We start from the raw sequence: 64,306 nt of genomic DNA, 5'->3' as shown, positions 1-64,306 counted from the left end.
TTTTAATTTTAATTTTAATTTTAATTTTAATTTTAATTTTAATTTTAATTTTAATTTTAATTTTAATTTTAATTTTAACTTTTAATTTTAATCTTTAATTTTAATTTTAATTTCAATTTCAATTTTAATCCTTTTATTTCAATTTCAATTACATTTCTTAATCTTTCCCACTTATAATTATTTTAATTTTAATTTTAATTTTATTTTTTTTAACTTTTAATTTTAATTATTTAATTTTAATTTTATTATATTTATTTTCTAACTTTTAATTTATTATTTATTATTTTATTTTTAATTTTTATTTTATTTATTTTTTTTTTTCCTTTCTTTATATATATTTTATTTATATATTTTTACTTTTACTTTCTTTTATAACCCTTTTTTTTTTTTTTTTTTTTTTTCCTTTTATTTACTTTTTAATAATTATATTTTTTTTTACTTTATTTTACTTTTTCTTTTAAACTTTTTTCTTTTTTTAATTATTTTTCCTTTATAATCTTTTCTTTTATTCCTTATCCCTTTATCCTTAACCTTAACCTTATATAATTTTTTTTTTTTTTTTTATTTAACGATGATTTTTTTTCTATTTAACATTAATTTTTTTTTTTTTACCTAACTTATAGTATAACTTTATTATCGATATTAATTATCCCTTTTTTTTTTATTTATTTTATTTTATTTATTATTATTTTTTTTTTTAAATAATCTTTACCCTTTACCTTAACTTATTTTTTACTTCTCTTTATATACCTCCTTTTCTCTCTTTATTATTCTTATTTACTATTTCTTTTACTTTTTATTTATTTTATATTCCTTAACTTTATTTATCTTTTCCTTTTCTTTTTTTTTATTAACTTATTCTTTACTTATAATCTTTTTTCTCTCTTTTTCTCTTTATTCACCTTAAACTAACTTCTTCTCTTTTTTCTTTTTTTTTTTTAATCTTTTTTTTTTTTTTTTTTTTTCCTTCCATCTTATTTTTTTTTTTTTACTTAATAATTATAATTCCTTCTTAATTAATATAACTTTATTATAATTCCTCTTTATTTAATCCTTTTTATTTAACCTTTTTTTCCTTTTTTAATTTTATTTTATTTTTTTTTTTATTATTTTATTTTATATTTATCTTTATTCTACTTTAATTACTATATACATCTCAATAATTTATAATTTTTTATTTTTATATTCTTTAAATAAAATAATTAACCCTTTATTTATTCTACTTATTTATTCTATTTTTAACCCTTTTAATCTCTACTTATATATATCTATACTTTTATATTTTTACTTTTTTTAATTTTTTTTTTTTTTTTATCTTATATTTTCCTTTAATTTTAACTTTTATTTATTTCTCTCTATTTTTTATCTTTTTTTTTTTTTCATTTTAACCTTAACTTATTTATTAACCCTAACCTTACTATAATTACCAACCCTAACCTTAACTTTCAACTCATTTCCTCTAAACTTTAACTTAACTATTTAACTCCTAACTCTCAACTTAATTATTTAACCCTAACTTTACTATAACTCATTTAACCTCTAACTCTCAACTTAATCCATTAACCCTAACTCTTAATCTAACTTAACTCACTTAACCTTAACTCTTACTACACTATTTTAACCCTTAACACTTAACTATTACTTTTAACCTCAACCTTTAATCTTAACTATTTTAACTCCTAACTCTTCTACTATAATTCATTTAATCTTAACCTTTAACTCACTATTTAACTCTAACCCTTAATCTTTAACTCATTTAACTTTAACTTTTTATTATACCTTTATTCTAACTCTTTAACTTCAACTTCACCATTACTACTTTTTAACTTCAATTACTATACTACTCTTTATTAATAATTCATTTTAAACTTAAATTTTAATATACAACTTAACTATACTCTATTATATCTTTTTTTTTTTTTTTAAACTTTATTAAACTTTTTTCTTTTTTTATTCTCCCTTTTATAAATACCTAATTTTAACTTTCTTTTTTCCTTCCCCCTCTACTTTCTAAACTTTCTTCCTCTTATACACACTAAAACCTTTTACTCTTTAATAACCCTACTTTTAACCTTTTCCTTCTTTCTACCTTTTACCTTTATTTTAACTTAACTTTATTCTTTTCTTATACTTTATAATTCATTTAACTTTATACTCATTTACTTCCTTTTTCTTCTTTCCCTTTTTCCCTATTTCTTTCCTTTTACTTTTATTTATTACCTAATTTTTTCTTTTCTCCTATTAAACTTTTTTAACTCCTTTTTCTATAACTATTAACCCTTTTTCTAACCCTCTTACTTATTCTTCTTTATGCCTTTATTATTATTTACTCTTCTTATCTTAACTTATAAAACTTATTCTAATTATACTTAATTATACTTTTTACTTATAAAACTAATCCCTTTATTTTACTTTTACCCCTTACCCTATATACACTTTAATCCCTCTCTAACTCTTACTTATATTTTACTTCTTAATAAACTAACCCTAAATTAATTTATTTTACCTTTTTTTTTTTTTTAAATATATATATATATAATTAATTAATAATATAAAAACTAATTTTATATAAAACTCGCTTAACTCTTATCCTTTATTACTATAACCTTTATAACTAACCCTAACTCTTAACTTAACCTTTTTATTTTACTACCCTTATATACTTCTTACCTTAATACTTAACTTAATTACTTACTTTTATTATTTACTCCTCCTCTCTAATACTACTTATAATTTTTTTTTTTTTTTTCCTTTTATCTTTTATTCTTTATTTAATTTTAAACCTTTATATTCCTTGCTTGAAAAATTACTTTAAATATAATACCTAATATTTAATTATTACCTTTCTTATACCTTTTTTTTAATTTTTAACCCTAACCCTGCTTTTTACATTTATGCCTTTTACCTAATTACCTTTTTTTATTACTTTTTACCTTATATTTTTACTTTTCTTCCATTTTAATATTATACTTTATACTATTATTTTAATTTTTTAATTTCTTTATACTTTTTATATTATTTTAAACTCTTTAATTTTATTAAACCCCTTATACCCCCTTTTTCATTATATCTTTTCTTTAATACTTATCCTCTACCTTTTTTATTTTATTTTTTACTCTTTATTACTCTTACCTTTTTATACCTACTTATTTTTATATTCTTTAAACCTATTTCCTTATATTAATTACTGCTCCTTTTTATTATTTATTAACTTTTCTTATATTCTTAACTTTTTTTTTAACTTAAACCTTCCCTAATATACTTACTCCCTCCTATTATTCCCTATATCTCATTTAATATATAAATATCTCCTCTTACCTTTTTCTAATACCTTTTAACTTATTTATATAATCTTTTCCCTTTAATTTATTTACTCCTTTAACTATCTTAATAACTATACTTTATCTTAACCTAATGCCACTATAAAATGCCTATAATCTCCTTTGCCTTATCTATACTTCTTTTTTTATTATTTCTTTTTCCTTATTTTTTTTGCCTTATCTATACTCTAATTTTCTTTTTCATTTAACTAAACTTATTCCTCTCTATAATCCTATATAAAATGTAAAAACTCCTAATTATATTTCCGCCTACTAACTTTATATTTAACTCTATAATAATACTTTTTACCTTTTCTAACCTCTATATTACCCCCCCTCCTCTTATCCTTCTACTCCTATGCTCTCCTGTGCCTAAACCTACCTAAACTATCCACTGACTCCACTAAACTCCTTATAATAAACGCTTACCTTTCTTTTTAATTCTCCTCCTCTTATGCTCTAAAACTATAAAATAAACTATATTAATCTTAAACTCCTTATATTATATCTTTTACTTTACTCCCTAACTATTCTTACTTTCTCTTTTTCTTCCCCGCTCTTAACCCTGCCTTAATAATTGACTGCTAATAACTCGCTATGAAATAACCCCACCCTGCCTGCTTTCCTACCCTATACTTGCCAACCTTTTTCTCCTTAACATGATCCCTTATCTTACTATCCTTCTAACCTCCTCTTTCTATTTACTTTCTAACCTTTAACTGAACTTGATATTTAACATGTCTACTTTAATGTTGCTCGTCTTCCGGACACTCTAACTTACTATTTAACCTTTTTCTTTAATAACTTGTCTTTAACCTTCTTATACTCTTCTATTTATTTAACCTATTTGCTTCTTTTGATTTTTTCTTTTTTTCTTTTTTTTCCTATACCTTCCACTTCTATTATTCCTATCTCTTATTAACTAAAACTCTCCCCTTTCTTCCCCTCTTTCTTTTCACTAACCTTCTTGTAACCTTATAAACCACTTTTAAAACTCCCACTTCACCAACCCTTTTCATATACATATACACATGTCCTTGTAATTTGAACTGTTTGTCCTTCTTTCGCTCCCCAACGCTCTTCTTATTCCACTTTCACTTAACTAAACTTTCCCCCTATTCCTTCCTTCCTACTATTTTTCCCCTGTTTACTATATTCAAACCCAACTTCAAATAATATTCAAACTCCAACTCACTATTAAACTTACAACCCTAACCTAATACTAATATTACTATTTATTTGCCTACGTGCTACTTTAAACCCTTACCTTTACTCTATCACCCCACCCCCATCCTAACTCTAACCTACTTCCTTACTTACCTTAAAACTACTTTCTTTCTAACTCTAAAATATAATCCTTAACTCAACGCTTCTAACCTAACGCTTTCAACCCTCTAACCCTAAAAAATACTATAACTCCTAACCTTAACGTTTGCTCTGCCCCTAACCTCCTAATCTCTGACCCTGTTCCTCCTTCATGTGTCTTACTATATAACCACTCACCAACTCCTTGTCTTTTGATCTACCTGATTACTTGCTAACCCTATCCTGCCATATTTCCTCGATTACTTCCATCTACCTGATTACTTAATTACATTGCTTAATTATACCGCCTCTCCCTAATGATATGCTTACCGTGCACTATCTTAATGACTTAATTACCTCGTCTCTGTATGATGACTTGATTACCTCGTCTCTATTTGATAACTTGATTACCTCGTCTTTGTATGATGACTTGATTACTTCGTCTCTGTATGATGACTTGATTACTTCGTCTCTATATGATGACTTGATTACTTCGTCTCTATATGATGACTTGATTACCTCGCATCTCCTTGATTACTTAATTACCTTGCATATAACCCCGCTCTAAACCCTGCCTAACCCTCAACCCATGCGTCTACATATAATCGATCCACTATTATCATGTCGCTACTGCTCTGCTAACGCCTTCCTTATATTATATCTATCTGTCCTTAAAATTACAATGCTTACCCTCTATAACTCGCACCGTGTTTTCCGTCTAACCCATTGCACCTATGATCGACACCTATCCTATATAACCATTGACCTCTACCTGACCTGTCAATGTGTTTTTCCTCTACGCCTATATATATCTCTCTTTGCTTTACTCCCTTCACTCAACCCCGTTCTATCTCTTAACCCATGCCTCGATTCGTTATATGCTGCTTTATTTTCCCTCTTAACCCTACCTACCCGCCCAATCATACTAATATCACAAATCTAATGCGACTACAACCCACTAAAACTCACTTTCATACCTCGACCCCTTATGCCTCATCGCACCGCGGCTCAACTCTTATAAATCCTTCTTCTTTTAAATATCTTTTTCCTCTACCTGTTTTCCTTAGCGAATAACAATTGCTACCTCTCTCGACTCTTTTCTTTCACGCATTTATTCTGCTTAACATCCTCTTGTCATCATATACTCCTCTCCTTTATACAAATAATGTAACACTTATTTATCCATCCACTCTGTTTCCAAATCCTGCCGCATCTTTGCGCCTCTCCTTTATCATATCTAACACTCGTTTGTCTCTTTCTGCTGGATCAACCTCCTGCTTCTCTTCTTATATCGCTTCCATCTGGTCCCTCGTCAATCTCCTCTTCATAATTCACCTTCTCGATGTTATGATATATCCTTTTACCAACTATGTTCGTCATCATCGACGCTTTTCGCTATAAATATCGCATTACTTTCTTTTCTCTTACCTCTTACGCTGCTTATTTTTTTCTTCCTTTCTTTACTTCCCTTCCTTTTTGTTTTATAATTTCCCCTCTTAAAATCTCCTTACCTCACCTCCTCCTCGAATATCTCTTGGCCGCATGCCTCTCTGGTTATATATCACCTATAAACCCCCCTCCCCTCTCTTCAACTCTCCCCTCAATTCTTCCTTTCTCTATCTACTACTCGACCGAACCACCACCACTGAAACTACCTACGCTCGACCTCTTGATATCTCAACTGCAAATCTCTTCGATCGTCGCCCCTCCGTTTAAACGACCTTTCCTTAAAACTCGGTATATTACTTATCCTGTTATTGCTCTCCGTGTTAACGCTTACTGGAAATATCGGCCAAAATGCCCTATCTTCTGCCCACTGGCCCCCCTCTCCCTCGCCCTCATGTACGGTAAGGTGCTGTCACGCTGCGCTCTCTTCTAACTTTCCGCGCTTCACCGCCATCGTCCTTTCAATGTCGTTTTCGTCCCTGCCGCCGCACCCTTTCACGTCGGCTTCTTCATTAATCCCATTATCCCCGGCAACTGGACGCAACGCAATGGTCATTGGTCTTGTGGCTATGGACTCACTCTGAAATACAAATCAACGCCTGTAACTACTCTGCTTTGACCCTCCTGCGTGACTATTCTGTGATGAATTATATATGCTATCCCTTGCCTCGGCTCTTTATGGCCGTATATGGACCTTACTCCCCCCTAACCTTCTTCTTAAATCCTCCCCCTAACCATATTCATAAACTACTCACCCTAACCTTCTTCTCAAATCCTCCCCCTAACCATATTTATAAACTACTCACCCTAACCTTCTTCTCAAATCCTCCCCCTAACCATATTAATAAACTACTCACCCTAACCTGCTTCTTAAACCTTACCCCTAACCCTTACTATAAATTACTCCCTTACCTTAACCTTCTTCTTAAATATCTTCTTAAATTTATCTCTCTACTTATATTTATAATTACTCTTTTATTTTAATTTTTTTTTTTTATTTATATCTTATATATTTATCTTTTTATTTACTTCTTTTTTATAATTTCCTCTTATATTCCCTTTTTATCTTTTTTTTTTATAATTTTCTTCTTATCTTACTTTTATATCTTCCCCTTTATTTATTTTTTTTTTTTTTTTACTTTTCTTTATATTTATATATCTTTATATTTTTATTTTTTTTTTTTTTTTTATTTACCTTTTTATTTTTTTTTTTTTATTTTTTTATGATGATCTTTATTATATTTACTTTTGCTTACCCTATACATATTAATTTTATACCTTTCTCTCTTCTCTCTCTCTCTCTTTCTTTTCCTTCTCTCTTCTTAACCCTATTATCCCATTATTACATATCTCTTTTATTTTCCCTTTATCCATATAATATACTGCCCTATATCTATCTATATACTAATTAACTAATCCTGCTTTTTTTCTCTCCCCCTATGCTCATTCCTTGTTTAAAATCCCATAACCTTTATGGTATCCCTGGTAAATTACTTATATTCTATATATCATTTCTACTTTAACCCTAATTGCCTACTAACCGCTTACACTTCTATTCCTATTCTACCATACTCTTCTTCTATACTTTTCATTCCTTCCAATATATAATGACTTAATGTTACATATAATTCTTCTTGACCTGCTAATAATCATTCCTCCTCGTATGCAACTGCCCCTGCTGCCGACTTCTACATTATAAATTTTTGTTCTTGCCTTGACTTCTTTGCAATGGACCCATTGTTTCTCCCATTATCTATCTACCCCCTCTATATATCCATAACCTAATCGTATATATTACCTGGTATAACTGGGCCTTCGTTTATATCCTCCGCCCGCCTTTTTCCACCCCACTCAACTAATTCCCCTCTAACCATCTATATACCGCTTATTCGTTTTTTATCTGAAAACTCGACCTTCCTTCCCCCATCATCTGCCCTATGTGATATTGCCTACCACTCATCTCCCTGCACCTGCTGTGCCACCATAATCCGAATAATATACCCCCTTGTACTGACGCTTCTCCTCTGACCCTCCTGAATAACCACATATGTTTGCTCGCTGCCTCCCAACGCTCGCATATTGCGGCAATGGCGAAACGCTTCCTCGTCATCGTCTCCTCCTGCCACACCCTCACTCTCCTCCTCCCCCCTGCTTCATCATTAACTAGATAATATCATAAAACCCCTAACAAAACCTGCTCGTCTCTAATGAACCCATTTGAACTTTATCCCCTAACCACTTCATTAACCCCTCCCCGTAAATCTCTTGATCGTCCGTATCTTGCCAATCATACTGTCGCTCCACATCCATCTTCCCCATCACCTCGTTGACATCGGTCTCATACCATGCACTGGCCGCTCCCCATACGCTCACCAATAACCTGGCGTACTGGCATCCCCTATCTTCTCCGCAACCTATACGTCCCCTGATCATCGCCCACTGCCTCCCAATGCGTGCAAATATATTGCGGTAACCCGCACCAAGAACAACCGGAAAAATCCCGCATCACGCCCTTCTTGAACATGCCCTGCTGCCATTTCTCCTCGCATCGTCTTACCTATCGCCACCACCTCGCACCTCGTACCGGGCACTCTTCCCTCGGATGAAATTGTCGTCCTCTACCGTGCCCGTCGCCATGAAACAACCCATACATCGACCGGCCATCAATGCCAACTCCTCCTCTAACATCTTGGCCTCCTCGTTTACCTGCATTGCGTCCTGTCTGGCCCTGAACTGCTCGTATCGGTTGTTCTGCTGTGCCCTCCTGAAACGCTCCTCAACCTCCGTCTCTTGGCACTCCTGCACCCTCTTTGGTTTCCACCTCTACCGCCATGTCGCCTTCTCTTTCAAACCATAACATATCCTCCTCTAATGCCAATTGGTCCTGTTGCTGCTGACACACATCACATGCCACCTCCGACTCTGGATGACAACCTGCTCGATCGTATTGGCCATCCATCACCTGGTCCAACACCACACGGCGGCACCACTTCGCACTGATAAACCGCTCAACGGCTACTTCCTTTGCTGGCCACTTGGCCTTATCTGATGCTACCGCCTTCCTTCTTCTTCTCCCTGCCTTGGTTGATGACCGTGGACCTCCTGCTTCCTCCCCCTGCTGGCATATGACGACGACGGCCTCGCTATGGCCACCGTCCCGCCCGGCCCGTCCGCTTTCCTGCACGTAATCTCGCAATCGGTTCGGCATCCCGGCGTGGACCACTAACCGCACATCTGGCACGTCGACCCCCTAACCCTAACGCGTTCGTGGCCACGATTAAATGACCTTGATCGATCCACGACCTCAATCGCTGCGTCTTGCCCGCTGCTGTGTCGACCTTTGGAATGAAACACGCTGCACTCCAATAATCGCCCCAATCGTTCAACCCGGTCGATGGTGTTGGCGTAAACGATGACGCGACCTTGGCTGTTTCTGTGTAACCAATCCTGCACGATCTTGACCACGCGGCTGTCTTCCGCCTCTTGGTCTGCCCCCAACCTCGCCGCTACCGGTCTGACTGGTATTCTGCTGCTGCTGCTGCTGCTGCTTCTTGTGGTGATCTCTGCGCTTGGCTGATCGAACAACCACTACCCTATACCCGATATTCGGCCTCGTCGTTCGTGATCGGAATACCTTTACACGGCTGGCTGATAACCCCACGACCTCGAAAAACCTCCCAATCTCATCTGGTGGCAACGTGGCCGTCAAAAAATACCTTTTGGACGCCCCATTCGTTTAACACCCGGCCCAACTCCATCAACTGCGGCCGGAATTGGCTGGTACTGTCCAAAATGGCGTGGCACTCATCCACAACGACACGATCCAACGCTTTCCGTGCCTGCAACCGGTTCACAAAATCGCCGAACCCTTTTTGTCACTGCCGACTCGGGCGTGACGAACACGATGGGGGTGATCTGGTGCCCGCCGCGACTGTTCCAAACGTATGTCGCGATCTGGCTCTTGGCACAACGGCCGTGCAAATCATCTCGCAATGCTACCAACGGCACGATGACGATGGTTGTCCCTCCGTCGTCGCTGGAACAATACGCCGGTAACATGAACGACATGCTCTTGCCTTCTCCCGTGCCTGCGATCTGCACAATCGGGCTCTCTCCCCGCATGATGGCCCGGATCACCGTCTCTTGCTGGCCACGGAACGCGGCGTCTGGTCCTATCATCTCCCCTCAACCGGGCGGCAATGTCGACCTGCTGTAATCGCCTGAAACGCTGCAACTGGTGGTACTCCCGCTCCGTCTCGAATGGCTCCCGCTTTCGGCGTATCGCTACGGCTAAACTATCGCCCTCGCGGAACTCCAAAAAACCGATGCCACTGACGACTGACGGACCGAAACTTATCGCGCATCGTGGCCGTGCTGAATAACCCTTGCTGCAACTCTCGTGCGTATACCATGCCGGCCACGTGCGTTCCATGGCCGGCTTGTAAATCGATCGGGTTATCGTCCACACCGTCGTCGTCTTCTTCGACCCCATCTATCGTTGACTCCTTGAATGCCTTGTCCAAATATCGACGGGATATGGCGATGGCAATCTGCCGCCACGAACTAATGTTCAATATGGTGCCCAATAATCGTTTGCTGTCTCGTTGGATGATGCGGCGGACGCGGTCTGGCGTCCAATTGCGCTCCTGTACCCAACTGTCGAACCTCGCACTGGAACCGGGCTCATCGGTACCATCCTCATCACCACGATCATCGCCGCCGCCGCCAATGCCATCCTGGCTGCCCTGGCTCTCCATTTCGGCCTGTCTCCTCTCCCTCTGCTCCGTCTCGCTGACTTCGTCCCTGCGAACCACCTCGTCTGGCCATAAATATGGGCTGCGTATGCCGGCATCTTTTGACGACGCCCTGTACCTGCTGCCACCACGGCAACACTAACCACAAATACCACACCAATAACTCGCCCACCTCGCGTGGCAAATATCGGTGGATGACCTTGGCCTGCCCCGTGGCCCGGAACGACTTGTGGTACGACGTGACGAAACACATCAACCCGTCGTGCGCGAATATGTTGCGTACGCCGCCGTTCATGGTATTCTTATATCGAATGCCTAAAATCTCGGTGGATCGCGCCGGCTGGCCACCTACCATATGCATCAATAAAAAACATCTTTTTCCATGAACTCGTCGAATGTCTTCCCATATGACTGCACCGCTCTGGCCTGGAACGGCTTCCCGTCCTCCCCTTCCGTGGTCGAACCAACTCTTACGCCGCCCTTGCGTCTTGATGATCTGTCGCGCATTCCAACTCTTGCCGGCTGCCAACCACGTGTGGTTACGGTCGTCATCCAAAAATGAATATCCCACCTTGTCTTCGCTATGGTCGTCTTCCATCGACGACCACGGGATCCGCGGCAACTGGCTGATGTCGTCCACCATCGTCAACGTCGCCAACAACTCTCGGGCTTCCCTCTTCAACGCATGCAACATCTCTGTCAACTCGCCCATGCGGAACTGCACCCGCCGGTGCTTGATGCGGTCCCCAACCCATCGATGGTCCCGCCGGCCGGCGTGTTGAACCGGATGTGCATCCCGTACGTGCGTGCTTCGTAAATCCAATCCATCGGCGTTGCCTCGGCGTGGGGATCCTTGGGCGTGACCGTCATGAACCGCTGCACTTTCCCACGCACGATGCGGAATATGCTGGTGGCCTCCTCTTCTGCCTCCTCTTCCGCCTCATCTTCCGCCTCCTTTCGGGCATGCTGCTCTTCCCACGTCTGATTTCCCTCCTGCCGCCGCCGCACCATCCACTCGTCCATCTTATCCTGCTTCAAACGCATCACCTCGGCCTGCCTCTCCTGGTATGACTGGTACACGACCATGGCACGGGCGACCTTGATGACGGCGGAATATATGGGCGTATAATCCAACACATCCATCCAACCGCCGTCCTTTCGGATACCCATCACGGCTAAACCGCTGATGATGGCGCTGCGGTACTCCCCCCGCGGTCAAACGGTGGTCCAACAACGCTATGACGACCTGCAATGTCAACCCGTCCACTCGGTCCTCGTCCAATGGCTGTGCCTCCGGATCGTTAACGTGCGCCTCGACTAAATCCGCCAAATCATCCATGAAATCGCCTTGCCGCTTGGATAACCGAAACTTGGGCCTATCTGCATCTGGCATTTTCTCGGCACGGTATATGTAACACACCAACTTGGTCCACACGGCCGTGTAACGCGTCCACGTATCGTCCTCGACCCGGTTGTCGAACGGTCGCCGTGGCTTCTTGTCCACCTCTTTTCGCTGTACCTCGAACAATGCATGGCTTCCAACGTGGGTGGGCGTGGCTATGGTGCGTGCTCGGTCCATCACTCGCACCAAGCTGTCATGGATCAACTGCAACTCATGCTCCTGCTCGCCCACTGGGTCGACCAACCGCTGCATGGCTTCTGGATCGAACCCCTGCAAATGGGTGGCCCATCCGACGTGCTCTAACCACGCGTTGGCGTCTAACTTGGAATCGGCGGCCTTGATCCGTTCTTTTTGTCCTCCAAATGAAACCGGCGCTCCTGCTGGTCTAATGTTTGCATTAAATGGTCTGCAACGGCTGCCTCGTCCGGTCCTGGCTGATCGGTGCACCGAACCCGACCTCGAACCAACGGCTGCCCGGCCCATTGCTGAAAAAACGTTGACACTGGACACCGCTACGCCACGGGACCTGCTGTGTCTCCATGGCTCGCTGCTGGACACTTCCGCCCCTGCCTCGGGGATTCGTCTATCCATGGTCACTGCGGTAATGGTTCTGCATGGCTCGTTCTGAACCGACCACGTATAAACAACCCTCCTCGCCGCAACCCAATTTGTCGCTCTGTGGTGGGTGGATAAATGGGATGGGGTCGGTTGTGGGTGGCGGCGTTGGCTATGTTGCCAACTCGGCCGGGGTCTGGATGACATCTGGGTCTGACTGGATCGCTTTTGTGATCTCGTTCCTTTCTGCTACCCGGATGGACCTGTGATATTGCTTCATGTGCTGCTCAATATGCTTACCGATGTATGCATAATGGCATGTTTTGCAGATAATTAATGGAAACTCGGGCAACTTGATAAATGGCTCCATCTCGGCCACTGCTATTCTGAACTGCGATGTGTGTTAACGGGCATCCTTGATGAGTAATATGATCTAAATCTGGCTGGAACGAATGGCTCTTTCTCTCTTTGGATTTATATTATGCTATTATCTCTCATTGGTGGCTTACACTCACATATATCGTGCTGGCTTCGATGGTCTGACTGGCTGTGTGCTGATTGCTCTATCTGTTGTACGGGAATTGGTGGTGTGCAATGAATTGATGTTTATCTATTATGATATTTGTTGCTTTTCATTGTTTGTGGCTTGGTGCTTGAACTTGCTTCTGCGGTTGCGCGGGGGCGCTCCCGTTGACGTTTTTATATATGGATTATTAATTAACCATTGCACTTCATTAGATATCTCGATGAAAAACCCTTCTATATAATAAACCTGCTTTAACTAATCTCTCTTGATTAACTACTGCTCTTCTTGACTTATACCTGCTCTGATACTCTCTCACCGGATGGTTGGCGGCTTTATGGCTGGACTTCTTGGCGGGTGAATGCCACGGGTTATCTTATGGCAATAATATAAATCACTTATTTAACCTAGCATTATATGACCCTTAACCTAACTGCCTTATTCCTCATATACTCTCTTGCATGTAGTCCTTTCTACCTTGGCTATGCTGACTAATAATTCTGGGAATCTGGGTTTGATCAAAAAATGGAATCTTGCTGCACTCGGGTCAATACTTGGGTTAACTTTAACCTCGCCGCAACGCCGCAATATTGGATCTCTGATGCTGATAATTGAAATGCGATATGCCCTTAACGTAATGGATTGATGCATGTACTTGAAATCCATTTTTATCTACTTTTAAAAATGTCGACCTGTTTCCGTTGGGGGCAATCGTATCAGGTCGACGATTTCACTAGCGCGGTTTTTTTTACTATGGGATTGCCATTGGAATCAGACCTGTATTCGCCATGCAGCTGGGTTAGACCTGTATTCGCCATGCAGCTGGGTTAGCTGGAATATCGCTGTTGTCCTGACTGGTATAGTAGCGCCTTGCTACCCTATAGCAGCTGCTGTAACTGCGACCTTGAAACAGCATCTGAATAGATCGAATATCTGTTGCTTTTTTTGGTTCTCAGAGCGCCTTGCTACCCCTGCAGTGGTTGCTGGAACGCAGTTGGCCATCTGGCTCTTAGAGCACCTTGCTACCCTGTAGCCGTTGCATTGCTGCGCTCCCGATAGCTGGGATATCGCTGTTGTCCTGGCTCTAAGAGCGCCTGGCTACCCTGTAGCTATTGCTACCCTATAGTGGTTGATGGAACGCAGTTGGCCATCTGGCTCTCAGAGCGCCTTGCTACCCTGTAGTGGTTGATGGAATGTAGTTGGCCATCTAGATCTCAGAGCACCTTGCTACCCTGTAGCCGTTGCTACCCTATAGTAGCTGCTGCGACTGCGACCTTGAAATAGCATCTAAATAGATTGAATATCTGTTGCTTTTTGGTTCTGAGAGCGCCTTGTTACCCTGTAGCGGTTACTACCCTATAGTGGTTGCTGGACTGCAATTAGCTATCTAGCTCTAAGAGCGCCTTGCTACCCTGTAGTGGTTGCTGGAACGCAGTTGGCCATCTGGCTCTTAGAGCACCTTGTGCTACCCTGTAGTGGTTGCTACCCTGTAGTAGTTGATGGAACGCAGTTGGCCATCTGACTCTCAGAGCACCTTGCTACCCTGTAGCCATTGCTACCCCATAGCAGCTGCTGCAACTGCGACCTTAAAACAGCATTTAAATAGATTGAATATCTATTGCTTTTTGGCTCTTAGAGCGCCTTATTACCCTGTAGCGGTTACTACCCCTATAGTGGTTGCTGGAATGCAATTAGCTATCTGGCTCTAAGAGCGCCTTGCTACCCTGTAGCTGTTACTACCCCATAGCAGCTGCTGTAACTGCGACCTTAAAATAGTATTTAAATAGATTAAATATTTATTTTTTTAGCTCTTAGAGCGCCTTGCTACCCTATAGCGATTGCTACCCTGTAGCGATTGCTACCCTGTAGTGATTGCTACCCCATAGTAGCTACTGTAACTGCGACCTTAAAGCAGTATTTAAATAGATTAAATATTTATTACTTTTTAATTATAAGATTACCTTGCTACCCTGTAGTAGTTGCTACCCTATAGTAGCTACTAGAACGTAGTTAGCTATCTGGCTCTTAGAGTGCGTTGCTACCCTGTAGTGGTTGCTACCCTGTAGTGGTTGCTACCCTATAGCCGTTGCATTGCTGCGCTCTTAATAGCTGGGATATTACTATTACCTTAACTCTAAGAGCGCCTTACTACTCTATAGCGATTCCTACCCCATAGTAGCTACTACTCTGCCGCAGCTGCCTAACCCTGCAATAGCTGCTGCCCTGCCATAGCTGCTCACCCTGCAGTAGGCTGCTGCCCTGCCGCAGCGGCATACCCTATACCAATTACACCTCTAACCTTTATCTATCACTTCCCAGAACACATACAGCAACCACAGCCGGTCTTGAAGAGCGGCCCGATAGCTCAACGGTTAAGCTTAGCAACCTTTTCCCGAGGGCCTAGGGTTCAATTCAGGCTAGAAGCAGCTTGCGCTGCTTTGCCTTAGGAAGAGTACGGTGCGCTCGCCGTTAACATATATGGGCTTCCTAAGTAAAAAACCGCGCAGTTATCTGGGAATAGGCCTTGTGGCATTGAACCTTATAATCATAAGACAGGTTCTAATAGGTGCTAGCCGCACTAATTAGTTTTGCTATTTTATTATTATTATTATATTATTATTTTTAATTTAATATTTTAATTATTATTATTATTATATTATTATTTTTAATTTAATATTTTAATTAATATTATTATTATATTATTATTTTTAATTTAATATTTTAATTATTATTATTATTATATTATTATTTTTTAAATATAATTATTTATAATATTATATAAGGTAATTATAAAAATTAAATACCTTTATAATAAATAAAGGACTAATTTACTTTATATTTTAATACTTAATATAGCTTAAAAAGAAGCTAAGATATATTAAAATAATTAATAAATTAAGCTACCCTATAGTAAATAAAATACTTATTTTATTATCTTAATATATAATTCCTTAGAGGTATAGGGTAGCTATAATATAACGCGTTAGGCAGCTATAACCCTAGTAGGTCTAGGTAATAAGTAGTCTTATTACCCTATAGTTACTAGCTAGCTATAATATAATAAGACTAAGCTACCTTATATTATATTAGCTAATATAGCTTAAAAAGAAGCTAAGGCATATAAGAATAACTAATAGATTAAGCTACCCTATAGCTTTAAAAAGCTAGCCTTTTAAGCCTTAAGGCCGTGAGTTGATTTTTTTGTTTTTATATAGTAAATCTAGCCCGCAAAAAGGAAAAGTGGCCCGCGAGCCCGGTCTGGCGTGCGGCTAGCTAAAAGGTCCTCGGTGGGTATATAAGAGGGAGCCAAGGCGGCCTGAAAAGGCCCCAAGGCAGCTGGGGGGCAATAAGGCTAAAAAAAGGCTTATAAGCAAGCTAATAGCCTAACCTATAGGTCTGAGCTACCCTATAGCTAAAGTAAAGTAAAAAATAGCTTATAATTCACCTGGGCTATGTGACTAAACTAGCCCCACTGTACCTTATCTTATTAGATTACCTTTATGTATCCCTTATATATATGCTTGTAGGCTCTGTGCCTCGCGGCGGGGGGGATTATAGCTGTAATCGGCCCCTACGAACCTGGCTCCTCCGGGTGCACAGCTACTAGGGATGCCTAGCTATAGCTAGCTAAAGGACCTTCTTTTCTAGCTGCTAGATGGGCCTATTAACTCTATATGCTATTTATAGCTATAGGGGGGCAACAGGGGAGTCACATAGCGACTGGGGCGCGCCGCAATGGTTCAAACCAGTTTCTATGCCCCTATATATAATAGATAACTTAAGGCTCAAGCTTCTATTATAGTGGGCTTAGAGGAAACTGCATTTAACTTTCAGGGGGCTATTTAGGCTACAGGGGGCGGCTATAAGGGTAAGGGGCGGGTACTTAGGCTACAGGGGGCTATTTGCGCTACAGGGGGCGGCTATAAGGGTAAGGGGCGGGTACTTGGGCTATAGGGGGCTATTTGCGCTATAAGAGGCGGCTATAGGGTAAGAGGCAGGTATTATTTTTCTTATCCCATTTATTATAGGCTACTAAGGGAAATAACTAAGAGGGCTAAGAGGATAGGGGCTATTTTATTAAGTGCAAAGGGTACTATTATTATAATACTACCTAAAATAAATACCTAGTAACTATCCTAGAGTATCTCTTTAGCTATGCTAAGGCATATTCAAGGCTTCTGCCAGCTCCTTATAGATACGGCAGATCCGGATAGCATCATAGCTAGCCCAAGAGATCCCCTCCCCAGCCAGGACCATAAGACCCGATGGTGCTTAGGAGCGCAGTTAGGGGGGGTTAATTTCCCCCTCAAACCCAAGCTCTTTATAAAGCCGGCTAGCTAGTTGTGGCTGCTGTAATACAGCAGAGCTCCAGAGGGCAGCAATAAGCCCAGGAAACTGGCAACTACCCCCCTGGATTAGCTGCCAGCCGCCATGCTGCGGGTCTTCCTCCCAGCGGCTGCAAAGCTCCTGGGGCACAAGGCAATAGGCACAGGCTCCAAAGCTTCCTAGCCTATCCCGCTGCCTTAGGTAGCGGGTAATAGACTTAGTTAGCTCAAAGCCAAGGCGTATATCCTTGCGGCTGGAAGAAGTGGCCCGGGTGCAGCTTAATGGCAGATGGTCTCGCCTATCTAGCCCATCAAGCTTGCAGAAAAGGCAGCCCTGAAGAAGCTGCTGAGAAAGCAGCCTCTGAAAGGTCTCAAAGTCTGCCCTTTCCCTCTCGGCCCGGGTAGCTGCTGCAGTACGCATCTGCTGTACTTGCATAGCTCTAAGCCCAAGATCCCCTCTTCAGGGCTCTCTAGGGCATAGCCTTCTTCTGCGGTTAAAGGCAGGTTCTCTAGGCAAAAGTCACACTTTTCCTCCCCTGCCTCGCATACTTGCCGGCTAGCTCGGCCATCTAGAGCCCTATCTAAGGCTATCCCTACGGCATTGGCTAGTAGAGAGGAATTCTCTGCTGCCTATGCTTAGGAACCTAGAAGATTGGGCTTCTTGGGTCGAGCTTTGCAAAGGCCTGAGGGTAATAGCCTCGCTAGGAAGCCCATCTCGACCGGCACGGCCGCTCTGCTGCCCATAGTCTGCAAGCCTCTTTGGCATCTCAAGGTGTATGATAACCCCTGATATTAGGGGATATCAATACCGAGGCCAAGAGCATTAGTTGCAACTATAACCCTGCCATTGCCATAGAGGGTCTCCCGAGACCCTTCCATCCAGGCCTGCAGGCGTTCTGCCTTGCCATCGCGAGTATCAACCTCGTTATAGTAGGCATCACACCCTAGAGCCTGGGCTAGGGCTTCAGTTATAGCTATAGTCTTGCAATAGACTATAGCTTTGGCTGGGCGAGGGTATAGGGTAAGCTTGCTATCAAGCAGCTGCCTCAGGGCATTCTCAGCAGACTGCAGATAGCCCTCTTTGGGAAGCAGAGGGAAATCAACTACCCTGTAGCTGATATTAGGCCGGGTTGTGGGAGCCCGGAAGATAGTGGCATCTTTGGCCTTGGTGTAAACTAGGCCTAGGAATTCACGCTCTTCAGCTATAGGCAACGTTGCAGTTAGGTATACTATCTGCACGCCTCGCAAGGCCAATAGGCCTAGCTGCCTTAGCTTAGGCCTGAACCGGGGGCTGCCTTCTAGAATCGTGTGGCACTCATCTATAACTATGCGGTCAAGGCGGGCTAGGGCTTGGAGGCCATCTAGATAGGCCTGGAACCGCTTTGTCATAGCTGACTCGGGCGTCACAAAGATAATAGAAGCCCCCTTGGTGCCCTATCAGCCTGCCACTGAGCAGCAGGGATATCCATAGCTTGGCAGCGGTCTAGGAGGTTGCCTAGCAGCGAGACCAGCGGCACAACTACTATAGTTATGCTATCTGGGCAGCTAGCAGCCGGCAACTGAAATAGAAGGCTCTTGCCGCCGCTAGTGGGCATGATGGCTAGGATTGGATTCCTATTACTCATGATGGCCTCTAGAATCGGCTTCTGGCCTTGCCGGAAGGTGGCGTTAGAGCCGAGCAGCCTCTGCAGCTCAAGGTCAAGGTTAACCTTGCGTAGCTGCTTCCAGCGGGCTACTTGAAGCTCCTGGAAATGCTCAAGGTCAACGGCAGCTAGGCCTCTCTTTGAGCCCGAGGGGATAGTTGCCCTTGAGAAGCCAGGGGCAGAGGGGAAACCAAGCAAGAAGTGCCACTCTTCACTAAGAAGCCGGAAGCTTTGCCTGCGCTGATAGGTCTCAAAATGGGCTTCTGTAAGCTGCCGGCCGTAGACTAGGTTGGAAGTCATACTGCTATGGCCGGTCTGCCTATGGAGAATAGTATCTCTTTCTCCAGGGCCCTCTTCATCAGAGCTGCTTTCACTATCTCCGTGGTCGACTTCGCTATATAGCCCCTGGCTAGTAATAGCTGCATCCCGGATATAGCGGCGGCCTAGGGCAATAGCTATATGCCGCCAGCTACTAATAGTAAGAGACTCAATGCCAGCCAACTTGCCCCAGCGCTTAAGGACCCGGCTAAGCCTAGCTGAATTCCAAGAGCCTGCTGCAAGCCCCATATGCAGCCTAGGGCTATCAGCCTGGCTACCTCTCAGGGCCACAAAGGGAGAGCTTCTAAGGCTATAGAAGCCTAGCTCGCCGGCCTGCAGCTGCTGTAGCTGGGGGTTATCCCCTAGGGCCTCTACCTTCTTGCCATAAGCCTCATCGCCATCTAGGCTAGAGGTCTTCCAGAGAAAGGGGGAAAAAGAGCCCTGAGAGCTAGGGTCAAAATTAGCCTGCATAGCTTCCCAGAAGGGCAAGATAAGCCAGAGATAATAGACTAAAAGGGTTCCAACCTCCTGAGGAAGGAAGCGGTGGATAACTTTGAGTCTCTCTGACCTAGAAAAGCCCTTATGAATACCAGTAACTAGCATAACTAGCCCTTGGTCTAGGAAGATATTGCGGATGCCCCCCTGCGGCGGTATTGCGGTGCCGAAGGGTTAGGAGCTCATTTGACCGAGCCGGAAGACCACTGCTCAAGTGAATCAAAAAGGCTAGCAGCTCAAGCAACTTCTCAATGCTTTGGCTATAAGAAGACATAGCCCTAGCCTCTGGGGCTATAGAAGAGCTACTAGAGCTTCCAAACCAGCGGGCCTTGAGAATAGGGTCTTCCCAGAGAAAGGAAAAAAGCCAGCTCTTAGTCCCTCCCCTAGCTACCTCATAGAGGCTATCTAAAAAGGAATAACCCACTGAATCATCAGTAGGGTTATCCTGGATAGAATCCCAGGGGATAGAAGGCACTAGGGCCGGCTGGCTCTCCTCCAAGGTATAGCTCTCTTGCATAAGAAGCCCCTGGAAGAGAAGAAGCCGGGCTTCATCCAAGGCAGCCTGCAGTATATGCTGCAGGCTAGGAAGGCTAAGCCGGTTGCCTCTATAGAGGATAGTCTCTCCTTCCCAGCTGATATAGCCGGGCTGGGCTGTATTGGCCTTGGCAGCTATTCCATAGCTACGCAGCCGAAGGATAAACTGCATAGGGGTCGTATCAGCCCCAGCCGGGCTATTCAGCATACACCTAGTTACGAGCTGTTGCATAAGCTCAAAATAGCCAGGGCTAGCTTCTCGAGCTTCTAGAAGGCTCCTTCCAAGCTCGATATGCTGCTGGATAGCCTTATCTCTTTTTCTAGCTACTTGCAAGATAAGGAGCCTAGAAATAGAGACTAAGGCAGAGAGAAAAGGGGTAAAAGTCTCAAAGCTAAGCCAAGAGCCATTAGGAGATATACTAAGCACAGTAAGAAAAGAGACCATAACGCTATTAAATTCACTATCCTTAGTCTGATGATCTAGGATCGAGATAAATAGCGCCAAGGTCTTTTCCTTTGCCCCCTTATAAAGCTCTATAACCTTATAGCTAGAGAAGTTGCCTTTAGCTAAGAGCCAGGCCTCTTCTAGGTCATCTAGGTTATCAGATAGAGCCTTATAGCTAGCTAGCTGCTGCTGGCTTGCTTTGAAAGGTGGCCTCTCTGTGGGCTCTAGGTTGAGGCAGCGGAAGGTATAGACTAGAAGCTGCTTTGCCACTATGGCATAGCGGTCTTGCGTAGCTTTCTTATACCTATAGCTAAAGGGCTTCTTTGCTGGCTGCGAGGCATCTTGCCGGTTAACCTCAAAGAGAGCATTCAGAGGAATCTCATTAGAAGCTATAAGGCTTATAGCTTCTTGAATAAGCTCCTCAAAGGCCCGCAAGAGAAAAAAAGCAGGCAAGCTCAGAGGTCTCTTCTAGTGACTCTTTAGTTAAGGTAAGGTTAAGAGAAAGTAGGTCTCTTAGGAAATCCTTTTCCCCACTAAAGTTAGCTAGGTGCCTTGCTGATCCTAGCCTTCGAAGCCAAGGATTAGGAGCAGTAAAGTCATTTAGCTGCTCTATAGCCTCGGCCTCCTTGCTTCTGATAGCTAGGGCTTGGGCCTCAAAGGCAGCCTTAGCTTCTGGAAGAGAGAGAGCTTCAGAGCTATTGCCTTCTAGCAAGACCTCAAAGTATTCACTGCGAGGCCCTTGCTTAAAGAGTTGCTGATAAGCTACGCCGGCTCGCCAATAGCTTTCAGTAGCTATAGAAGGCTGCGAGGCTATTGCCTTGGAAGGCCGGCCCTTTTGACCTTTCTGCTGGACCTTATGAAAGACCCGTAGGTGCTCTCTAATTCGGCGTAGCTCAGAGCCAATATAGAAGCAGCTAGGCTCAAAGGTACAGCGGAAGCCCTGTTGCATAGGCTCTCCAAGTTGTGAGATAGGAGGGCCTAGGGGAATAGGCTTAGGTAGCCTTGCAAGGTCTTTCTGGCCTTGAAGAAGATCAAGCTTAGCAGCCTGCTCTAGGGCGGGCTTGATCTCTTCAAGGGAAAGCTGATGAGGCTGTTGGCGGAGGTGTTGTTGAATTTGGTAAAAAGAACTGCGGTTTTACAAGTCTTGCAAATAAGAAGGAAAAAATAGAGATATAAGTAAAATAATCCATAATTATAAGGCTTATAGGTAATTAAGATAGAGATAGAGATAGAGATTAGAAATATATAGCTAGGAAAAATAGAGTCTTTATAGAAGAATTAAAAGAAAGAAGGAAAATAAAGGTTAAAGCTTATTGGCTAAGAAATTGCCTTAGTTGTGGCTGGCATAGTGGTTGGTGTGGCTAGGTAGCTAGGTTGCGGCGGTGGTTGGGGATTTTTAGCGTAACGCTAGTTGCACTGACCACCCATTAAAATTCCTCTTTTTTATCTTTAAATAATTCTAGAAAAATAAGGGGATAAGATATAAGAAAAAAGACTTAATTTCTAAAATCCTTATAGCTTAGAGTTATATATATCTCTTTCTTAGAGCCTTAGCCCTATTAGAACCCTGTTTTTTAAAAAACGTCGGCTGGTCGAGAAAAAAAACGTCGGCTGCCCCATGGTCTGCTAGCGTAAAAAAATTCCCCCATATAAAAAAAACGTCGGTAGCTCAGCCGACGTTTTTCATAGATGATAGGGATTTTTGGTGCACATACTTGTTTGGTGCACATGCTTATCATGTACGTTACCTAGAAACTTTCGTAGATGCTAGTGACTAACTCTTAATTTGCATTACTCTACTTGCTTGATCTGCTAACTAATTGAACTTCTTCAGGTGAATCTTCCATAATGACATAGACCTCATGCTTGCCTTTGACCCATCGCCTTTGCTGTTGTGGGTCAATATACCTTTTCCAAACCCCAAGCAGCCCGTCAGCCTCCCACTCTTTGTAAGCCGCCTGGCAAAATCGCTCCATACCCCACGGGGCCAACAGTTCACTAACAAACACGGCAATCAAACTGACTCCCATTAGAATTGCGAGACTGGCCACGTTAAAGTTCTGGACCTGGCCGTTTGACCGAATTCGCTGTTGTGAACATAATTTGTGCAACTCAGAATTTAGGTCCGTAGCGTTGGTAAGGTTTCCAGCTGGTATGAACTTGTATGCAATAGAGTCCCGATCGGAGTAGGGTAGGTTGGCAAAATTCTTGGTGTTAGCCTGTAGCTTTGCAAGACCAGTCTCGAACCAGCGTCTGGTTTCAAGTTGCCATTGATCATCAGGTAATCCCGGGGAAACAAGCATTGTATTGCCAATGAGAGAGTTTGCGATCAAACCTAAATAATATGCAAAGTCAGTTTATGTATGCCATTAGAGAATTATGACGCCCTGTGCAACTAACCGTTACTTCCGAGTTCCTTAAGACTTCTCTCCATAGTATAAAACTCTGCATTATGACTTATCCGTGATACAGTTGCTAGTTGTTTTGTGGTTGACATAGTCGAGAATGGTCCCGTCACCGAGCCTAGGATGCCATCCAGTCCGGAGCAAAGCCCATTGGTTGGGTTGCAGAATTCATGCTGGTCCGCACAAGCGATAAAGCGAGCGTTGTAATCAGGCAGGTATAGCTTTCCGTATTCGCTTTCCAAGATAGGCTTTACTGTGCCATTGGCTTGGAATACTGTGTCATTGACCATAGTAGAGTACGCTATCGTGTTTGGGGTAATGAAGACCAGAGTTATGTCTGCGTCCGGACGCCACAAGGGAGGTATTGGGACCCAGGAGAGGTTCCCAGCATCGCGGAATCCCCGGGACGAGGATGCAGTCCTACAAGAAAGAAAAGTAGTGAGCGACAGTAGAAAACATAGAGGGCAGTGGCAAAAGGAGGTAGGATATGAATGGTAGGACTGCTTACTGTACTTGGTAGCCAATTCGGTTCTCAGGATCTCTGAATCTCCAAGAAAATGTGAAAGCGTTGTTTTCGTTTGGACCGAGGCTGAACTCAGCGTATTTGGTTGTGGTGTTGGTTCCGCCTTCTTCCGTCACATTGAACATGGTTTCGTTGAGCTTCAGCGGTGCACAAGCCGCTTTCCAACGATACTGGACTCTATCCTTTTTGCGTGCATTGATTCCGAGATGTTTATGTGAGTCAAGCAATCCTGTGTCGAAACTTATTGACTCCCCGGGGCCTGGAAAGCACATTTGGGCATCGAAAGGACACGGCGCTGAGTTGTCCGTTCTAAATGGCAAAGAAAGAATAGGGAACGTGGATTGCATCCTTTCAGTGACAGACTCATTACCATAGAACTGGGCTGCATAGCGTCTTGCGAAGGTTGTCTCATCCAGCTCCCGGGACGCGACAGACGACACCTCAGCAATCTCAGCCGTGGCATCATGGAGTTTGAGAAGTCCACAAGAGCCTGGCTTTGCAAGCACAGTGACATTATCGGCAGCATCAGATGCAAAGAGCGACGGAACAAAGATACCGCAAATGCCGAGCACGATAACGCATATCGCCGCCAAAACGAGCAGGGCTAAGAACTGAGAGATCTCCCTCCATGGTGCCCCAGGTGTCCGCCTCCTCCAATGCCAGAACGCCGTCGTGAGACCAATTGCAGCATTTGCTGAGGACCGAGCGTTGCGGAACAAAATGCGCTGTTGCTCCAGCTCATGCGTAAGAGCAGATGGACGAGTATGACGAGAAATATATAGAACCAGGATAAGGGTTTTCCATGCAAGGGGAAGAATAAAAGAGGCTAGAAGAAATGATATAGCAGCAATTAAAAAGTTGGCTTCTGTATTGGGAATAGTAAGCAGTACCTTTGAGAACCATGGCCTGTCCTCATCGATCCAGAAGCCGATTCTGATGTCAACGTTGGCTGACATTGTCGGGACCAGTGAAGAACTGTAAGGTCGATTGGATTTCAATTGAAGGCAGCATACAGCCAGGAGTCCTATAATCCTGCCTTTAATATAACTACTCCTCGGTAGCCCGATCTCTGTTTACCGGTATACAGGAGATTGACACGCTGCTTTGGCGGCACTTACCGCGCAGCCACTACTGACTGTTTTTGTTAGGTTCTTGGCAATACTGCGCCTGTGACGCCAGAATCGTATCTAGAACAACTAGCATTTGAAGCAGGGAACTTTTGCAACCAGTCAAAAAGAGCCTTGGCAAGGCATTCGAATATCATTTCCCAATGCGACGGAATAAGGCTGATTGAAATCAGGTCATCGGCTGGAATCCAGCCAGGTGCCAAGAATAGCTGAAAAGGGAGGGCCTTGGCGATTCCAATATTTAGGAACAGACTAGCTGTATTTTTGGGTGTTCTTTCAGGGGTGCATGTCAGTAAATAGAGTCAATTGGCTGGACGAGTGGCGAGCCAAGCCCATAGCTTGCGCCATATTGATCCGAGCTACCAACTTAGCTTAGCCGCAGCGGCTGGTCTAGACAGGAACTGGAACTCAATAATATTACGATCGATGGTTAAATACCACTGATGAGCTCTAATTAAATCCGAGGAACCTAACAATACATAAATTGCCGTGCATCAAACATATCCTCGATCTTATTCACGGATCTGAAGCTTCAGTGGAGTCTTTTCCAATCACACCATGCGTTTCACTCTCTCATTCATCGCGGCGACTGCGTCCGGCTCCGCGGTAATTGCGGAATCAACAGCTGCCCATGCAAAACCTGCAACGATCCCTGGGCCAGAAATTACAGCTCAACCACTTGAGCCGCGAGACCTCATTGGAGATCCTACTCAATGGTACCAGGTGCAGACTACTGCTAAACCTGACGATTCCCTCTTGATCGGTTTGCGCAACTTTACTCAGCGGAATGGTGATGTTGATACATGTAAGTGTAATTCTTTGGCAGCCCTGTAAAGTTGGCGTCTTCTTTCAATGAGCTCGTTGCTGATTCGATTCGGTATTAGACTATTTTGAGTGTATCAATGCACCGTATACAGTTGTCTCCGGGTATGGAGGCTGCGGCCGTGACGATTTGTACACCTCCTGCTCCAGTAACGTGGCTGCCGGTATCGATGGCGACAGAATCATCTGGTATGTTTTTCTAGTAATCCTCTACATCATTTGGCTTTCCGTTTTGATGCTGTCGAAAATACTGACGTTTCATGCTCTAGCACGAAACGAGGTTCTATTTGCGTCACATATAGCATCTTCGATGATTTGGATGCCACCACGTTCACACCCTTCCTTGGTTGTGGTGACCAGGGAGCTACGAACCTCGAGCTCGCTCGCACTTGGACGGGCTCTGCAGATGCTCAAGCAACAAAGCCGCCAGGGTCGACTTTGGATATTAGCCCTACTTCGGATTCTGGCGAGGTTCAGAGTAGTGGTACGGCTGATGCAGAGCCAACGGAGACTAACGCCGGTTTCAGAAAGGGACCTACTGCTTATCTACAAGTTTGGATGGGACTCTTATTGGTTGGTGCATTGGTCTAATAGTTGAAGAGTTATGGTATCCCTACCAAGTATTCAAGTCGGGAACGCGCCCCATTCCCGCTTCTGCGCCAATCACCTATCCCTAACCATCCTTGTATGCTACCGCCTCAGGAACGGGGCCCATTCCCAAAATCTATCTCATTTCCTAAATTAAAATACTACGTCACCCCTTGCACTTTAGAGCGGTGGTGCAAGGGGTACAATCAGCTGAAGGCTGGGAGTCCGCGAGCCAAGCAGTTATCTACAACCATTTCATTATTTACGCACTGGATCAATTTTGTAACATTTCTTCTTGTCGCGAGCAGAATCTCCTAGAATTATGTAGAACCGTGGTCTGTCTTGTAGGGATTCCGTGTAAGAACCTGTCGTCTCCGAAGCTGCTGATCCCTCATCTTCATCTTCATGCCATCTGGGGGAGACGCGTAAATCAGGTGATTGCGATCAAATGGGGCATCCAACATCAAGCCCTCGAGCGTTTTCACACGAGAGATAGCCACGTAGCTTAACCCAGTCTGGAAATCCCGGCAGGAGAGATCGATAACGATCAGGGGGAACTGGGTGCGAGTGCAGAGAGTGGCTCCGATGAGGAAGTCCCTCTCTACGGGGAGAATCGGGACAATCTTCTTGCCATCAGGGGTGGTCAGGAACACCGGTCCGTTGTACTTGTCAAACTCTATCGTGATAACACAGGGAGGGTCTTGGATGGGCTCAGCCCCGGGTGCCTAGCTGATGTCATAAACTGTACCGCGAGCACCATTGCAGAGGCTAACGGGCTGCTAAAGGTTAGACGTCAGCATCAGACGGGCGCCAATGCATATAGGGATCTGCTTCGCAAGGTTGCCCGCCTTGTCGTCGGGGGCAGCAGCCGCGCCAGAGCCGACGTTCTTAGCCGTAACCTGGATGACCGGCCGGCTGAGGCGGTCGAGGTGATAGTGGTTATATTTGTTTACCCTATCTTTGGTGGCGTATACTCGCAAAGCGTTAACGAATCTCGCGACCTCCCGATCGTCTAGCTTTGCCTGTACGCGGCTAGAAAGGAGTTTCTAGGACTCCTTAGATAGTTAAAGCAGCCGCAATTCCCCAAGAGCTGTGCAAAAGGCCTCCTGATCGTCGCCGCGCTGTCGCTGAACAACCTTCAAGAATACTATTTTATCGAAGCGCCTATACGCGTTCCTGCCCTTGATCTCTACCCCCTGCACCTCTTTATCATAGTAAAGTGGCTTCTGTAGCACAGGGGGTAGTTGAAAGAAATCGCCGACCAGCAGGATATTCAAGCCGCCAAAGAACTCTTTATTCCTACTCGGGAAAGCCTCGCGGAGATAGTCATCGATCCATGATAGCTGACGCAGTCCTAGCATGCTCTTCTCATTGATGATTAGGTACTTAATATTCTTTAGCTTCTTCTGGAGCTAGGCCTTATCAATCGGCGACAGGGGCCGGAAATCTTTATTGATTGGGAGGTGCAACAGGGAGTGCAAGGTAGTGCCCGATATCTGGTTTCCCGCGACGCCCATGGGCGCGGCACGCCAAATAGGTGTCCCTCTCCCGCCCGTCGCGGCTTAGAGGTGTGCAGAGAGTAGATTGATGAGGTATGACTTGCCAGTGCCGCCTCCACTATCCACATGGAGTAACAACTGGGAAGAATTTTGCGTCAAGAAGTGGTCTATCACCGTGTCGTACACTAGGCGCTGCTCTGGATTTAGGGAATCGCGAGCTTCTAAGGGTTGATCATCGATATCAAGGTCCAGGTTGTTCTTAGCTTTGCGTTGTTTCTAGTAGTCACCGTTGAGAATGCCATCGTCGGTATACCATCCAGCGTGAGACGTCCAATCATAATTGATGTCGATATCTCGGTGGCCGAGGATATCGATATCTTCTTCCTCCAGCGGCCGGTCAGGCAGCATGCGGGCGAGCTCATGCCAGTCCTCCTCTGTGACGGGCTCCTCATGGACCTCAGGCTCAAATTCATCGTCCTCTGCCCTCAATTCTTTTGCATCTGGATCCCCATAATGATCGTCCGCATGTGTATGGTGGAGCTGCCTGCAGAACTTATACGCAGCCGCGAAGGAGTCGAACCGCTGCCCGTCCATTACGAGCAACTCTCGTGGAGAGCGATGTGGATGAACCATCATCAACTTAACACGGCAGAAGTCGTTAAACTGGGGAGAAGCCTCTATGGACTTATATCGAGGGAAGTAAGAGAGGACCCTCTTCTTCGCGTTAGCAGCGAGTCTCCTCTACGTCTTGAGATTATACGATTGCAGGTACTCGAGGTAGGTTACATCCTCATGCTGGTCATTTCTCTCCAGGTATTTCCTGTAGCTGTCGACGGTCTCGATGACGTCTTCGTCGACGCGATACGAACGGCCATGCGGCTCCAATGGACGGCAGTCCACGACGACGACCATCCGTGTGCCTTCTTGCAGAGGGATGTTAAGTAGAAGGTGGGAAATCTCCTGCGCAGAATAATCTCTCTCGGCAATCAGCTTATTCATGAGGCGAGAGGAGAAGGATAATAGGGGCTGAAGATGTGCCGTATGCGGCAAAACTTGATCTGCAAGCTTGCAGTAAGGCTCCGTCTTCTTCTCAGATTTGCTGCAGTACTTCGCAGCGTACGTGATTACCGCCTGTAAGCTGGTGCAAGGAGATATGTCGATATTGGCTAGCCACCCTAGGATAATAGCCGGATTGAAGTGGTTTATGAGGCTGTCGTTCCGGGCCGCCTCGAAGACGTAGTACGACCTTCCTTCCTTCCTGATGACTGCGGCCAGCTCCCGTAAGGCACGAGGGAAGTCAAAACGACACTCCCTCTCTGGATTGGCAACGTTGGCCGCCTCGATATCTGCAGCAGCGCCTTCCATATCCCTCGTTAGGTCACCGGTTCTCTTCCTCACCCGCAAGCAGTACGTGGTATTGCACTTGTGGCGCTGGCAACGGTTCACGATTTGTGAGAGCCGCAAGAATGTCATCTCTATGCTCAGGGGATCCACGCTCAGGGGATTACCTTCGCCCTGCGGCATTGCCCTACTCGGCTCGGGGTTGATCGCCGTGACGTGGAACCCCCACGTTCGTGCAAATACATCACGAGCGGCTTCGTCGTCCATGTCGGTTCCGGGGCAATTATCCATCCAGTATAGGCCGTGGTTGTGTGGACTACCACGGCCTTGCCATTCGTACCGATCCAGACCTGCGTATTTGGATATAATATATCGATATCAACTGTGCTATCTAGATATATCGATATTAATATATATCGATATCGATATAACTCTCTGCCTCTTAAATGGATATCCAGATTGATATCCACCTAAATACCGCTCTCTGATTAGCTAAAAAGATCTTATCAATTAATTAGATAATAAAAAGGCTTCTATCGCATATTACCACTAGGTTCGTGCGACTAGATATAAAACACGGGATGTACCTTGGGGTCGCGTATCCGGTTTCATATCTGCCCTATCGCATAATCCTAATATAAGCTTAAATAGCTATTCCCGAATATATAGCTATTTGATTTCTTTTATTCTTTAGATAACTCTTATCAATTAACTAGTGCCATCAATGGTCCCTATGGAGCCAATTGTCTAATAACTTCTCTTAATTTCAACATTAGCACCACCATCTCAGTACTTATTTAAACTGCCCTAGGTATTCTAGCATAATTAGCTTATCTAGGTGATTTATTGACTATGGTATTATCTCAGACCACCGCCGCCTCTATGCCCTTGATTTCGGACTAGCCTATTACTGGGACGTCTCTAGACTTTTTCCTCTTCTTTAAAGCAATATATCCTAATAAGGACACCTAGAACACCACCGGCGGTTCACATAAGCGCAAATCCAGGGGTATAGTAATATATCGATATCTCTATTGCCCTGCTAATAAGCCCTAGGCGAATCGGAAGCGGGATAATGCATAGTATCATGCCCGGCGGTGCTATGCCGATATTATCTCTTCCCTCGATCGCATGCTCATTAGGGGCAGTTCTAATATTCTAGATAATAAAAGGGAAGCCAAACGTCCTCGGATTAATACTTTCTTTCCCTCTTATTACTTAGATATCTCTCTCTGCCGTATATTCGACCGCGATCAATATTTAGATATAATAATTAGCCTAATTATACGCCGCTAGCTTACCTTCTTAGTAATCACCTAGGATAAGATATAAGAGATTATACTAGTAGCTAATCCTATTATAAAGGACCTTTTAGTAACTAACCGAAGTGCTCTAATGCGACTAATTAATGCTATATATAAGTTATATTCTTCTTAGCTTATGGCAATTCTTAAAGCTTTTATCTCAAAGATCTATATCTTCTCTAATCTCTAGATATCGCCCCATCGCTATAGGATACTCGCTATCTCTGCGCAATAGGTTAATCAGGATTATTAGCTACGAAGGGCACTACTAGCGATACCAGAATATCGCTATAGCCATAGTAGTAAAACCTAGGTATCTCTAATTATTAATATATTAGTAAAGTATAGTATTACTTCTAAAGTGGGCTATTATATAGGGGATAATGCTACTTTAAATAATACCTACTTATCTTATCTCTCACGGCGGTTACGAGAAGACTATAGGGTATAATAGCCCTTCCCTTATCTCTAGATTAGGATTAATTAGTTACTAGTTAATATTTAATCCCTCTAAGCGCTATATCCGCTGCATCGCCTATATTATTAACCTATCCCTTTAAGTATTTCTTCTCGCGTCTTTAAAAGAGGCACTAATCGCTGCTCTTAATACTACTAATAATACCTTAAATGATTAGTTATTTATATAGTTCTATGATACCTTACACAACGCCGGATAGACAATAGGAATAGATAAGGCCTATCAGAGAAGAAGAGCTTCGCGAAGAGGCAATCATATACTTAAGAACTTCACTAGATAGTAATATATCGCGCCCCTACGGAAAGTACATAATATCGCGGTCTAGATATATAAATCTATGCTTTATTTAGCTATATAAGATAATAAAATAAAGCTCTGACTAGGCATAGATAATGCTATACACTGGAATTTATAATATTAATTATTAGATAATTTTCTATGGTATTAATCCTATATAAAATAGTTCCTAATTAACTATGATAAAGAGCTTTAAGATGATATCCTACTAGCTTTAGAGTAGGAGTTTATTAAACGGACATATTATTTCCTATAGCTATTTTCCTTAGCTATATTATTAGCCGAAGGGGCGCAATCTATATTCTCCTAATTACTCTTGATAATAGATATTTTATTATGATAATATAAGAAGTATAAGGTCAGTAGCGATATTTTTTCTTTTATCTAATTAATCGGCTAACTAATTATCTTATGTAGGAGCTTTATAGTTCAAAAGAAAACCATAATCCCTATATAGTATACTATATCGATATAGGCTAGTTTATACTTAATAAGTACTATACCTTATTAGACTAGATACCTATATATACCGCCGCATTCCTTCTTAATCCCTCGAAATAAAGAAAATATATTAAGCGGAATTAGTAAGAATCCTAGTATGCGCCTACTATTACTACTACCTAGTAAATTTAGCTAGATAAATATAATGCCGCGCTAATCCCAGAATCCTTACGGGTGCCTCTAGATATATCCTCTTTATCTAGGAGGCAATATAACGAGCTAGATGAGTTATTAAGCGATATTGCTATTACTAGCCCTATCTTAGACGACGCCGATAACTTTAAAACCTTTATTAATACACCACCGACCCAGATAACTAGCTCTCCTCTCTAGTGGTGGCTATATCGAGATTAAAGGAAAGCATATCCGCGGTTATCCTGCATGGCAATTAATATCCTCTTAATCTCTCCTGAATTATCTGATATTAAGTCTTACTTCTCATCGGCGCGGCATACGCTATCATGGGATAGAGAGAGCATGACCTGCGAGAACCTAGCGAAGGTTAAGTGTGTGGGTAACTAGATGCGCGAGGGTATTATTATACCTAAGTCTCACGGTGGCAGGGGCGTTATTTCTAGCGTTGCTATTGAATTTAGCGTTAAAATAGAGGCAGAGGACTTTCTAGATTAGGGTACTTTCTTATTCTTTCTTCTAGCCTATAAGAATTATATATGGTTTATCTAGATATCAACCTTGCTAAAGTGGCTATGTGGCTATATGGATATCTACCTGGATATATCGATATCCAGATAATTTCTCCCACTTATCTGGATATCGATATAAGGGCCAGAATTTCGGTGGATATCGATATACGCAGGTCTGCCCAGGAATACACTCGAGAGCGCACCATTGCCATTCGTCAAGAACTCAAGTTGCATTACTTTTCCCAATCGCAGCCAATAGCCGAAGTCGACGAAAAACTTACCGAGGAAGATCAATTGAAGGGGTACCAGGACCTATGCCGTGAGGTCCGTATACCTCCGAGAGACTCTATTGCCGAATGCAAGAAGGATTTGAAGAACACGCTTGTCAACATTGTAGACCTGATCGACGCGCGACGGATGGGCAAGGAAGTCAAGGGGTGGGATGATTTTGAAGCGTTCCGCAATTACACGCTCCGGGATGAACACAGAATCAATATGCATGAGGCAAAGGAGGATGGAGGACACTTAGCATCATTGTTGCAGCGCCTCCGGGACCCGCGGCCGCAGAGAAGAAGGGGCGGGAGGCGGGATGACCGTGGCTCCAGAGAATTTAAATCAAGGCGGGTAACAAAGAATGTCACGAGCTCTGGTTCTGTCAAGCGCATCCGATGAAGAGGCGCAAGAGGACGTTTGAACAATACAAAGGCTAGCTATCCAAGCCATTTTCGCTTTTTCGAATGGGAAAGGGTCACGTCACAGTTTTTTCTTTCTTTCTCGGAAATACCCCCCTATTCGCCTGTACGTGCCTCGAACAGTATTCTTGTTGCCGGACCTTGCTTGACGCCAGCACATGAGTTGCGTCTGGTTCAGGTTCAGGTTCAATTCCTACTCGGTTTTAGCCGCTATTTCTCGGCAGCCATGCCCGGTAAGCGGGGTTGGGTAATAAATTTCATTCATTCATTCAATCAAGGTAGTCGAATGGCTTGATATTAAGACTTTTCAATGACCTCTTGGCTGTTGTTGGACCCATCCAATCACCTGCGCTCGGTCCAGTTTCAAGCTGTTGAATATGTGGGGTGTCACGTGTGGGTCAAGGATCTTGAGATTAAAAGCAGGTCCTTCAGGGGCAGATACTTAACGAGAACACGAACACAACACGAACATACTGATTCAACCAATGGACCGAATACACGTACTGTCTGACACAAGCAAGCAGCAAGCCACAGGTATCCTCCCCCGCCTGCCCTCTCTCTCGACTTTTCCTCCCGCATCACAGACCCACTTCAGCCGCCTTCACCCCCACCACAACCATCAACACTTCCATCAACAACCCCTCCATCTTCACAAAACTTCCATCAACCATCATCAACAATGGCTCGCACTAAGCAGACCGCCCGAAAGTCCACTGGTGGCAAGGCGCCCCGAAAGCAACTCGCTTCCAAGGCTGGTGAGTCGCCTCCTCTTCCCCGCGATCCGACGCAACACGCGTCTTGATCAGCACAACATGCAATGGTAACCATCAATTCCAGCCCGCAAATCCGCCCCCTCTACCGGTGGTGTCAAGAAGCCTCACCGCTACAAGCCCGGTACCGTCGCTCTCCGTGAGATTCGACGATACCAGAAGTCGACTGAGCTTCTCATCCGAAAGCTCCCCTTCCAGCGTCTGGTAAACATGGCCTGTATCACTAAACACCATCCGACCATCGCTAACATTCGACAAACAGGTCCGTGAGATTGCCCAGGACTTCAAGTCCGATCTCCGATTCCAGTCCTCCGCCATCGGTGCTCTTCAGGAGTCCGTTGAATCCTACCTCGTCTCCCTCTTCGAGGACACCAACCTCTGCGCCATCCACGCCAAGCGTGTCACCATCCAGTCCAAGGACATCCAGCTTGCCCGCCGCCTCCGTGGCGAGCGCAACTAAGCTGCTGACATGGGAATAACCGGGCGGATAACGACTTTGTTTTGCAATGAGGGATATCATGGTCTAAGACGCTTGGAAATGACATTTGGGGCTTTCTTGTTTAGACATCTTGTAACTTAACCATCAATAGGCCCCACTAAGGTGTACATCACTGTCGCTTACTGCCCCTTCCACTACGCTGAAATACGTTTAGGGTACGCAAAGCCGGAAAGTAGCAAGGAGCCGCGCAAGATTGTCTAACAAGGAAGACCTGAAGGCGCACCAAATCTCCTTGAGTGCGTTAACGCTTCGTGAGGTTACTTGACCCACATGACTTTAGTCATGACGTAGGTACGAGAGGGGGACGGCATAGTGCTCCATTAATTATTTCCACCTAAAACACCATATAAATCTTTTTGAAGATACTCATGAGCTCCCAATCAATCTCTAGTCAGGCACTGAGTGCCTCTGATCTAAGTATTATAATTACGAAAGAGAATAGCCGTCGCGAGCAGCCAGCCGATTTCACCTGCCGGCCTGTATTCAACCCAGCCCCTAGCTGCGGCACCAATTTCCTCCCGGTGATGGTGCCCGATCGCGACCTCGAGGTCAAAGAGCTGCCCCAGAAGCCTCTTGACCTCTTCTATCACTTTGTGCCTTATTTCCTAGTCGCCAAATGGGTTAAATACACGAATGACTGGGTTGACCATTTGCTTCACAGTCGCAGCTGGAAGCCACGGGCTCGAATTCGCAGCTGGAAGCCAACCACCGTGCCAGAGATATATCTATGGTTTGCGCTTCTAATTTATATAGGAATTCATAAGGAAATTGCAATCCGAGACCATTGGAAGACTTCCCGGATAGGACACCAAGATTCCGACCATTCAATCCTCAAAGTCATGACTTTTGACCGCTTTCAACTGCTTCATCGGCACCTTCGGCTCTTTAACCCCTTCAGCCCCGCCGAAGAGGCTGCCAAGGCTATCCTTGCAAAGGTCTTCGCCGCCGTTGACGAGTGGTCTCGGCACCTACAATACGCGTCAACTGAATTCCTCAAGCCGGGCACGAATATCGCTGTGGACGAGTGTATGATCCGCTATACAGGAAGGTCATACCAGACTGATGAAGCGAACAATTGTCGGTAATGTTGAAAGGTCTAAGTTACATGTGTCTGAGAGGAGCACAGCTCCTCACATAGTATCCACATCCCTGCCACCAGCAGATCGGACCATCTTAGTCATACAGTCTCAACACAGACAACACGAGTCCCAAATAAGCCTATCCCCGTAGGCTTCAAGATCTGGGCCACGGTGCAAAAAGGCCTCTTCTTGCGGTGGCTTTGGCACGAGCCGAAGAAGAGATACGGTCCAGTTAGCCTCGTAACGCGGCTCCGATCTCAGAGAAGAAGGCGACTTTCCACACGCCTCAACCCGACACAAAGCATAGTTATTGCCCTTATTAATAAGCTGCCAAAAGCCAAATATCACGTCTTCATTGATAACCTCGTCTCGTCCGCTGACCTCTTTAGAAGCCTCCGTCAGTACGGCCACGGGGCCACAGGCACGGCCCGCCGCAACTGTGGTATCTACGCCCCCTTCGCGAAGCTCAAAGGCGATGATTCTGCCGGCCGGAGGCTCCTTCAGTTCAATGAGGTCAGAATGGCTCCAACAGTTGATAATAAGGTAGCAAGCTAAGTCAAATTTACCTATAAAACCCCTACTAATTTAACTTGCTCTTCCCTAGGTCAGCCAAATCGCGTGGAAGGATAACGCCCTCGTGCTCTTCTTATCTACTGTATTCAAAGGCGACGAGCTTGTCATACGGAAGAGGAAGAGGCCAAATACAGATCAAGCCCGCGCACGGCCAATACAGCGTTTTTTTGGTGACGAAGCCGTCAAGACCTTTGCAATCCCTTCTATCGCCGCTACGTACAACGATGAGATGAATCATGTGGACCGTGGCGACCAACTAAGGGCATCACGGGGCTATAGTCACTCAATTCGTCGCGGCCCTTGGCAGGCTATAGCTTGGACCTTCCTTCTTGACACAGCCCTTATCAATAGCTATCTTCTTCAGCTTCATGGGCAGCCAAAGTGGAAGAAAATACGGTCTCAAAGTGACTGGCGAGGCCGCCTTGTAGATGACCTTATTGTGGCTTATTGGACTGGTCATTCCAGGAAGCGATATCGAGCTGGCGACGAAAATACGCCTATGGAGTTGCATGAACACGTCAAAAGAGGGAAAAACAGCCCTTGCCTTGCTTGTCAAGGCCTCCGCTGCGGTCAAATTAGGTCACGAAGCAAGAGGAAGCCGTTAACCGGCATCAACACCAATACGAGGAAAAAGGGGCCAAAAAAAACAAGGTACGGCTACCGGCAGTGTGATGTTGCCCTTTGTAACCAGCAGGATTGTTGGGACTTCTATCACCATATAAAATAGGAGGCAATTGAAGTACCTCTAATTTGCGGCATTTTAATTGGATCAGACCCCTGCTCGTGACCTGGTTGTAGCCTTAACGCACTCAAGGAGATACTCAGGGGATTAGGTAATCAATTTACGCAACCCCTCTGTTCATCACAGAGGGGGCATCACAACCTGTAACTGCGTCGAACGTTCTCCACAAGTGAGTCAGTGTTGGAGATCACAAGTGTGAGGCGACCAAGTCGGTGGCAAGGTGTGGAAGAAGGAGGAACATTCTACAAGAAATCGTGCCTGTACATAAATAGTGGTTCCCCTACTTCGCTTTGAGATACGAATCAAGCAATCAGCATCTTCTCATTTCAACAGTCAGTCACCCAAGTGAGTCGGGGAGGGCCTACACCACTAACACCCATGCCACATATAAACTCTACTACTACTACGAGAATCTTTATAATCTTTATAATCTTTATAATCTTTTTAAGGGACATAGAGGTCAGGGCGACCGTGGGCGCGGTATCGCGAAATAGACGCGACTACTAACGAGATCCTAGTGCGAGGTAGAGATTCAATCACCGTGGCGCGTCGGTCCTTAAGACCCATGAAGCCAACTATAAAACTATAAGAAAGGCTATAGGCGATTAAGAAGAGAAATAATATAGTGAGGAGGAATGGGCCATAATAGCCGCGGGATAGTAAAAATAAAAGCGAGACTAGACTAGTCGACGGGGCCAGAGAATCATAGACGACAGAAAGCGCGATAGGCAACCACGCGTCGCCTATGCAGATCATATTCCGAGCGATGCTCTAAGAGACATCGGCCTATTTAATAAGTGAGCAGAGAAAGATACCAGAGAGGCTCTAGGACGCATTGATAGAGAACCAGCGAACGGCAATGCAGATGATAAGCGAACAACTAGAGATAATACGCCAACTCCAGCAAGAAATCTAGACGATCAAGGCTTAGGCAGCCAAGGAATTAAAGAAGGCAGATAAGCTCAGACGCTCGCACAAACAAGCCACCAGGCAGCTCAAAGCCATGCGTAAACAGGCTACAAGAGACCTTAAGCAGATGCGAGAGCAAGTTATAAAAGAGCTAGGGAGAACACAACCCCAGACGGCAAAGGAGTTAAAATAAGTGAAAGAGGAGGTAAAGCAGGTGAAGGAACAGCTAAGCATAATAGCTGATAGCATCTCCAGCAGTGCTCAGACAAGCCCACAGCCATCATATATAGACATAGCCCGCACCCCGCCTACGAGCCAGCCAAGCAATATCCGCACACTATCATCCATACGCACGACCCCATCCTCATTCACGGATACCTTATTCTACACCATCAACACCTCGCGGGTCAGCGAAGAAGACAAAGGCAAGGCGCAAGTTAGAGAAGTTCGTCAAGCGATCAAAGAAAAGATGCGGGCCAGGGAAGGCCAATAGAGCTAGCGGTGCGCAGCCGTAGTGAAAGACGCGAGAAACGCAGACCGCATCAAGGTGGTGTGCCGAGACGAAATAGAGATACAGTTTATTAGAGAGGTAGCGAAGAAGATAGTGGTCAAGGGCGCTAGAGTGCTTAGAGACTAGCTATACTCGGTCAAGGTCGACGGCGTAAATAGGACTGCGGTGCTAGACTCGTCTGGTAATGTGCTACTAGGTGCGGCGGAGGCACTAGGGAAGGAAAACAAGGTGACGATCGCCAAGATGCACTAGCTTAGCGATAAGGTAAATAATAAGATATATGGCTCGATAGTGATCTATATCACTAAAGCGAGTAATACGTGACGGCTACTTAAAGAGAGGTATTTCTACCTTGCGGGAGAGTTAGCTAGCACTAACGTCTTTGAGCGGCGCTAAGGCCCGGCTTAGTGCTATAACTACTGGGAGATTAGCTATAAAGCTTTCGCATGCAGTAAGGCGTAACGATGCGGTAAGTGCGCGGAGACGGGCTATTGATACCGAGACTGCCAGGCGGTCGAGCTAATGTGTATTCTCTATAGAGGGCTATATGAGTCGCTTAGCCGAAACTATTAGATATAATAACTGCATATGACTAATAGCTACTAACCTCTAGATCTTATAGCTTAATATGCGAAAGAGAGATATGGTGTAGCTAAGCATAATGAATAATAGGGACTTATAGGACTATGCGGTACTAGCGGTGGCCGAGCTATACGCGCTAAATATTAATGGGACGCTAATAATAACACCGAACTACCATAGGAACTAGACGAGATTTATACTATTAAAGAGACACGAGATATAGTGGCCGATCCGGAGTATACTCTGGATACGCAGCGATCTAGAGACTAAGTAAGTGCCTATCCCTTTGGCTGACCTAACCGGGGCGATACTTAGATGGCCCGACCGAGAAGTCTTAGTGGTATTAGTATACGTGGCAGGAAAAGATAAAGACGCTTTGCATATTACTATGAGATAGTTATATACGATAATTATAAGTTTTCGCAATAGCACGGGGAAAAGAATAGATATTATCCTGGCTGGCGACTTTAACCGCCACGACCAGCTCTAGGGAGGCGATGAGGTAATAGGCAGGAGGCAAGGCGAAGCGAGCCCGATCATCAACCTCATAGACGAGCATGGCCTACTCAGTCTCCTCCCGCGGGGGACAAAGACGTGGGAAGGACCCGGTGGGGAGAGTATAATCGACCTGATGCTCGCATCGGCTGAATTGGCAGACGAGATGGCTCACTGCGGGATCCATCCGACTAAACATAGATCAGACCACAGGGCCATCAAGACGGAATTTGATCTCACGATACTAGAGAGGATGGCGGGCTCGAGGCTGCTATTTAAGAACGCACCATGGAACGCGATCAGGGCGAAAGTACAGGACAAGCTAGCACCACTCCCGTGGGGCGGTGGAGTTCAAGAACAGACTGACAGGTTGATAGACGTGGTCCTAGACACGATCCACGAACTTATCCCAAGAGCAAAGCCATCGCCGTACGCGAAGCGATGGTGGACGACAGATCTCACAAAGCTCCGAAGAAGTTACACGTTTTAGAGGAACCTAGCGAGGACCCGGCGTCGGGCTGGTCAGCGAATCAACAATCTAGAAACCCGAGCCAAAGAAGCAGCCAAGGAGTACCACGACGCCATCCGAAGGCAGAAGAAGGCACACTGGGAAGACTTCCTCGCCGACAGGACTAACATCTAGCAAGCTGCCAAGTACCTAAAGCTTAGAGACGAAACAAACAGCGACAAAGTGCCTCCGCTGAAAAGAACAAACGGGGCAACAACACAAGACAAGGCTAAATAGGCGAAGGAACTGCTCAACGCGTTCTTCCCACCACTACCGACCGACATAGAAGATAAAGGCCCACGGCCGCATCGCAGAGAAGTAGCCATGCCAAACCTGACGATGGGGGAGGTAGAGGAGAAAGTCATAGAGGCCAAGGCTTAGAAGGCACCCGGAGAGGACGGATTGCCGGCGATGGTATGGAAGCAGCTATGGCCAGTGGTGAAGGAGCGGGTACTATATCTATTCCATACATCACTGGGCGAAGGACGACTGCCGGACTAGTGGCGGACTGCTAAGATCATTCCGCTTAAGAAGCCAGGCAAGGCTAACTATAGAATTGCAAAAGCATAGAGGCCGATCTCGCTATTATCGACGCTAGGTAAGATCCTCGAAGTAGTAGTGGCGGATCGCATCTCACACGCCGTCGAAATATATGGACTCCTGCCTACTAACCACTTCGGTGCGAGAAAGCGGCGGTCGGCAGAGTAGGCGCTACTGCTCTTCTAGGAATAGGTCTATAAAGCATAGCGGAACCACAAAGTAGTCAGCCTAGCTAGCTTCGACGTCAAGGGGGCCTATAACGGGGTGTTTAAGGATAGACTATTGCAAAGATTAGAAGCATGGGGCATCCCTAAGGGGCTAGTGAGATAGATAGACGCATTCTGCTTAAGTCGCATGGCTACTATCACGGTAAATGGCTATACCTCTGCGCTATGGGAGCTACTATAGGCTGGCCTTCCGCAAGGATCGCCACTATCGCCCGTGCTCTTTCTCTTCTTCAACGCAGACCTAGTTCGGAGTAAGATAGACGCAAAGGGAGGCTCAATCGTATTCGTCGACGACTACTTAGCCTAGGTCATAGGCCCGATAGCGGAAGCGAATAGAGATAGAATATAGGCCATTATTGACCGCGCACTGGAATGGGAGAAGCGCAGCGGGGCGATATTTGAATATGATAAGATAACTATCGTCTACTTCACACGCGTGGCCGAGCGTACTAGCTACACGCCGTTCAGGGTCAAAGGGAAGGAGATTAAGCCAAAGCAGGAGGCCAAGATCCTAGGAGTGGTTATAGACGCGAATCTTAGGTTTAAGAAACATATAGCCGAGGCGGCCACTAAAGGCCTCTCGGTAGCCATGTGCCTAAGGAGACTTAAGATGCTGTCCCTACGCATGGCTAGGTAGCTCTTTATTACGGCTATGGCGCCGGCCATGGACTACGCCTCGGTCGTCTGGTCGCACGCACGTAGCGAGAAGGAACTAACCTGGCTCAATAGGGCTCAGAAGATGGGAGCATAGGCCATCACGGGTGTGACGATCGTGTCTTTCCCAAGGGATAAACCGGTCGTACTGGGTTTATGTTGGCAGAGGGTTATTGGCGTTATCTTGAACAAGGGGTGTAAGTCACGTCTGGTAATGTGCTCAAGGTATTAAGTGTAACCAAGTTGTATTGATAGCTGAGGTAGCTAGTACATATGAGAGTGCAAGGAGTATGTTCTATATACCGGACTGTTCTAGTTGGATCATGATGGCTCACGGCGCGTCAGCTGTGATCCGGCTGTGATCCTGCAGAGGATCACGGATGGATCACGACGGCTTGGCATGATCTAGAGTGATCCTTCGTTAATTGGACGGCGTAGTGGGGGGGGTTCCTTGGTCACGTGCCAGTAGAATGTGTTGGCCGTGACAACGGGAGCCTTTCGGATAGTATCGCGGGCGGTCGCGGAAGCGGAGGCCGGTATCTAGATAGTAGACGGATGATACGCCTAAGCCGGCATGAAGCTATATATCAACGTCCGGACGTTGCTAAAGATGTATCCGCTCGCAACGCTTAAAGTATTAGTGAGCTGGAGATACTTATCACCGCTTAAGAGGTTGGCACTTATATTTGAGAAGAGCGGAATCGAGCGTATAGAAACGATCTAAGCCTATGCAGTACCGCCGTGGCATAACCGAGTGTCACTGGTATGCGAGGCCGACCGTGAGGCGGCGATAGTAGTAGCTAACGATGCCAAAGATATTATTATCGCGACTAGTGCCTCTGATAGAGAAGGGCTTGTAGCTATGGGAGGCTTCGTCACGCAAGAGTTAACTGGTTAAGTTAGTAGGATAGTAGCTAGGTACTCGGTCACCCTCGGGTCGCGAGACGACTAGAACCCGTATATAGCCGAACTGGAGGTAATAGCGATGGCGTTACGATATATGCCTGACGGACTGCAATGTCGAGAGCTTACCGTGATATTAAGCTGCTAGTCATTACTAAAAGCGATCGCACGACCGCGATAGCAATCTGGCTAGACCACTATCCGACAGATCTACGAACATATCGAACGACTAGCAAGAGGAAATAATAGGGTTAAGATAATCTAGGCTCCGTCCCGAAACGATGGTTTCGCTATGGGCCGCAAGGCGAAGAGATAAGCTAAGAAAGCGACCAAAGTAGGATACACCCCAGAGTCGCCGCCGTACCAGGCTCGGTCGATACGGACTAGGCTAGCGACGTCGCAATTGCGGCGGCAGCGGGCACTCCCCGATAAAATAGGCGGCTACTCTAAGCGGATCAATCGAGCCCTACTAGGCGAATATACAAAAGCGCTATATAACGGCCTAAAGAGATAGGAAGCTAACGTGCTCTCGTAGCTCCGCACGGGAATAGCGAGGATCAATAGCTACCTATGCAAGATAGGAACCGCCGAATCGGATATATGTGAGTGCGGATGAGCACCAGAGACGATAGAACACTTTCTATTCCGATGCACGAGATAGGAGATAGAGCGTAAAGTCATGCGATAAGCTAAATAAAGCATAATAGGAAACCTTTCCTACTTCCTTAGTAGAAAGTCAGCGTCGGACAGACCGAAATAGATACCTAACCTAAAGGCGGTGCGAGCGGCGGTAAAGTTTATAATAGCGACGGGAAGACTAAGGTAAAAAAGGGAAACAGAATATACTAAACACTAACACTACAGCTAACTACTAACATTGAACAGCCTCATATTGACAGACCATGCTTCAGCTGCTGGGGATAGGATGCTGAACACTTGGAGAAATCGGCCTTCGAGCAGGCCTGTCAAGCAGAGTCAAGCGAGCGGGGCTGGAAAAGAGACGAGCTGGAAGGAAGAGTGGGGCTCTTTGGGTGGTCTGGAGGAATAGCCGGGGAAGTGAAGACAGCTTAGCGTAGCCACCGGCCCTATGAGATCCGTTCTCCCGGGCGTAATAAATACTAATACTAATACTGATACTGATGGGGCCCCGGGTTGCGTAAATTGATTACCTAATCCCCTGAGTAATTACCAAGTTAGGGAGCCAATAGTTAACTAGAGAAAAAGACAGAAACAAGGTCTTTAGCGTTAACCTAGCTATAATGCCCCAGAATTAGCTCTAAACACTTGGATTCTAGTCATTTTATATATAGTTCTCGAGGGGATTTAGACATATTTGTGACTCGCAGGAATAATATACGCGGAGCTCATAATATATCGGCTACTTTGGGATAACGATGATAATATTTACCTCTCCATAATGATAAGATATATTAACTGCAAGGCCCTTAACTGCTCCTCGAGATATTTTAAGAATCCCTAAACGGCCGAGGGAAGCCTATTTAGTATAACGGATCGGACGAAGAGGGGCAGATATTAAGTCACTTATTATATATTCTCTTTATGCTAGTTGACCTCTCCTTGCTTATTCACGTCGTGAGTTATGACCTAGATAATGCCCGTAATATTATTCTAATTTTAATACTATAGAGAATTCATAAGTAAAATAAAAAAACTTTAAGCTTAAGACCGAAGGAGCAATAAGAAAAATACTCAGCCTTCAAATCTGTCTTAGCCTTCATAGCTCTAACCGTCTAAGACTTACCAGAGACTTCCGAGTCTCAGACTCCTCTTTAACACCAATAACCTATCCCCCGTTATATCTTTTTAAACCTCTTAGTCATAGCCGTAGCCATAGCCATAGCCGCCTCGCTTACACTCGTTGGTATAAGAGTTCTACTTCTTACCGCGGGGACACCGGCATTGCCTCTTCCAGTGATTCCAGACCATATTACCCTTGCATTTACAGGTCTTAGATTCCTCGTGGAGCTCTTAACCTTTCTTCTTACAGACGCATCCTCCGTGCTTCCAGTATGCATCTGGGCCGCAGTTGTTCTCGCAACGCCTGCCGTTCCAGGTCTTGCCGTGAGGGCATCGGCATTACTTCTTCCAGTGATCCCAGACCTGGCCATAAGGACAGCGACATTGCTTCTTGCGGTGATGCCAGATCTGACCATCGGGACACTTGCACTTCTTGCTGTAGCGGTCAAGGACCTGACCGTCGGGACACTCGCACTTCTTTTCTTTCTCATCGAAGACAAGGCCATCAGGGCACTTGCACTTCCTGGAGTAGGGTTCTTGAACTTATCCGTGTGGGCATTCACACTTCTTAGTCTTATGGTTATAGTCGAGGCCATCGAGACAGACGCACTTCATCTTAGCGCTATCATATTCCAGGGCCGAGTTCGTATAGACACATTTGCCGTACTACTCTTTGGCGCCCCAGCCACAGTAGTCACCACGAGCGGCAATATCCTCTACATCCCTCGCCTCGAGACCGATATCTTCGGCATTAGGCTTAAGAGCGGTTATAGAGGCAGCGCCTAGGAGCAGGGGTAAGAAGAAGTTTATGAGGCGCATAGTAGGCAAGTGCAGGGCTATTTAAAGGCGAAGCTAGAATAATTAGGTAAAAGAATTTATTTGAGGAGTAGCGTATTATAGTATAAAGACTAGAATAAATATTAGAGAGCTCCCAGAGGCTACATGAGGAGTGACGAAGGAGCCTTAATAGGGAGGATAAGGAAGGGGATTATATACAAAATGGAAGCCCTTAGACCCTTGGTTCGTGCTAGTATCTTATGCTAATTACCAGCCCCATATCTTAGCCGATATTGACCTAAGCCGGCTCCAACCAATAGCAAGCTATAGTTTCCGTTGATTAAATCATACCTTTCCTACTGGCAATAGAGTTAGTCAATCGTTTGAGCCAAGGCCGCCACACCGGAACCATCTGGCATTAAATAAAAGATCTGCATAAGTAAACCCCCTCTTTGGGCACTTCGCTCGTGAAAATTAGGTCTCCTGACAGTATGTGCTCTGGGAGGGAGACGAGGAACGGGCTGGGAAGAGAACCTTAAACCTGATGACGTATAGCCCGTTAGAGATAGGGTAACATGGGCGGAAGAGTGAGGTGTACTTCTAGGCGCGTCTTAGAATAGATATCGTTGAGGTGCGCGAGATGTGGTTAGATAATGGCGCCAGGGGGTGGCAATGCTGGTGGCTCCACTCCGACCCGGGGCCTGGGCAGGGCTGGCCCGATTATATGGGAGGGAGATCTCCACGTGTGACTGCGAGCTCGTTAGATGCTTCTCTTGTGAGGTGCGAGTAGCTGATGCTAGGTTCTTTTTAACGGACCCGGTCTAAGGGGAAAAGGGAGGAAGTAGGAAATAAATAAGTTAAAAAAATAAATAATGTTACAGCTGTGATCTCTAAGGTCACGAAAAGCTAGGTAGGCAAAATGGTTGTATTGTACTGAAGCTTGCTTCTTCCAAGATGATCGTAGCTGTGGCGAAAGACAAAGGATTCCTTTGTGAGACCCCGCCGAAAGGTCAATGGCACGTGAGCCCGTTGTTACGCGGGCCTGAACAAAGCAGCGTAACAAATAACGTATATGATAAGCGAGTGTTACAAACAAGTGAGTGTTACACGACACTGTGTAAGCTAAAACAGCTAAACTCCAATTTTCTAAAACTAGCTATCTAATTTTTAACAATCTAAAAACAGGTTTTATAGTTATTTAACTTCAGAAGAAACTCCATAGTATTTCTTTTAAAATTTTAAGAAATTGCCTTTTAAGAAAAACAGCTTGTTATACAGTGTGAATACGCTGTTTCTTAAACTAGCTTAGTAAGGATTTTTCTAAAAATATAAGAAATTTCATATAGCTTTTTTGCTATAAGATAGGCTCTTTTTCTTATTTTTAGCATATTTTCGCTTAATTTAAATTTCTTAGAATTTTTTAATCAAGTTAAATCTTAAGGTGTAAATACTAAGAAATTTCAAAGTGTAACACTCACTTGTTTGTAACACTCGCTTATCATGTACGTTAATTAATTAATTACAATATGCGCTCTCTCGTTCGGGTCTTCATGTGAGATAGCCATCATGGTGCACCGGTGGCGAGAAAAGGCTGGGAATACGAGCTCAGCAGCAAGGGATGTCATAAGGCTGCATTCAACATCTTGGCAGCTGAGCTAGAATAAAGTGTACAAGGGGAGAGAGCATATAGCCACCAAAAGCTGTTGCAACCTTAATCCAAACCTCCATCTCTGAGCGGGGCAGGAGATAGTACATACCCAGCCATCTTCCGCGTCCCGGATGCTGATGGGAAGAATGCAAGGCTAGCCGTCCCAATATTTCGTGTTATCATTGTTGTGGACGCCATGTGACTAAAAGGGGCGTCATTGTTGGTCAGGTAAAAAGCAAGTTCTCAGTTCTTAACTTCTTGGAGGGTCGGACAGCAGTTTGGTCTAACAGAGGCACGACGCGGCCATGGGATGAAACTAAAACAGTGGCATCTGGGCACAACCAAAGCAATTGGACGTGCGGGTTGGCCAGCTAATTCAGGATCGGCTATTTCAGGAGGCGTCTATAATTCAAGGCTTGAAACCCTCGCCTCTCCTCTTCTCTCCTCTTCTCTTGCCCCTTGTAACGGCCATTGGAGGGCCGCGACATGCACGGCGTCGGTCGCTTAGGCGGAACTAAATAATCGTGACGTGCTTTTCGGTAAGAAAGGTCTTCTTAAGCTCTAGGAGTTTTGACCCCCGAACTTCCACCCCCCTTGGCAAAATTACCGGATTAGTTTACCCGATTCGGAAGCGCAACTGTCACGTCGTCATCTGCCCAGGATCGGTTACCATCCTGAGATGCACCCGGCGACCTTCCTTGTTTTTTAAGATTAAGAGTGAAATGTGGCGATCGTGTAGGTCCGATGGGGAATAAACCGGTCGTACTGGTTTATGTTTGCAGAGGGGATGCTGGCGTTGTCTTGAACAGGGTGTAAGTCACGTCTGGTAATGTGCTCAAAGGTATTGAGTGTAACCAAGTTGTATTGATAGCTGAGGTAGCTGGTACATGGGGAAGTGCTAATGAATGTGTTCTATATACTCGTGCTGGCTCGATGGGAGCGTGAGGTTGTCTGGAGCGCTCCGCTCCAGGACCGTCGTCGCTCCAGGAGCGCTTCGCTCCTTTACACCTGTCGCTCCAGGTCTTGATTGGTCCTGGGGTTGTGGGCCCGTCATGGCCCTCTTTGGGTTCTGCCCCGTGACACCGCCTTGGTCAGACATGGGTTGTGACATGAAAACCCTCTTGATTCGATTGATGACACCAAAGAGAAAGCCTTTTTCGTCAATATTGTACATATTTTGAGCGAGGATGTCGTGTTCTTCGATTTTCTTGCGAATCTTCCATATTTAGCCACGAACAGGAGATTTAGGTCATTGACTTACAAGCTCAAAATAGGCCTTATGCCTAGAGGTATTGTCTGCCCTTTTGCGAGCAACATCAGAACCATCCAACCAGCTACAACCTAGCTCTTGCCGGTAGCATTAGACGAAGCTCTATGGCCAGTTCTTTCCGACTTCGGTCTTTGCTATATCCTGCGCGAAACTTCTTAATCATAGATAGCGTAGGTGGAATACCACGAGATGAAAGCTTATGGATATAAAGCAATAAGTTCAAGTTCCTATTGTTTGACAGTCGAGATTGGGATGTCGAGTCGGCATCCCGTCTTAACCGCTGTTTAATTTGATGGCGCCGTCGCAAGGTAGTTTCGTCGCGACTAAACTATCTGGCAACTTCGATATAATTAATTGATCCTGCCGATTCTTAAAAAATCAAGAGCTTTGTCAATAGCTTCTATGGTTATTGAGTTATGGTTAACTGAAGTTAAGTGGGTAGGTGGGCGTAAATCCGGCGGATCGCCGGGAAATCCCCTATTCGTAAGGCTTAGCATCGAATGAATCTATCGATTCGATTCCCATTCGTAAGATATCTATCCCTACTGCAAGCTACCGCTTAGTGGAAGCCCTGGCGCAAGAACCACAAGAGGAGCCGCAGATAGCCCTCAACTTCTTCTCCCAGGTAATATCACGGACCAGGGCCCATATCCTTGCGACTGTGCCGCAAGATGTACTAGGCTCGTGCGCGCCAGGGATGAGAAATCGTTCTATAGCTCAGGGGCACTTAGGAACTTCTTTCTTTCTTCTTTATCTTTGATATAAATAGCATCTTGGACTAGATAGCTAGAGTCTAGCTACTAGAGGCTATTCATGACTAAAATCTAAACTCGACGCATAGAACGTGCCGCCTTTGCTTATCGGTCTAAGTAGCATAGTTTATAATAGTACTCCAATAACTAATACCAAAAGAGCTAATCTAAGCTTTAAACTCGGCCCCTCCTGATAGCTCCCAGAAGGCTTTCCGTCGTCTAGTATTAGAGTGCCATTACCTCCGGCCCCGCTGTTTTGACCTTAGTAAGATAACCAGAACCTTATGAATGACTTAAATACTCACTCCGAACTAGAACTCCCTCCACCATAGTACTTCTTATATATATCCGGCGCTAGAAGCTTCTCGACCTTAGAGCACTTAAGCTCCGCCGTGCAGTATTGCATCCACGACGCATTAATCGTCGACCCGGACGTGCCCTAGATCGTATCCTTCGAGTTACAAATGGTCTTGCACTGCTGCGTCCCGTCGAAGCCTTCGTTATTGCATATGCACTAGGCGAATTTCGAATCGGTGTCGGCGGCGTCGACGCACCAGTCGAAGACGATATCGAGGCAGGATTGGCAGTCCGCGTCGAAGCCTGACCATAGGACGTTTGACGCCGAAATGGGTAGTACGAGGAGCAGAATGAGAGGTAAGAATCGTTGTATTATAGCGTGTTGAAGGATTAGATGCAGTTTTTGATACAGAGGTGCAAAGAGGATAGACTTCAGGGTTAATTGCAGAACCTCGTCGGGCCCATTGCGAGATCTTCCCCCATTTCAACAAACTTGTTTTTGATGCTGGGGAACTTGGCAGTAGAGGCACAGCACTTCAGCCCAAGGCCAAGGCCCGCAGCTGAGTCGGCTTAGCAACGCCACAGTGGGAGCCTGCAAAATCTCGTCCTATCATGCCTGCGACGGATAACGCCGCACGGTCTGTGCACTGCGGTGGCCACCCTTAACTTGCCGCCAACGAGTCGAACACCCGTGTGGCGGACAAATAACACCAAATTACCCCTTTATTATGCCTCACAGTTTCTGCTGCTGCCTAAATGGTGCTGGTGCGTACAGGCACCTTAAAGTATCCGCTCCACCTGACCTAAATATCCTCTCGGATGTCTGTGGCCCCTGACCACCACGCGTTTGCACGAGTCACCGAGCGCTCATACCGAGGGCAACACCTATGACTATCTCCAGGCTAGGACCAGGTATCTCGCGTTATATGAGGGATCTTAAGATATCAGGGATCTTACTCGGGATATCTGCTGAGATTTCTCGTGCATGATTGTCTCTAAAATTAGTGAACCCGAACTAAGGTGCTAGCAACCAGGTTCTTCTTGTCTAAGGTCATTCTAAAATTAGAAAACCGGGGCAGTGAGGCTGTTCAGGCTCCTCGGATTGACGCATCTTCAAGTGTACCCAACTCAATCCCCTTATCCCTCGGTCTTAGGAAAATAGGTGACAGATGATGAACCCTTGGGCTTGGAACAGGAGCCAGTTTGGGGTTGGGAAAAGGGTGGTGCTCAGCAGCTGAAGCATGGTCTGTCAACTTGAGGCTGTTCAATGTTAGTAGTCAGCTGTGGTGTTGGTGTTTAGTATGTTCTGTTTCCCTTTTCACCTCAGTCTTCCCGTCGCCATTGCAAACTTGACTGCCGCTCGCACCGCCTCTAGGTTAGGTGCCCATTTGGGCCCGTCCGACTTTCCGCCCAGAAAGAAGGAAAGGTTTCCCAACATGCTTTGTCCCGCTTGTCGCATGCCCCCACGTTCGGTGTCCCATCTCGAGCATCGGAAAAGGAAGTGTTCCATCGTCTCTAGTGCGCGTCCGCACTCACACACGTCCGACTCTGCGGCCCCTATCTTGCTTAGGTAACTATTAATCCTTGCCATTCCTATACGAAGTTGCGAGAATACATCGGCTTCTCTTCTTTTTAGGTTATCATAAAGCGCTTTCATATGCTTGCCCGGTAGGGCTCGGTCGACCCGCTTAGAGTAGCCGCCCACTCTATCAAGTAGTCTTCGTTACTAGTGCAGCTGCGCTGCTGCTAGCCTAGTCCGAGTGGAGCGGGCCTAGTATAGCAGCGATTGCGGCGTGTATTTTGCTCTGGTTGCTTTCTGCGCTTATCTCTTCGTCTTGCGGCCGATAGCGAGGTCGTTATCTCGGGATGGTATCTATACTATTCTGACCTTATTGCTTCCTTTTCCTAGTCGCTTAATATGCTCGTAGATCTATCGGATGGTGCTCTGACCGGATTGCTGCCGTGGTCGTGTGATCGCTTCTAGTGATGACTGGCTGCTTGATAGCACCGTGAGTTCTCGGTGTTATAACCCATCGAGCATGTAATATAATGCTATCGTAATTGCCTCTAGCTCGGCTATGTATGGGTTTTGGTCGTCTCGTGACCCGAGGGTGACTAAGTACCTGGCCACTATCTTGTCTATCCGGTCCGGCGATCTATATGCTACAATGTCGCCTATACCTACGAGCCTTTCTCTCTGGGAAGCATTGGTAGCGATGATAATGTCGTTAGCGCTTTTGTGAACGGCCTCTAGTAACTGTATTCCAGCTATCTAGTCCAGGATGCTATTTACATCAAAGATGAAGAAGAAAGAAAGAAGTTCTCAAGTGCCCCTGAGCTGTGGGATAATTTCCCATCCCTGGCGCGCACGAGCTCAGTACATCCTGCGGCACAGCCGCAAGGATATGGGCCCTGGCCCGTGACAGCTTTTAGCTACTGCTATCGCCGCGTCACGATCAGCCTCGCATACTATCGACATACGGCTATGCCACGGTGGTACCGTATAAGCCTGGATCATTTCTATCCGCTCGATGCCGCTCCTTTCGTGCGCAAGTGCCAAACGCTTCAACGGTGATATATATATTCGGCTTACTGATACTTTTAATGTTGCTAGCGGGTGTGTCTTTGGTAGAGCCCGGACGTTGATGTATAGCCTTGTACCGGCCTAAGCATGCCGCTCGTATACTGTCTGGATGCTGGCCTCCGCTTCAGCCACTGCCGTTAATACCGTTTAAAAGGCGCCGGTGATCGCCTATGCCCCTATTTTCTATGCCCTATTGAGCCAAGTTAGTTCTCTTTCTCCGCGTACATGCGACCACACGGCAGAAGCATAGTCCATAGCCAGAGCAACGGTAGCGACGAAGAGCTGTCTGGCAGTATGCGGTGGAAGCTTCTTGAGTCTCCTCAGACACATAGCTGCCGAGAGACCTTTGGAAGCGGCCTCGGCTATATGTTGCTTGAACCTGAGCTTTATGTCTATAACCACTCCTAAGATCTTAACATTTTGCTTCGGCTTAACTTCCTCACCCTTGATCATAAACGGCGCATCACTGGTGCGTTCAGCGACGCGTGTGAAGTAGATGATAGCCGTCTTATCGCATTTAATATATCGCTCCACTGCGTCTCTCCCACGCTAGTGCTCGGTCAATGATGGCCTATATGCCATCCCTATTCGCCTCCGCCGTCGGCCCTATGACCTAGGCTGAGTAGTCGTCGACGAACGCGATCGAGCCTCCCCTCGAGTCTATCCTACTCTGCACCAGGTCTGCATTGAAGAAGAGGAAGAGAACTGGCGACAGCGGTGAGCCTTGCGGGAGGCCCGCCTGCGGCAGCTCCTATAGCCTAGAGGTGTAGCCATTCACCGTGATCGTAGCACTGCGATCTGAGCAGAACGCATCTATCTACTTGATCAGTTTCTTAGGTATACCTCGTGCTTCTAGCCTCTGCATCAGCCTGTCCTTGAACACACCGTTGTAGGCACCCTTGACGTCAAAGCTGACCAGGCTGACCACTTTGCGGTTCCGCCATGCTTTATAGACCTGTTCCTGGAAGAGCAGCAATGCCTGCTCTGCCGACCGCCGCTTTCTTGCGCCAAAGTGGTTAGTGGGCAACAGTCCGTACGTTTCGACGGCGTACGAGATGCGGTCCGCCACTACTGCTTCGAGAATCTGTTGTTGAATTGCGCAGTAATGCTGGGTGTACTTGTTAAAATCAAGGTTGTTATTTTTCTTGTCATGGTGAGAGCTCCCTAGGGGTTTATATCCCATGCGATTCCATCTAGGACTTTCAACTTTCAATCTAGGACTTTGTGATGTGACCCTGAAGTGAGGGGGAAGCTCCCAATTATTCCAATAGAATCTTGCCTAGTGTCGACAGCAGCGAGATCGGTCTCCACGATTTTGCCTTCTTATAGTCATCTTTACCCGGTTTCTTAAGCGGGATGATCTTGGCAGTCCTCCACTGGTCCGGTAGTTATCCTTCGCCCAGTGATGTATGGAATAGGTGCAGCACCCGCTCCTTTACCACCGGCCATAGCTGCTTCCACACCATAACCGGCAGCCCGTCTTGTCCGGGGGCTTTCCACGCTTTGGCTTCCATGACCTTCTCCTCGACCTCCTCCATCGTCAGGTGCCCGCCCTTAGAGGTTGGTTATAACCGAGCTTCCTGTCTTACCTTTGTCTACCAGGTTCAGGTTCAGGTTCTATTCCTACTCGGTTTTAGCCGCCATTCCCCGGCAGCCATGCCCGGTAAGCGGGGTTTGGCCGGCAGCCGAAGCGCCCCGAGTGTTTATCCGTTGCGCCCCACTTCGCCAAACGCCAACTGGCGTTTGGCCAGCCGCCTCTAGACTTCCCACTTCTCTCCTTAAACCTCTATCTACAACTGGCTGGCAACCTCTGTAGATCGCGGTTCTAATTACTAATATATATATGATTTTAGGCTCTTACGGGGCGAGTTATACACTCCGTGTATGTGTCCTCCTACCTATAGTCTCCCCCAGTGCTTAGCTTCGTCTGATTACGGACTGGTCCTGAATTGCCTAAGGACCTAGGTTTGTTCTATGAATTTGATGACCTTTGCTGCTACTTTGCGTTCGCTTAGTAATTATCGGAGATTTTGACGTCCTGGAAATTGGCCTAGTTCCTGGTTTCGAAGTATGGTGTGCTTCCTATATTGAAGCAGGATATAGGCGACTGTTTGCCGTCCTTCGCCGCAGTTACATCTCGGGTCGGTGACTCCTGGCACTCTTCGTTTGAAGAGGAAGTCATTTATCCTAATCTTTTCCGTCCGGAGTTGGATGTAAATGGCGCTCTGCCTCTTGCTGAAGTGCTTGTGTGGCTGCAGTACTTTCGGTGTTGGCTCTGGCGTGTGCCTGAAGGTTGCCCGGCCCCTGGTTTCCTATTGCCACTATGTTTGCCATCTTTGTTTGATAACTCTGCGCGACCATAGTTTCAACGTGGATTTTAAGGAATGCAGTACGGGGGGTTGCTGTGCCCTTAGTCCCGGCGGACCTCTTTGTCGCCATCCTATGGCTTCTTTAGCCGCTCGGTTAGCCGCTTCGTTGCTATATATCCCCTTATGGGCCGGAATCTATCTGATCTTAATAGTCAAACCTTATGTTCGTAGTTCCTATATTCGCTATGTAATATCTTAGAGAAGGTATAACCCAGATTTGCCTCTAGGCCTTGCTACCGACTAGATAGCTACTTAGTTATCTATATATATTAAGACTTTCTTTTTAGCATTGCCTCTATCTCTATCCTCCCGAGTAAGCTATAGAGCCAAGGAAATTCCCTATAGTTCACCGGCGTATACCATTGATATAGAATCATCGCCTATGTAGGCGTTTTTAGTTTGGTTGATAGTAGTGCACACGGCAGTAGCGCTAATGTGGCCATTGATACTACTTCTATCCGTATATATATATAAGGCATCTAGCTCGTTGCTAGTGCTATACTAGTATCTCGCTTGCGCTTTCTCGACGCTCTCTTTGATAAACGTTTCTGGGCCTATCCACTATGGTGGGACGACGTGCGGTATAATAGCTTCCATTTTCTCTAGATTAAATCCTCCTTTATCCCGTATGGCCTTTTATATTGCTCTGCGCGGGCTTATGTTTATCCTTTCTTCTCTCGCTTGACTGGAGTTGCGCTGGGGTTCTTATTTCCCATTGCTAATTCTTCCCAGGTAGTTAGTATTATACTTCTAGATTTAATATTCGATGGGAAGGAGGTATATTTCGATATCTAGAGCGGGGGCTAATATAGCCTTATAGGCACTAGATATTACCCTAGCTGCCCGCGCCTATAGACTCTGTAGCTATGCTAGTGTCTTATTTAGATATGGCATGGCCCGCGTTCTCTAGTTTGAGTTTGACTAGGCTGAGCATGCATATATGATCTATAGCATCACTACCCCTCGGTAGATCTTTCGCATATCTTATAGGGTAAGGCCCTAGGTTAAGCTGCCTAGACTATTAAGGGCTAAGATTATCTTTATCGCCTTCCGCTATACTTTATCTACGTAGGGCTTCTATTATAGCGCCGAGTCTATGATAAGACCTAGGTATTTATATGTCGGCTTTGCCGGGATCTCACCCTAGGCTGTTTATAGTGGTTGCCGGGTATCTATTCTAGTGTAAGCCCTGGTGAAATATATAAGCTAAAACTTACTAGGTGAAAAAACCGATATATAGGTTTTCGCCTACTGCTCGGCGATCTAAAGTGCCCCTTAAAGCTTAGTATATATTTCTGCGGTTATATCTTCCTATATTAGGATCGCCATATTATCAATAAACCTAATTACCGAGGTATTATCTACTAGGTTATACTTTTTAATTAAGTCTATGTTATAGAAGATATAAAGAATTAGTAAAAGTAGCGAGCCTTATATAGTTCCCGTGCGTACTTTATATAACTCGGTTTTAAACCTATTGATAGAGATCCTAATATACCGGTCCTCTAAGAGGCTCGATATCTACCTAACTATCTTCTCGTTAATCTTCCTCTTCCGCAGGTTATATAGGAGCCGCTAGTATGATATATTATTAAATGCGCCTAAGATATCAAGCAGGAATAAGCTAGCCACCTACCCTCGGCCTCTATTCTACGCTTTATAAATCTTATCGATAATATAATATATAGCGTGCTCGGTAGATCTTAACTTTCTGCCTCCTATATAGGTCAAAGGCAATAGGTTGTATATCTTTGCCACGTAGCTCAGGCGGTGTGCTATTATAGCGTCTATGATCTTACCCATGGTGTTTAGCAGCCCGATCGGCCGGTAAGACCCCGGGATGGTATAGTTATCTTTACCTTGCTTCCTTAGTATAACTATTATTAATTCCCTAAAGTGCTACGGATAGTAGCCGAGATTAAGGCTTTAATTAAAGATTACTAATAGGTGAGGCTTAATCTATATTACTATTAGCTATAATACTCTATTCGGGATACTATTAGGGCCAGGGGCCTTAAGTAGCGAGGCTTCTTATATAGCTCTCTTTACTTCTTATTCTATAATAGGTAGTATTATTATTTAGTCTAGGTAAATCGCGTTTTTAATATCGCTAATCTCTGCCTCTAGTGGGGAGGGAAAGAATGCTCTCTTAAAGATCTCTGCCTTTTCCGCTAGCTCTAAGACTATCTAAGAGGTATCTAGGTGCTCTAGTATAAGTATTATTTCTAGTGCCTAAATAGTCCTATTTCTAGCCTATTTCGCTATTTTCTAGAAAGCCTCTAGTAACTCTAAAGCTCTCTTTACCTTTTCTTAATATACTCTTCTTAGTGCTTTCTTAATTACCCTGCCCTTATAGTTTCTAGCTACTTAGTATGCCTCTTATATTTCTTCCGTATAGTAGAGATTATAGAATCGCCTAAGGCGCTTAGTCTTAGCTAGCACTTATGTATACTCCTTATCCCAGCTAGGTCTAGATTAGGGTGACTATATCCTTCGTAGTAATACTATCTCTATTATATTCTTTAGCGCTATGACTATTTCTCCTATATACTAATCAAATACGTTTTAGGTTCTCGGTCTCCGCTGCGGCGGTAGCTTATTTAGGACCGTAGACCTAAATTTCTTTTTATCTATTAACTTCTAGCTTCTACTAGGCTCTCTACTAAGCTATTTAACTAATATATCGAGGAAGATTATAACCGGTAGGTAGTCTAAATCGTAATCGAGACTATGGTCTACTTTATATCTAATAACCTAGTCGACTAGGCCGAGAGTAACTAGACAGAGATTAATCGTTATCCGCCTGTTGTTCTCTTCGTACGTGATGGTGCCCGGTGCCAGAGTATTTGTAAGGTTATAGTTTTCCATAATCTCGATGAGATCTTCTGCCTCTGCCTCTATTTAAGGAACATAGGAGCCTCCCCACATCTCATGGCATAGGTTAAAGTCTCCGATTAGTATCTAATCTGCTTACTGAGCTGAGTCGAGTACCCTTCGCAGTTAGGGTAGTACGCTCCGCCTATTTTCCGCTATTCGATTGGGGTTATAGATATTATGTAGCTTAATCTCTCTCGTCTTGTCTCCTTATCTAAAGGTTATTATTACTATTTATAGATCCCGACTATATGATTTGAATTGCTATTTTAAATAATCAAGGTATTTATTAATATATAGATAAACCCTTACTAGGTCGCTACCTTTATTTTAGGGGTAATATAAATAGAACTAGTCTTTTGCCGGGTAGTATATGGTATATATAAAGGGATTAGCCTATAGTTCTTAAATAGCTAAGATATCAAATTTTATTACCCTTAGGTCCCATAAGAGGGTAGCTATAATGATATTGAGTTGGGGAAAATGAGTGCTAAGCCGTTTTGGGCCGTTGGGCAATTTCTTGTACGTAGAAAAAGGTCAGAGGCCGCGGCCTCTGATCATCATCATCTTCTTCATCGGTCATGACGAGAAAGGGGAGCTTTAGGCTTTCTTCCTCGGCGTAATCATCATTGCTATCAATTGATCATTTGCCCTTACTATTTTCTATGTTATTGAGATCACGAGACAGTGCGTGAGATCCCTCTTTTGAAAAGGTCACGAAAGGGAAACGCGAAGATCTGGCTGTGTGGTGTGGTGTGTTCTGTTTCTCCAACAAATCTGGTGCCCCCACACAGGATTTTTGATACTCTTGCTTTTCTGACGATTGGTATATACCAGAGTTGGTTAAAACCGATTGATCAGACAAGAGAGCGCACTCCTACGCTGCCAATCAATGGACTATAAACACAACCACCTCCACGAGATCAAGAAACGCGAGATATTGAAGAATTGCGACGAAAAAGACGAAGCGGGCGATTAGGAGGACCCTGAAAATCGCCCAGCCGTTATCGAAATTAACCACGGCTCGATTCCGCCTTTCCCCTGACCGCCAAAAAAGATTGGAATCATTTGATCAGATTACCCCGGACAATCGAAGTCAACATGGACCCTTCCCGTGCCCCCACACAAAGCAAATGCCGGTTGCAGAAGGGACCCACCTACTACGGATACGGAAAAAGGAAGACATCGTGAACCCATGGCTAGCGCAGAAGGGACCTCCCTTCACCGGAGCTAGCAGGCTACCTCCACCGGAACTGCTCATGAAGACGCTTACGACGCGACAATGGAAGGCCCTCATCATCGGAATGCTTGCCTGGTGGCTTACGAGAAGCGAAATACTCACTGCTCTCATCCTGATCCTGACGGCATTCGAGGAAACCCCCAGGACGGGATCCCCCCGACCCTCTCAAAGGCGCGAATTGCAAGGAAAAAACATTGCAACGACTCGGAATCATCTGATCAAACAACGACAACCACAGATATCGTACCGATGGCTCAGAACGACAAAGGCCTTGATACCGTGCCAAAAGAGCGACACTGGCCAAAGCACGGAGGCCAAGAACGACACCGAGGCGACGGTCAACAAGGCCCTCTTCAACCTGTTCCAGGAACTCATGACCAAAGGATCAAATGGTCCTTCGTTTGCGATGCCGCTCCACCCACTCCCCTGCCTTCAAAGGGAAAGATGTGACTGAGTACCTGCGAAACTTCAACCAGCAAGCAGAACTCATGAATATTTCTGAAGACAAAAAAGCCGGGACTCTTTGAATCATACACCGACCCCGAGATGAAGAGAGAAGTCCGGCAAGCTATGGAAGGCTTCGACTGGAAAGAGGCCCAAGAGAAACTGAAGGAGTCCTTTGCGAACGATGACTCGATCAAACCGAAACGGTCGAAGAGAAGCTTGAAATGCTCAATGAGGTCCGACTGAAGGTTGACTTTCACGCCATTATTAAATGGTTGAATGAACATCAGTATCTCTTCAAACAGACCGATAAGAATTGGATGGACTCCCGCACGCAGTCCCGAGCCATCTACAAAGCACTGCCTGAGGAGGTCATTGATGGGATCTGCGAAAGGCACAACAAAGGCGTCAGGGAACTCACCATCATGAACTACCATGACCTTACGGATATGATCAAACGGTACTGCGAGAACAAGATCGAGATCAGGAAGACCCACCGCTCTAGAAACGAAGATGATACTCGCAAGGTCACCTGGGCCCCGACCCCTCCAAGGAACTCTAGCCCCTCCACGAAAAGCACCAAGACCCCTAGGATCCTGAGAAAAGAGCCCGACGAAGTGATCAACTCGAAGATCGACGACCTTACCGCGCAATTGACCCAGCTCTCGATCAATCTGGCGAAAGGGCAGGAGACACAGCTACAACTCGCTCAGATCATCCAGAGGGAGAACGACAGGCAGGCTGCCACGGGGACGAGCCAACCCTTCAGGACAAACGCCGTATCAATTGATCAACCTCAGAACCACGAGAATCTCTACACATACGCGGCCTACGGATCGGGGCGAGGTGGCTACCAAAAACAACATGGCGTGTTGGTATTGCGCAGGAAGAAACCATTTTCCCGACACCTGTGCTGACCTGGCCTATGACAAAAGCGCCGGTATCGCGAGTTACGACCCTCAAGGTGGAGCGGCCCTCCTCGGAAGGGGTGATGCAATGCTGCCGCCGAATCTTGTGTACCAATTCAAGAAGTTCGGAGTCCGAAAGCTCGTCCACAACTGGTTGATGCGCTTCCCGGAATCAGATTTACACCCACTGGTGAGGCGGCTTGAACAACACAACAAAGCCGGGCTCAGGTTCACACCAACCCAGCCCGAGAACAACATCATTGACGATTTCATACGGAAGAACCCCGAGGCCTTGGATCTCTACCGCCCGAAATATAAGTCCCCAGAAGGGTTTGATCGATTGCCTAAGGAAATTACGCGTGGGGACCGAGATATCCTGGACAGCCAGAACCCGCCGCCTGGAACCTCTACTAATGTGATCTTGGTCAACGAAGACCCCACACCACTTGATCAAGCAGGGGCGCCTCAGACGCTTACCACTACGACTGTCGCCGTCAACGCCAATGCAAGGAAGAGGGTCCATGTCGAAGATATCACTGAAGTGCAAGAAGCTGCTCAGCCGATCAGGAAGTCGACTCCAATTGAGAAACCAGCCGCTACAGGCAAAGAGAAGAGCCAGAGGTTTCAAACGCTTGAGGAAAAGCAGGCTTCAATCATACAGGAGCTGAGAGATGACTTTCGAACGAAGAAGATCTCGATTCCAGCTGATAAGCTATTCACATTGCTGCCCCAACTAGGCAGAGAGGTAGCGGAAGATTGCCAAGACATTGCTAACAGCGTGGAGCAGATCACCTACATCGAACCCGCGCCGTATACCACCGGAGAAGGGCGGGGACCATCTGATCAAAAGGCCAACGGCGCCAATGCGGTCCAAGTTGGTGAACAAGACTGGGGAGAGGCCTACTGGACAGCGATCAGCGAGAGAGCCGGCGTGAACGTAATTCTCATCGACGAAGTAAGCCAAACCGACCGAACCGATGATAATACGAAGGACCTTCAGCCCGGAGACTATATCGTCACAACCGACGCGGGCACAACGGACGAAGAGACAAAGACGGTGGAGGTTCGTCAGAACAAGACGGAGACCTCAGGGAAGACCACGCCCACAGCCAAGGAAAGAGAACCGACTGATCAGATGGTTAATAACATCGAACTGATGGACGAGGGCCAAAGCAAGAGAGTCGCCCAGTCCCAGGAACTACCTCGCATTCTTGTGAGACTCGATAATCCGGAAGGCAAGGTCATCGAAGCCATGGTGGACACAGGCTCCGAAGGGAACATCATTTCGCAGGAGCTTGCAAAAGCCTGCGGCCTCAAAGTTGCTCCAGCCCGTGCCTCAACCACGTCTTTTCTCCCAGGACCAAATCACCATGCTAGGCCAGACTACTGTTCGACTGTACCTCGGCAATGTATGGATCCAGCAGAGGATGTACGTGGCGCCCTCAAAGGGAATCTCAATCCCCTTCATCCTCGGCATGCCATTCGTCCGCTCGGCGAGAGTATCATTTGATCATTCGACAAGAGACGGTTCTATGCTCCTCCGATGCCAACTAGGCAACACCCGTGTCGTCACCCCGGCTGCAGGGTCCATCAAGTGGGAGGCCCCAACTTACGGCGTGGACAACAGCGTGCCGCTAAAATAAACGTCAACCTTCTATCCAAACCTGAGGTTGACTGGGAGAGTGGTTTGGAACCGGACGACGTCCCGACGTCACTACGGTGGTTGAGTCGGGGAGTCGGGGGGAGGAGGTGATCGGTATTGTCAAAGCAGAGACGATCAGGCAATATCATGTGGCCCTTGAGGATGCAAACCATTTGATCAGAAAATGGGCAAGAAAGAAGTATGAAATACGGAAAGGAAAAGACCCGCCTGACCGGAGCAAGTTGGAAGAAATCTTGGTCAACACTCTCTACAAAAAGAAAGGCGTCAAGATCCACCCGAGAGATGACGTCCCGTCAGATGGATCTACCCCAGAAGGTGACCCAGAATGGAAAGCCAAAAAGTGGGAGGAGGCAAAGGAGAAGTTGCAAGAGGATTCGAAATACCGAGATTGGATCACGCCAAAATTCTCAGACATCAAACGAGGAGCCCGGATCTACAAAGAGCGACTCCAAGGACTAATTGATCAAGTGGATGGCACCCTCACGCGCGAAGAATTGGATGTATTCCTCGAGATCATGTACAACAGAGAAGCGGCACTTGCATGGGAATTTTCAGAGTGCGGAAAACTTGACCCACTCGTCGCACCGCCGCAGGTCATCAGGGTGGTTGAGCACAAGGCCTGGCAAGCAAAAAGGCATACCTATCCCCAAAGGGTGCGAGAAGGAAGTTATCAAACTCCTGAGAACCCGGATGGAGAGAGGAATCCTCGAAGAAGGTCATGGCCCCTATAGGAACCCATTCTTCCTTGTTCAGAAAAAGGACGGTCAGTTTCGATTGATCAATTCGGCTACATTGATGAACAAACACACAATACGGGACAGCCTTATCCCTCCAGGCTGCGATGAGTTCTCTGCAGACTTTGCCATGTGCAGGATGCTGTCACTCCTGGATTTCTTTTCAGGATATGATCAGATGGAACTAGCGGAGGTCAGCAGAGACCTGACCAGTTTCATGACGCCAATTGGACTACTAAGAATGTGCACGCTGCCGCAAGGAGCCACAAACTCAGTCGCCCAGTTTACCCGAAACATCCTCCGAATCTTAGAGACCTGATCCCTGACGTCTGTCGGTCCTTCCTAGACGATATCTGCGTCAGGGGACCTACAACGGACTACGGTGGGGGAGGAGGCAGCCCCAGGAATACGCCGCTTTGTTCTGGAGCACTTGATCAACCTCGATAAAGTGCTAGTGAACATTGAGCTATCAGGCTGCACGGTTGCAGGCCAGAAGTCTCAGTTTTGCAGAAAAACGGCAGTGGTTACTGGCTACCTCTGTGGGACCTACGGGAGGAAGCCAGAAGAGAGGAAGGTTGTGAAAATCTTGGAGTGGGAAGACTGCTTCGACATAGGGGAGGTAAGGTCCTTCCTTGGCATTGTGGGATACTATCGCCAATGGATCAAATGGTTCGCATGGATTGCGAAGGCTTTGACGGACCTGCTGAAGAAAGACGCCGAGTTTGTCTGGGGAGCAGACCAAAAAGAGGCCATGGAGACATTGAAGAAGAGGATCACGGCACCGCCGATCCTTATTACTCTCAACTACTCCGAGGAAGCTGGGGAGGTGATCCTCATGGTCGACGCAAGCCTTTTAGGCTGGGGATGCGTTTTAATGCAGGTGATCGATGGAAAGCGGAAACCAATTCGATTCGAATCCGGATTATGGAACCCAGCCGAAACTAAGTACGACGCGACAAAGAGAGAGTGCAGGGCGGTCCTCTATGCCTTCCGCCGCCTTAGGGGCATGATCTACGGCATTCCCTTTGTCCTTGAGACTGATTCGCAAGTATTGGTCCACCAAATCAACGGCAAAGCAGACGACGTGCCCGGTTCCCTCGTCTTGAGATGGATCAGTTACCTTCTTCTCTTTGATTTTACAGTCAGACACGTACCCGGAAAGAAGAACCGCGTGGCTGACGGATTGTCACGAAAGCATGCGGGACCATCTGATCAACTGGACGCGCAAGTTGAAGGAGATATTGAAGACTTCGTTGACCTCCACCTCAACACAGTTCACGTCAACGGGGGAACCTGACGTCCTAGATGGCGTCTACTCTCAAGAGCATAGGGATATAGCCAAATACCTGTGCACCTTTGAGAAGCCTGAGGGACTGACTCGTTCACAACTACAATGGTTCAAAAGAAAGGCTCTTTCTTTCTTCGTTCAAGGACGACGACTTTGGAAGCGAGCAAAACGGGACTACGATTCACCTCTGCTGGTGGTAGATGACCCGGAGATGCAGAAGAAGTTGATCAAATCGTATCACTTCGACAGCGGTCACAAGGGCAGGGAAGTGACCTACAACCTTGCGAAGAGGAGATATTTCTGGAATGGCATGTGGAACCAGGTCTCCGAAGCAGTACGGTGCTGCCCCACCTGTCAAGCCCACGCTCCTTGGAGGCCATTAGAGGCCGTCCAGCACACTAAACCATTTGATCCCATGATCAAGGTTCATTTCGACTGCCAGTATATGCCACTAGACCAAGGGTTTAAGTACCTCGCGGAGGCAAGATGCGATATGACAGGATGGGTGGAAGCGATCCCTCTGAAGAAGATCACGGCCAAAGCACTGAGGCGCTTTGCGGCCAACCTTGTCTACCGATTTGGCATGATTTCTGTGGCAGTATTGGATGGTGGGCCCGAATTCAAGAAGGAATTTCCACCCTTGCTCGAGGAATTGGGAATACGGCAGATCGTCACGTCTCCGTATAACCCCAAAGCCAATGGCATCAATGAGAGAGGGCACTACTCCATTTCGATGGCTTTAAGGAAGATGGAAAGAAAAGGGAAGCCAAGATGGTACGACAACCTAGAGAGAGCGCTTTTCGCCGACAGAACAGCTGCGAAAGCACCACACGGACACTCTCCTTTCTATCTCATCCACGGATGGGAGCCAGCGTACCCCCTGGAGGTTGATCTTCCCACTTGGCGATTGATCAATTGGGATGAAGTGTCTACGGCAGACGACCTCATCCTTGCGAGGGTCAGAATCCTTGAAAGAAAAGGTGAAGACGTAGAAGCAGCGCGGCAAAAGATTGGTGCATTCAGGGCGAAAGTTGCGAAGAAGCAGAACGAGAAGAACGTCCACAGGTTGAGAAAGACCCCTCTGAAGGTTGGGGATTTGGTATTGAGATTCGACGTTCCCCGATCAAATGATATGTCGACAAAAATGAAGATGGCACGCAAGTGGTATGGCCCATTTCGTATCTTTAAACATTACGACGGGGCGAATCACTACAAGCTCGAGACACTTGATGGCTACGAGATCACAAAATCTATCCATGGGGATCACCTGAAGAAATTCGTGAAGGACGAAAATGGCTGGTGGGAAGGGGAGTCAGATGAAGAGGAAGTCCTCAAGAAGCTCAAAGAGGAGAAAGAAAGTTCAGAGGGAAGCGGAGACAAAGAGAACATGCGGGTAACGAGAAGCAAGAAAGCAGCGAATGA

General features: G+C 45.8%; 5 protein-coding genes across 5 annotated transcripts; 2 read left to right on the top strand and 3 right to left on the bottom strand.

Annotated features, from left to right (window-relative positions):
- Nucleotides 1-11,524: 11,524 nt before the first annotated feature.
- Nucleotides 11,525-12,479, bottom strand: NCS57_00511100 (uncharacterized protein; the record flags this gene model as incomplete). The annotated part of the gene is made up of 2 exons (XM_053055048.1): nt 11,525-12,008; nt 12,061-12,479. The coding sequence occupies 2 exons, from the start codon at nt 12,477-12,479 to the stop codon at nt 11,525-11,527; spliced, it is 903 nt and encodes a 300-aa protein (XP_052917208.1).
- Nucleotides 12,480-18,422: 5,943 nt separating this feature from the next.
- NCS57_00511000 (uncharacterized protein) lies at nt 18,423-20,062 on the bottom strand (the record flags this gene model as incomplete). Its single annotated transcript, XM_053055047.1, has 2 exons — nt 18,423-18,832; nt 19,252-20,062. 2 exons carry the CDS (start codon nt 20,060-20,062, stop codon nt 18,423-18,425), a joined length of 1,221 nt encoding a protein of 406 aa, XP_052917207.1.
- A 2,799-nt stretch (nt 20,063-22,861) lies between these two features.
- NCS57_00510900 (uncharacterized protein) lies at nt 22,862-24,622 on the bottom strand (the record flags this gene model as incomplete). Its single annotated transcript, XM_053055046.1, has 3 exons — nt 23,979-24,622; nt 23,466-23,890; nt 22,862-23,400 (listed from the first exon to the last, which is right to left on the bottom strand). The coding sequence occupies exons 1-3, from the start codon at nt 24,338-24,340 to the stop codon at nt 22,862-22,864; spliced, it is 1,326 nt and encodes a 441-aa protein (XP_052917206.1). The 5' UTR covers nt 24,341-24,622.
- A 1,056-nt stretch (nt 24,623-25,678) lies between these two features.
- Nucleotides 25,679-26,533, top strand: NCS57_00510800 (uncharacterized protein; the record flags this gene model as incomplete). The annotated part of the gene is made up of 3 exons (XM_053055045.1): nt 25,679-25,925; nt 26,005-26,131; nt 26,212-26,533. 3 exons carry the CDS (start codon nt 25,679-25,681, stop codon nt 26,531-26,533), a joined length of 696 nt encoding a protein of 231 aa, XP_052917205.1.
- Nucleotides 26,534-33,965: 7,432 nt separating this feature from the next.
- NCS57_00510700 (uncharacterized protein) lies at nt 33,966-34,516 on the top strand (the record flags this gene model as incomplete). Its single annotated transcript, XM_053055044.1, has 3 exons — nt 33,966-34,041; nt 34,124-34,260; nt 34,319-34,516. The coding sequence occupies 3 exons, from the start codon at nt 33,966-33,968 to the stop codon at nt 34,514-34,516; spliced, it is 411 nt and encodes a 136-aa protein (XP_052917204.1).
- Nucleotides 34,517-64,306: the final 29,790 nt, after the last annotated feature.

Source organism: Fusarium keratoplasticum, chromosome 3 (genome assembly GCF_025433545.1).
Source record: "Fusarium keratoplasticum isolate Fu6.1 chromosome 3, whole genome shotgun sequence".
In the NCBI taxonomy this organism is placed as follows: Eukaryota; Fungi; Ascomycota; class Sordariomycetes; order Hypocreales; family Nectriaceae; genus Fusarium; species Fusarium keratoplasticum.
This window is presented reverse-complemented; position numbering and strand designations above follow the sequence as displayed.